Here is a 72,089-nt window from a genome sequence, read left to right on the forward strand (position 1 = left end):
AACAATTGTTGGAGAAATCAAGAGTGCAGGTGGTAAATAGAAGATTCCACTATGGTAAGCAAAGTCCTAAGATCCCTGTTGTCGGTCTATGCAATAAGGGTTGTTGCTATTCAAGAGCTGAGATCAATAGACAAGTCTAAAGTATCCTTGGACTCCATCATAGCCAAGTTAACAGCCTATGAGCTAAATAGTTTTGATGGCAGTGTTCAAAAGACTGAATTAGCATTTAAAGCCTCTGCTATACCATCCAGAAAAGGAAAAGAGGCTAGCACTAGTGGGGAACCTAGTCAGAGCAGAGAAATCAATGATGAGGAGATTCTGATGGCATTTGAAGCTCTCCTTGCCAGAAATCTTCCTAAAGGAACCGATAAATACAAAGGTAAGCTACCTTTGAAATGCTTTTCTTGTAACCGGATAGGACATATTGCTATAAACTATCCTAATGGCAATAACAAGGACAAACCAGAAAGGTTCAGGAAATTCAAAGGAGGAAACTGAAAAAACTGTTTTGTGGCAGTTGATGAAGGTGTCACAGATGAGGAATCAAAAGATGAAGAGACTAAAGACATTGTGTTTGTTGTTGTAAAGGAAGATGTGGCAGACAAGAAGGCTCTTGTCTCCCAGTTTGATCATTCCAATGAGTGGATCATTGATAGTGGCTGTTCTCACCATATGACAGGTGACCGGAGCAAGTTTCTATCCTTGGAGGAGTATGATGGTGGTGTGGTTCACTTTGGCAATGATGCACCATGCATGGTCAAAGGTAGAGGGTCCATCTCTCTAAATGGAAAGAGCAGTGCTGATAATGTGTACTGGGTTGATGGTCTCAGACACAACCTTTTGAGTGTTGCCCAGCTAAATGATAGTGGCCTCACTCTGGAATTCAAGAATGGAGTTTGCAGAATCAAAGGAAAAGATGGTGAATTGGTGGCCACCAACATGCAGACCAAAGGTAACCTATTTCATCTGGATGCAAATATAAGTACATGCCTTATGGCTAAGCTTGATGATAGCTGGATATGGCATAGGAGACTCTACCATGTAAACTTTGACAACATTCTGAAGGCTAGTAAGATCAAGGCAGTTAGAGGGTTGCCGGTGCTAAGCAAATCGGATGATACCTTGTGCAGAGAGTGTCAATTGGGGAAAATGTCTTCCTCAACCTTTAAAGGTAAATCTTTCACTGCTGACAACTTGTTTGATCTTGTGCATACTGATTTGTGTGGTCCTATGAAAATTAGAAGTGTGCAAGGTGATAGGTACTTCATGATTCTCACTGATGACTACTCAAGAATGATGTGGGTCACATTCTTGAAAGACAAGTTTGAAGCTTTTGTGAAATTCAAAGCTTTTAGAGAATTAGTGGAGAAGGAAAGCAATAAAAGGATCAAGTGTCTCAGAATTGATCAAGGAGGGGAATTCACTTCCGGTGAATTCAACAAGTATTGTGAAGAATTTGGCATCAAAAGGCAACTGTCTACCCCTTGGACTCCACAGCAGAATGGCCTAGTAGAGAGGAATAACCGGACTGTAGTTGAAGCAGCTAGAACCATGTTGATTCAAGGAAAGGTAGCTCACACCTTTTGGAGAGAAGTGGTGAGCATTGCAGTCTACACTATGAACCGGGTACTCATCAAGAAAGGTAAGGACAAAACTCCTTATGAGTATTGGACTGGTAAGACACCTGTGGTTAGCTACTTTAGGGTATTTGGCAGCAAATGTTACATCAAGAGGCATGAACATTAGGGCAAATTTGAAGCTAAATGCGATGAGGGAATATTCCTAGGATATTCCACCAAGAGTAAAGCTCTCAAGTGTTACAACAATAGGACTCAGAGAATTATGGAAAGTGTCAATGTAAGAGTTGATGAATCCTCTGAGAAAAATGAAGAAACTGGTAGTGAGCAAGTTGTAAATGAACCGGTTGCAACCTTCTAGGAACCGATTGTCAATCAACCAAGTACCAGTAACAGTGTTCCTGAACCGGTGAATGCTGATACTGATGAAGATGAGGATGAAGAGGAAAAGAAAGAAGAACCAGTCAAGACCATTCCTCGGTATGTCAAGCTGAATAATGATCCCAAGCAAATCATAGGAGATAAGGATGCAGGAATCCTTACAAGAAGAAAGATCAGAGAAAACTCATGTATGATCTCTGATTTTGAGCCTAAATCATTCAAAGAGGCTCATAAAGATGAAGACTAGATCAAGGCAATGGAGGAGGAACTTGACCAGATAGAGAAAAATGGTACATGGTCCTTGGTACCCAGACCAGAGCACAAAAATGTCATTGGAACCAAATGGGTGTTCAGAAACAAGCTGAATGAGATGGCACGGTGATTAGGAATAAAGCCAGATTGGTGTGCAAAGGATATGCTCAAGAAGAAGGAGAAGACTATGGAGAAACCTTTGCTCATGTAGCCAAATTGGAAGGAGTTCATATGCTTCTTGCATATGCAGCTTTTAAAAGGTTCAAAGTATATCAAATGGATGTAAAATCTGCATTCCTAAATGGTGTACTTGAAGAGGAGGTATATATAGAGCAACCATATCGATTTTCCCTATCTGAAGACAGTGATATGGTGTGCAAGCTATATAAAGCCTTATATGGTCTAAAGCAAGCACCTAGGGCATGGTATGAGCACCTACATTCCCATCTTGTGAAGATTGGATTTGAGAGAACAAGTGAAGATAGCAATATCTACTTGAAGTTTGAAGGAGATCAGATCCTAATCTGTGAGGTTTTTGTTGATGACATTATCTTTGGTGGAGATGACAAGATGAGTCATGAGTTTGCTGATGAGATGAAGAAAGAGTTTGAGATGTCACTCATAGGGGAGATTAAGTTCTTCATTGGACTACAGATCCAACAGATGAAAGATGGAATCTTTATCACTTAGTCCAAATATGTCAAAGAGGTGTTGAAGACCTTTGGCATGGAAGATAGCAAACCAGTTGGTACACCGATGGTGATCGATTGCAAATTCACAAAAGAGGATGATTTTGCACTGGTTGATGAGAAGGAATACCGATCAATGATTGGTAAGTTGTATTATGTAGTGCATAGCAAACCGGATATTGCACATATAGTTGGCATTACTGCAAGGTTCCAGAAAAGTCCAAGAGAATCCCACTTGGTTGTAGTCAAGCGGATTCTTAGGTATCTGAAGGGAACAGTTGACTATGGATTGTGGTACCCATACAACAATGATTTCAATCTGAAAGTGCTCACAGATGCTGATTGGGCAGGTAATGTGGATGACCGAAAAAGCACAACGATGGTGCATTCTTTCTCAGTGGTAGACTGGTCTCATGGATGAGTAAAAAGCAGAGTTGTATCTCTCAGTCTACAATGGAAGCAGAGTATGTTGCAGCTTTCATGAACTACACTCAGACAATTTGGATGAAGCATGTACTAGAAGGCTTCAAAATCTCTGTATCTGAACCGGTAAGTATATTCTGTGATAACACAAGTGCTATCAATATTTCAAAGAATCTAGTTTTACATTCTAGAACCAAGCATTTTGAGCTTAAGTATCATTTCTTGAGGGAAAAGGTTCAGAATAAAGAGATTGCACTGGAACATGTTTCCAGTAAGGAGCAGTTAGCAAACATATTCACCAAGCCTCTCCCAAAGACTACATTTGTGCATTTAAGAGGTGAATTGGGGGTACTGCCCCTTCAGGAGGTGAACTAAAAAAATTTGTTCCACATCAGTCAGGTATTGCATAGTCAAATTTTTGTTGATTGATGTGTTGAAGGATGCTACTCCTCAGGGGGAGCAGCGTAATGGAACAGGGATGCTTGTGCATCCACTTTGGCATTGTTGTCAAAGGGGGAGAAGGAGTGAAGTGGAAAAGATATCTGTAGAAAATGGGGGAGAAGATGTGAAGCGGAGAGATATCTTTGTATATTGCCATCAATGCCAAAGGGGGAGATTGTTGGCATTATGTGAACCGGTATAAGGACATAATGATATTGTATGTTGTCATTGATGTCAATATGTGATATGAAATGAACTGGCATATGTGACATGTAAGAAGAGATAACCAACATATGTGTGAACCGGTATATATGCCAAAGTGAAGAGGTGTATTTGCTCATGGTGAACCGGCATGCAGTTATGGGAACCGACACATGGAAGCATTGTATGGCTACCGATTGGTAGGTAGTTTCCACTTCAGGATTTCTGGTTGGAGTACCTCAAGCCTGTGTGACTCAATCGGTGATCTTAGTGTGATAAGTTAGCAGTATAATAGAGAACAGATCGTGTTGCCATGTAAGCCTTGTGCGCGCGAAGGATCTTGCATGAAGAAGACTATTCCTATCTACCTCGGGAATGTGTGAAGTTTGTCAAACGGTGATAATGCGTGATGGGTTATCAGCCACCATGAAATTAGTGCATAATGGACGATGGAGAATGTCTTGAGATCGATTCAAGATTGTTGCATTTAATGCAGTATGATTCAACGGTCAGGATTGAACCGCTTGAATTGCTTAACCTAACGGGTTTAGGGTTTAGGGTTTTTGCTACCGACTTGTCTATTTCCTATAAGGTCGATGTTGTGTTTCTTTCTGAGATTTTTTGGCAAAAGTTGTGTGTGTGTATCCAAGGGAAGTGATACGTGATTCTTGCCAAACCAAAGGAGAGAAGAGATACATGCAAAGTGAATGTGCAGAAGGTGAAGATGAGCCAAAATGGATCTGCATTAGCATTGAGTGTTGTTACCATATCATTGTAATTCCTATTGATCTTTAACCACTTCAATAGTTGTGAAATCCCTTAACAGGGTAGCCTTAACCGGCTTGATACAAATCCCCTAACAGGGTAGCTTTAACCGGCTTGATTCAAATCCCTTAATGAGGTAACTCAAAGTTAATGAGTTCTGGGAAGCTATAGAGCTCTGGAGATCCTTTAGCTATTGAGTTATTAAAATCCTCTAACAAGTTAACCCTAACTGGGTTTAACCCTTAACCGAGTATTGTAGCCATCCCTTAACCGGGTGATCCCTAATAGGATCGGTTCCTAGCATAACCTATTGTAATGTCTTTAACCGGACAAGGCTCCTAACAGAGCGGACTTCTAAAGAGTTCAAAAGCAGCTTGTGAGTATTCATCCCCACCGTGGTTTTTCCCAGTTGGGTTTCCACATGAAAAATATGTGTGTCATGTATGATGCTTTTATCTTGTGATGCTTTGTTATTACCTATTGAGAATATGATGGCTATGTGCTTTATGCCTGTCTATAAAACATATTGAACTAACTGTTATGAAGATCTGATGATAGTTTACCTGATCATGCATGAGGGAGTAATGGTACTATAGTATTGAGCTAAGAGGAAAGCTTAGTGAGTGACTGGTTTATGATTGTTTTAGTTGTTATGGGTCTTACCGGTTACACTCTATTTCAACCAGTGTCCCTGTTTGACAGCCATTTGGAGTATTTGTTGTCAAACCGGTTTTGGACTGTATTTGTGTTTGTACTGATTCACCCCCCCCTCTCAGTACCGGTTTGGTACTATTCATTCATCGTTGAGTTATCAACTTGAACCTCAATGCATTATCTTGTTTGATTGATTTCAGGTTCAATAGGAGTTGCCTCTACATACCGGTGCATAGGTCAAATGATGCATCCTCCTTTATCATTTGGTAAGCGGCATTTACTGTTGCAGTAGATACAGAGTTGATTCTACTAGCTGAGAATGTTCAGTAGCCTATCACCATGTAGGCATACTTAACCAGATCATCCTTGATTGAATTTATAGTCACGCCCCGTGAGTCACTCACTGAACCGGTGAGCTTGGACATCTCAGTTTTGCTAACTTTCCTTAGGGCTGGTAATTCCCCTGTATTGCAGAAACCGGTGACTGCATGAATTGTCTGCGGCGTGATATCATGCACCCTCTCCAAGTACATTTTGTCACCATGGACCCTACTTAGAATAATCCTTAAATGATCTTTCGTGACATCCTCCAAGAAGTAAACAACATTATGGTGTTTCTTCTTCTCCAGAATACTATACTTCGGTTTGATCATCTTATCTTGTCCACAAAACAAACCTAGTTAGGTATGGATAGCTAGAGACCCTAGGTCTTCGAGTTTACAATCAATATTATCTAAGATTCTCTCTTCTACTATCACTCCAGCCGAAACTTGTGATAGGGCATTATACTTTGACTTCCGTTGAATAAAACTTTTAGACTCAATAGATGCACTAGAACCGGTATGAGATGCGGAAGCCATTGTAGAAATTTTAAGAACTCGAGAAATACCTTTCAAAACACTCGAATTTAGGGCTTTTCGATTCTCCTTTACTCCTCACTTCATCGGTAGCTGAATTACTGCTTTGTGTTCTCCACTTGATTGTTTGATATTTGAATTTGAATCTCCTTCGCGGTTTCTCAATTTCTCCAAATCTCTGCTCAAATCGCCTTTTCGTCGCTCTGCTCTTTGAAAATCTTTTCTTCGCTCGAAAACTGATAGTGAGAAATGATTTCAAAAATGCTTTTAAACATAGTCCTCACCTACCATCATTAATGCTCTTCCATTAGGGCATAAACCCTAATTTTCCTTTTTACCATTTTTGATCTTCTGCCAAGCGATGGGTATCATATATCAGCTAAGGTCTTTTGCCGGTTTAAACCAGGGGTTCAAAAATATTTTTCCATTTGCTCCCCCTAAGCCTTTTGAAGCTTAGTTTGTCGGTTCTGATATTTCCACACTAGGTGCAGAAACCAGTTCCTCTTCCAACATTACTGGTTTCCTCTTCTAGGTTTTGTTCATGTCCACTTGAACTATTTCAACATCATTTCCTCCTTCCTGAGTGATCGGTATATCATCAGATATACTCTTTCTGCTTCTGTGGAATCTTGCAATGTGACCCAGTTTGTTGTAGTGATAGCAAACCAATCCAGGTGCTCTCCAAGGTCCATTGTTCATGTTTCCATTCTTCCTTCTGCATGTTGCAGCAGTGTGACCATGACCATGACAGATCATACAATTTTCTCTCCATTTGGTTGCCACTTGATAGTCACCACTTCTTGGCTGATGATTGAAGACATTAAACCGGTTGTGATTCTGGTTCACAAAAGGTTCAGGACCAACTCCTTGGGTCCTCTGAGGATATCTTCCAATGTCATTCATGACAGACCTACATTCAAATGCTTTATGCCCATACTTGTTGCATGCATAACAATGACCATTGAACTTATTGGATCTAGGTACATTGTTAATAAAGTAAGGAAAATTATGGTAGGCTTTGCTCCTACATACATTGGTAGTGTGTCCTTCTTTAAGACAGTTAAAGCAAACAGGTTTGAATTTTTGCTTACCTTTACCTTTGAATGTCAGTTTCTTCTTTGATGCTTCAGCATTTATTCCTGAGGATTCTCCTTCCTCATGTCCAGAGAAACCAAGTCCATTGGTATTCTTTACTGGCCTAGCCGACTCAAGCTTGACAGTACTTTTGCTGAACTTAGCAAGTATTTCCTTTGACTCAAAGAGTTCTTTGGAAATAGCAGCATTTGCTTCCAACAAATTTTCATTCTCAGATATGGCAGTGTTTAATTCTCCTTGCATGTCTTCATTTTCCACCTTGCTTGCATGGAGTTGAGCATTTAGGGCACTCATCTCTTGTTTCAACTTGGAGATCTCACAATCTCTTTCTTTCACTAGGTCTTCAGTTTTTCTCCGGTTCTCAAGCTCTTGACACATCCAGATAGTCAGCCCTTCCAACTCCTTTCTCAGGTTGGAGTTTGATTCATTCAACTTATTTACTTCTGCAATTAGGGCTTCCATGTCTGATTCATCTGCAGAACTATTTTCAGATAGCTCCATCAACTTTTCTGCATGTTCTCTCCTTTTTGCTTGAGATGCCTTGTATTTGACCATAAGATCATCATAGGCTTGCTCAGACTGAGTGAGTCGTTAAGTAAGTTACCTCAAGGTGTATTCCCCCATATCTCTTTCCAAGTGGTTAAACTTATAGAAAGGTAGGCTCTGATACCAATTGATTAATACTAAGAGGTGGGGGTGAATTAGTATACCAAAAAACCTTGCACTTAAACACTTAAACAATCTAAAGATAAACCGATAAAATAGTTTAACAGATAGATCGGTTATGACACATGCAAACCAAAATGCAAATAATGCATTCACCCACAAAAGAAATACAACCATAACACAAGATATTTGACATGGAAACCCAAATGGAAAAAACCACGGTGAGATGGAACTCACAAGTCACTATCTGCAGAATATAAACCAGACCGGTTAAGGTCAGACTAGTTAAGGTCTTACAATGTTCTTCACTAGAATAGATCCTGTTAGGAATCTCAGTCTCTGTTAGGAGATAAGTCCGATCAAGGACTACCTTGCTAGAGGATTTTAGATTCACAGAGGTGAACCACCTTGTTAGAGGATTTTACAAAAGGTTTTTGGGCCTACCCGGTTAAGGGCTACAGACTTGTTAAAGATGTGAGTAATCAACAAGTGTTTGATCTATCTAATAGCACAGACTGCTCAGTTAGATCCTTGATAGCTCATTCTTAATGCACTCCTACATTAATTCAATCTACTACACATTCATATTATTTTCAACTCCTCACCCACCTTAAACCCTAGTCACAACATAAACCCTTTCAGCAACAACCTAAAACCCTAGACATGATGTCCTTTTAAAGGAATCTGATTTCATGTTGATCCAATAGGATTACATTTCAATTTCCTAGGTTCAATGAATCTAGACATACTTAGTAACAAGACACAAGAAGCATTACCAGTGTGTCGGCACCGTCAAATAATTGGTGGATTGATAACTTATCACAAAATGCCGATTGGTAACTCATCACAGAGTATTACCAGTTCATGCAAAATACTGGTTGCCGGTTCGTCAAAAATGAAGACTAGTAAAAATGTGTTATGCCGCTTTAATCCTTCATACCACTTAAGGTCAACATGTCGCTTTAGACCGATAAACACACTCTGCAAAACATCAATAGTCTAATGACTATAATACAACATACTTGCAACATACCAGTTGAAACAAATACTGGTTGTGCTCTAACACATACATATAAAGAGGATCTTGATGAAAGTGTGTGTCCATCAATGACAATCACAACATAAACATAAAAAATACCAACAATATCCGCAGTGGCAATCCGCCTCTCCCTCTCCGCTGGACCCGACCACCTAAGCCACCTAATCCGCCACCTCCACCACCTCCACCATCTCCTCCTCCTCCTCCCCCACCTCCACCGTCTCCTCCTCCACCTACACCATCTCCTCTCCCTCCTCCACTTGTTATCGGTCCTTGACCTCCTACCCTCCTCCGTCTCTGTCCCCTCTCATCCTCAAAAGCAAGAATCAGCTCTGCTGGATCGGATATCCACAGAATCGGATGAGCTGCCATATACTGTGTATACTCATCTGACACCCCAGCATCCACCACCTTCGGTCATATATCCCATGGCCTCACCTGAAGCGTCCAGAACTCCACCAATGCCTGATCATATGGAAGTACTGGTCCCCATGCATATCTCTCTCGCACCACTCTGGCGTACTCTTCTCATTCCCTCAGTAGTCCCTGTTGTTGTCCAAACTACCTCAGAACCCTGCCTGGCACCTACCTATCTACATCATAGGATGTCCGCCCAATCAAGAATTGGGTCATAAATACATATGGAAAGGCCTTCGCATCATCCTCCCAGGGCTCACACTCCAGATAAGGTCTCCAAATCACCGCATCAAGATCACCCAATGCCCACCGCCACCACTCTAACTTCCCCAAGTGGGGCTGACTCATAATGCCACTATACATGAACATATAAGGTTGATCAACAACATGAAATCTAAGACTCACTGGTCGACTCACCGGTAAGTGCTCCCATGCCCAAATGTGCAGTAGCGTCACTCCTACTGCCAACGAGCCTCTCCCACGGTACGCTACCTCATGCAGCTCCTGATACATGTGTGCTAACACGCACGGCCCCCAGGCAAATCAGGTCCCCTCCATCATCATCTGCTCTATAACCTATCTCCATCCAATAGCCAGACCATGCGAGCGCTTATCAAAACATAGTAGCCCTCCCACGAACCCCAATAAAATTATGGGCAATGGCTCGTACGATGTTGCGATGTCCTCCCAAGCTATGGAACCATCATCAATGAACACGTCCTCATCAAAGAATCGATGCACTACTAGAGTCTCCCATTCTCTATCATATGTGACTAGCTCACCCTGAATGGGAATATGAAGGATACGCCACACATCCTCCAATGTCACTGTCATCTCCCCTTGTGCAAGGTGAAATATTCACGTCTCACTATGCCAATGCTCTGCTAAAGCTGTAATCAAACCGTGATTCATCCGAATCACAGACATATGCATCACATCGTACAGCCCAGTCACTGCAATGCAATCAATCTTGACCTTTGTTAGCTGATCCCGTAACCCTTGTGTCACTGGATGTCTCTCGCGTAACTATAACACACATAGATCCTTCTGCACACAGGTATCAATCAATCATCATCAGTTGTTTTGTTTTCAAACTTTCTTAAGTTTAAACCTAGACTATCAATAGATACTTTGATCAAGTATCTTCGGGTCTCAACAGGTAAGCTATCATGGTAAACCTAGACTTCAAAACAGACATTTATCCTAATGACCTAAGTCTCATCAGGGCTGCTATGGTTCAAAACAACTCCCACTTCACATCCCTATCTATCCATCATTGACATCGAGAGATTTTTGTTCACACACACTGGGGCATCTATTTTTCTCAACAAAAGTGCTAAAACCCTCACAAAAGTGCTAAAACCCTCACAATAGCACTAAACCTCTAACAAAAGCGCTTAATCAACCCTACAAAAGTGCTCAAATTGCAAAAGTGCTACAAGACCTATGCAATAGCGCTGCTTAAAGACAAAAGTGCTCAATTGACCCCTCAATAGCGCTAAACAAACAATAGCACTTAAACATGCACACACTAGCGCTAATATTTTCAATAGCGCTCAAACAACAACACAATAGCTCCATTGCAGCACAAAAGCGCTAGTTAATTGGACAAAAGCACCAAAACATAGTTTCAGCGCTATTGTCCTAACTCAACTTGGACTCAGCAAAAAAATGACAAAAATGCATAAAATTTAAAATTTAAAATTTGCGTACCGCTGGTCCATAGTCATCTGGCCGCTGGAATCGTCGGACTCGCTCGAAACGGTGCTCTGCAATAGGTACCGACATCCTGACTACTACTCACTCCTCTAAAAACATCACTATCAGAGCTCTGGTTTCACACTAGTCGCGGTAACAAATGATCTTGTTTTCACCCCTTTCTCCCCATTTAAACCCTTCGCCATCACCGTAACTTTCCCCTGCTCACTATCGTGGTCCCCGTAAACTTCTCGAGCCTCCCATTTCTCCATTTTACCTCCGTTTTCTTCTATTTTTCACCCGCGTTGCTAACTTCTTCTCTTCTATCACCCTACCAATTTTCACTCTTTTCGAGAGATAGCCCGATTTTTTGAAATTTTTCTACCCATCTCTCGAGGGGACATACCACCTATTAAATCTACATTTTATGGGGCATTTCTTCACACCTATTTTTCTTTCTTTGAAACAACGCGATAAACCACACCATCTCAAAGAGGGGCAAATGTAGTCACATAAATCTGTCCAATTTAATTAAATGAATATTTTCTATTTATTTTTTAAAAATCCACTAAGCCATCAGTTAATTAAATTAACATTTAATTAATTCATCTTCAAACATTCTCCTATTAATTAAATAAATTATTCAATTTATTTTAATTAATTAATTCAACCAAATTCACAATCAATTAAATGAATAAATCATAGTTATTTCATTTAACCCTTTTCCTCTTAAATAAAACATTTATTTAAATCATTTATTCCCCCCCACTTGCATTTTCCTACAAATACAACTTGCACATATTTATTGAAATAAATTAATTTATTTTAAATAAAAATCCTATTTTCCCTCACCCACCAAACCCACTTGCAAATCTAATCCCCTTCTAGATTCTTCTAACCCCTTCCTAATTAACCTAATCCATCCCCTAATTATTGTCACATTCCTAAGCAACTTGGAGTCACTTCTCAAAGACTTCAAAGTCTTTGAAAAGCATTTAATGCTTTGTGTGTTCAACAATTTAACCTTCAAATTCTTCCAAAACCACTGATGGCTCTTACATGACCATTAATGGCTCTTACATAACCATTTATGGTTATTTCAACTTGCACTCATGTGTCTCCTCAAGCATTTATTGCTTTGACCATGGTTATCCCTTTTGCCTTTACACAAGAATTTATCCATTGGATAAAAGCTTTATTCTTTGAATAAAGAATTTATCCATTCACCCAACCTTGACCTTAACTCCCAAGTTAACTCTCAGGTCATGTCAAGCATTTAATGCTTATTCCCTCTCCTCTCAACCTATCTCACATTGACACTTGTCAACCAGGGATTGGGTTGAAAGCCCTCACATGGATCTCAAATCATTCAATCCTGACCCTTGTTGAGATTGCTCAATCTCAACCATCCATTGCTCCATTTTTCCTATAAATAGAGCCCATTTCTTCATAATCCAGATCCTGAAAACTTGTATGCATTTAATCTATAGTGAATTTTAGAGAGAATTTTAGCATAATAAACTCATATAATTGTCATTTTGGTTTAAAACAAATCATCTTAGTATCTATAGCATCTATTATTAGTTTTTCATTCATATTTAGAGCAAATACTTTAATCTTGAATCTCCATAAGCATCCATAGTGCAAAAAGCTACTAAGAGCTACACTATTTTGGAACTTGGAGATGAGAGGAACAAGGAAGGAGAAACTACCAGCATGGTAGAGAGCATTTGGAGGAGCTTAGTTGTTTTTTGTAGATTCCTTAAGCTTTATTTTTGCTTAGTAGTGTCTTTCTTGATATGCTTGCTTAGGATAGTTTTTAATTTATGATTTTCTAACATCTAACAATCAACTCTTGTTGTTTCTTGTTGAGGTGTTTGTTTATCCTAACCTTGTCCTTTTTGCAGAGCATTTTATATATATATATATATATATATATATATATATATATATATATATATATATATATATATATATATATATATTCTTATTAGTCTCTTGAAGTTTACTGATCTTTCATCCTTGAATATCGGCTTAAATCCTTTTTTATCCATCTCTTCATTTATCTGAAGGTATATATGCCTTTTCTCATTTTCATAATTTCTTAGAGTCATACACTTTGGTGGCATCACTTTATCTTCCTCTAAAATGTCATGTTTCATCGATGTTACCTTTGTTTCGATGAAACCATCGTTATCGTCAATGAGCCTTGTGGTTTCATCGATCTCCTCATTTTCATCGAAATCTTTACCTTACATGTTCGTGTTGATGTAATGCTCCATCGGTTCATCAAAACCCTGTTTTTGATAGGAATTCTTTTGTCGCTATGTTTCACAACCGGCTTATCGATCTTTAATTTTATCGATAATGGTTCCTCATTATCTGGCTTTTGCATTGGCATCGATGAAATTCCTTACATCAGTGAAAGAAGAATATCTTTTTTTGACCTTTTGTTTTTACCAATGGCATGTTATCGATGAAAATCTCTTATGTTTTATCGACCTTTTGTCTTTCGATGAAACTGTCACTGTCGGCGAATAACTTTAGTATCTCTTCGACACCTTTCTTTTCTTGAAAAGCCCTGTCGATGAAACCTTCCCCAGTTTCTTTGATCTCATCATTTCAGTAGAACTATCATCTTCAATGAATTCTTTACATGTCCTACCGATACCATAGTTTCTTCAGCAGCCTTGCTTCATCGACGGAACCTCCTTTGGTTTCTTTGATATACCTTCTATCGATGAAAAATAATGCTTTTGATAAGTCCCTTTTGAAGTTCATCGAGGCCCAAGTCTGTTCGATAAATCATCTTATCGATGAAACATCGATAGGTTTCTTCGATACAACAGGTGTACCATTTCAGTCAAACTAGACATTTCGGTGAGAGGTTAGTGTGTATATCCAATGGCTTTGGTTTGACCGATAACTTTTAGGATTCTGATGTCGGTGGAAGTTTCAAGGGTTCTATCAAAATTCTTAAGGGCATGTTTGATTTCATTTTTTTTTATAGAAAACTTTTGTAGCACACTGTTGTTTCGATGGAATCATACACTTCGGTGGAATCACTTTATCTTCCTTCGAAATGTCATGTTTCATCAATGTTACCTTGTTTCGATGAAACCATCCTTATCGTCAATGTGCCTTGTGGTTTCATCGATCTCCTCATTTTCATCGAAATCTTTACCTTACGTGTTCGTGCCAATGTAATCCTCCATTGGTTCATCAAAACCCTATTTTTGATAGGAATCCTTTTGTCATTGTGTTTCACAATCGGCTTATCGATCTTTAATTTTATCGATAATGGTTCCTCATTATCCGGATTTTGCATTGGCATCGATGAAATTCCTTATGTCGGTGAAAGAAGAATATCTTCTTTCAACCTTTTGTTTTTACCAATGGCATGTTATCGATGAAAATCTCTTATGTTTTATCGACCTTTTATCTTTCTATGAAACTGTCACTGTCGGCCAATAACTTTAGTATCTCTTCGACAACTTTCTTTTCTTGAAAAGTCCTCTCGATGAAACCTTCCCCAATTTCTTCGCTCTCATCATTTCGGTAGAACTATCATCTTTGATGAATTCTTTTCATGTCCTACCGATATCGTAGTTTCTTTGGCAACCTTGCTTCATTGATGGAACCTCCTTCGGTTTCTTCGATATACCTTCTATCGATGAAAAATAATGCTTTCGATAAGTCCCTTTTGAAGTTCATTGAGGCCCAAGTTTGTTCGATAAATCATCTTATCGATGAAACATCGATACGTTTCTTCGATACAACATGTGTACCATTTCAGTCAAACTAGACATTTTGATGAGAGGTTAGTGTGTATATTCGATGGCTTTGGTTTGGCCGATAACTTTTAGGATTCTGATGTCGGTGGAAGTTTCAAGGGTTATATCGAAGTTCTTAAGGGCATGTTTGATTTCATTTTTTTTAATAGAAAACTTCTGTAGTGCACTGTTGTTTCGATGGAATCATACACTTTGGTGGCATCACTTTATCTTCCTTTGAAATGTCATGTTTCATCGATGTTACCTTGTTTCGATGAAACCATCCTTATCATCAATGAGGCTTGTGGTTTCATCGATCTCCTCATTTTCATCGAAAGCTTTACCTTACGTGCTGATGTAATCCTCCATTGGTTCATCGAAACCCTATTTTCGATAGGAATCCTTTTGTCACTGTGTTTCACAACCAGCTTAATGATGATCGGCCCCAGCCACCTTTAGGCTTTCTAGGCCTTCCATGTGTGTGTGTGTGTCTATATATATATATATATATATATTTGTATTTATATTTTTATGTATATTTATCATCATTCACATTATATATTAGGATTTTGTTCAAACTCACATCTATATAATCATATTCATATATAGTTTCCTATTTTCCTGCCTGTTCTCTCAGTTTTAAGTTAAATCAGTCTCAGATGCATATGTCAATTTTCCTCTTTCTTCCCAGTAATCTCCAGCATCATATTATTAGATTAAGGGTCAACCTGATAAATTTTTATCTCACTTAAAGCTTTCCCATAACACTCAATTAGGGCCTGGAAGGCTCTCGAACCATATTCTTTAAGATGGTAGCTCCTCGTGATCTCTTTGCAGGAATATTTATGGAATTTGCCTCGTTAATATTTATTGAGTTTATGCTCTTCGATGGGTAATCACTCTTGCATTATGTTTCTGGAGATTTTTTTAGAGTAATATTTTGAGTTGTGTATCCTAACAGGGTGACCATCCAGGCAGGTATGATATATTGTATAAGTTGACCTATTCGGCTTTCCTTTTCCTAACATTCTGGTGAGAGATTTTCTCAAGATTTTGTGCAACATAAGGAGCAGAGCATGCTTAACCCTATGTTTCAGGAATAGCAAGAACTCGCCCACAAATGGCAGCATCACCCCAAGAGATGGGCAATCTGCTGTTCAACTTTACACAGAGAATTTCTACATACAATCTTCATTATTTTGGACAAGTTCCCTTTGTGATCTTGTATCTCCATTTTGTATCGCATTCTTAATTTTATCTAATCCTTGAGGGATCTGGGCTAGACCAGAGGTTTTCTTCCCTCCATTCTTTCCTACTGGTGCCCACACCGAATGGAGGTGTAAATGTAAATCTATCTATTTTTTAAATTAATAAAATTCTTTGGCCTCGGCCTTTTATCGATAAAAAAAAAATTATTAGTTATAATTAGTTTTAATAAAATAGCTATTAATAACTATGAAAGTGAAAATAGACATTTTTTTTAATAACTTAAAGAAAAATATATAAATTTATGACTAAAAGTTATTAAATTATTTTATATATATTAAAATGATTAAAATATTTATGATTTTCAAAAATTATAAAAAAAAAAGAATGATTTCAAAAAATATATAGAATATAACTATAAAGAATAATATAATAATTAGGTTTATTTTTTTAATAGAAATATTTGTATTTAATTTCATTTAAACTAAATGAAATCCTTATAATTGGTTTTATTATCTATATTTTGAGATAAAAAATAATTATTAAAATTTATATTTTTATTTAGAAAAAATATTTTATTTACAATATTATAAATGATTAAAAATTTCAAAAAATAATTTAAAACAGACATTTCAGTTTTTAAAATACAAAAAAATCCAAAAAAAACCTAAAAGATCTATCATCCCTAAAAATGATAATCACTTTTGATTTGTGTGTACTAATTGATTAAAGAAGTTTCAGTGAATGCAATAGTATTGCCTACAGCTAGTACTAATAACAATGATTCAAAACATAGTCAATAGGGATTCTCCATATTTTCAATTCTCCCACTCTGCAAGTTTTCAAATTTCAAACCCCTACCATTCATGGTGGACTCTGTTGGTGGGGTTCTTCCCCCACCACCTACGAACCTCGTTTTGGACTCTGCGATGTTGACACTGTCTGTCACATCCTCTCCTGGTCCCATGATGTATCCTCCCTCCGGTCTGGCTGTGATTCAGCTTGACAATTCTTCTTCGGTGAGCTCTCTGGCCACGCCCGTTGTTTCTAATCATATACCCAATGTGCTAGTTGTTTATGATAGACAAAATATCACAAAGCCTCCTATTGTTAACACGAATCTCAAAGGCTGGAAAAACATGTTGGTCGGAAACACCAAGACTGTGGACCCCGACATCGTCCCCGTCTACTCGCAAATTAAGGAGGGAACGTCTTTAGAGCTCCCTGACGTTGTTTTGGACTACATTTTGCAGAACATGGCTAATACTCTGGTGGGAAAATTCTTCTCCCTGTGCCCCACGATGGAGATGGTTAGAAAATGGGTCAAGGACAAATGGAAACTGAAAGGGATTGCTTATGTTAGTGCCATGCCCGTAGCCCTCTTCCTCTTCAAATTCATTGTTGAGGAGGATGTCACTCTTGTCCTCTCTAGATGTTGGTCCTATAGTCAAAACAATCTATCCCTTTAGCGTTGGAAGGTTGGTTTTGACCCAGCGACTGACTTACAAAAAAGTGCTCTGGTATGGGTTCGGCTCTCGGGGCTCCCCCTTGAATACTGGGATGAGTTCATCTGTAAATGGACTAGGAATTTCTTTGGTCATTTTGTTGGTGTTGATGAATTCACTAGAACCAAATTGCACCTGGTCTATGCTTGTTTATGTGTTTAAGCTATTGTGAGCATGAATCTCCCCAACTTTATAACCCTCAAATCTAGGCTTAGTAGCTGGACTCAAGCCCTAGTTTATGAAAATGCCACCCTCTTCTACCAAAAATGTTGCAAATCTAAGCATATTATTTCTCAATGTAAAGCTTTGGCTCCCTTGCCTCTTAAGCTTAAGGGCCCAACCTTGGTTGAAGACCATGTGCCAAATGCTCCTCCTATTCATCAAGACCCGGTTGTGGGGTGGTGCAGGAGCACCTAAGGGTTGAAATTCCCTTAACCAATTTTGGTTTTTGAGACCTTCCAGTGGTCATGTAAATACATAAGGACTAACTCTAGTCCATTTGTATGGTTGTTTAATTGCATTTTTTAAAATTTCTGTTATTGGCAAGACCTACCCCCGATGAGTTTGCCAGAGTTTTGAGTGGTTGTATCGGATATTGGAAGGAGCAGTTTCACGTTACTCGATGATTAACATGACCTGTATTCGGACGGTGATCCTGGATGATCCAACGACTGTTGCTATACCGCGATGGGAAGATGATCGCCAGATAATCCTCATGACTTGGTGACAAAGCACGTGCAAAAAGAGGTGAGTTAACGACCGTGCAGGTTGAAGGTGGATCAATGGGAGTAGCTATACCGCAATGGAGAGATGCATGAAAGTTATTCCTCGTGACTTGGCGACGAAGTGGTGGGACCCGACAAGAGAGCAGCTCAGGCAAGTTAATGGGTGAGAAAGTCCAGGATGATCGAACAATTGTCGCTATACCGCATGATGAAGATACTCGCTAGTTATCCCCCATGACATAGCGACTAGTGAGGTGGCGGTCCAGTGGCAGGTTAGGTGGCGCCTAGCTGGATGCGTGGACAAACCAAGAAATAACACCGTGTTAAAAGAGAGAGTAGTTAAACTGCGATAAAGATCGAGCATATCAAGGAAGATCAGACGGTCGGGATGTCATCGGTTATCGGAGGAGTCATCTACTAGTTCATCAGGATATCGGAGCAACGCATTTGTGGTCTTACCGATGGTCGAAGGAGTAAAGACCGACTGCAGGTGTGCGCTCGAACTGGAGTCCAAAAGGTAAACACTTGGACACTAAAGATGGTCTTGTCGGTGTCTATGAAAACAAACTGACCCAACTTCTTGGTGCATGTGGGATATTGTGTTTCTCATGAATACAGACTGTCACAGAAGGTTAAATTTCAAACCATTGGTGCAGTTGCAAATGGAAACGGTTGGTAATGAGTTTTATCTCGTCCAATAGGAGGAGTTCCAAACATAGGATGTATGTATAAAAAGACCCAACGAGCATCTGTAAGGGGCTAATGGTTAATCGTGGATCATTGATCGTTGTTTGTCGATTGCCTCGGAGAACACATTTTGTTTTTCTGAAATGCAATAGAGAAGTCCAATTTTTGGTTTTGAATTAGAGTTTCATTTCTGTTCATTTCGCGTAAGCTATTAATGTAATTGTTTCATTTCTCTATTCTGTGAGTTGCTGGTTTGAACCCGTGAATAAATTCGGGATCTGTAAATAAAGCTTTCCTTTTTCAATTTTTGTTCCCTATTTGCAATAATCAAATGGCTCTAACTTGAAACTCCACAAGATCTCTTGAGATTGTCAAGCAAAGCCAGAAATGTACAATAGGTTTTCATTTGGAAGAGACCAGGAAATGGCAATCGCCATTTTTACATACTGAGCCTAGGCAAGCTTGGTGATAGTCTAGCTAGGTATCAGTAATTTGAAGGAGATAACTTGCAGGGGAAGGAAACTGCTGAGAACTGGGAAAATATCCAAAAGGCTACAAGACAAAAAATGAGACATTGTGTAACCATAGGGAAAAATTTTCTAAACCAAACAAGATGGGTGGTTTTGCAAAAAGAGAACGAATGTGTGTGTGTCCTAAACCCCTATAAGGATTTAGTGAACAAGCTTACTTTGTGAGCTTGAGGAAGGTGATATAAGCAAACAAATGGTAGGGAAGCCCTTAGAAGTCTAGAGGGGTAGACTTGGAACCCGGAAAGGGATAGAAGCAAACCGTCAAAGAAACCAAATTGATGGCAAACTAGGTTACCCTCCCTATCATATTGGTATCAAAGCAAGGCTAGACTTGGGAAGAAAGTAGTTGATGTCAAGCACTGACAGTAGGAGAAAATAGTCTCAGAATGGTGAACAATGCAGAGTTAGCCAAGAAAGTAGAAGATCAGGAGGAAGAGAATAGACTCCTGAAAGAAAGATTGCTACAATTGGATAGCAAACTAGACATAGTTGAGGATAAAATCGAGAAGGTAACAATCGAGGTCAGTGAAGGAAAGGGTAAAGAATCAATGGAAGAGGATAGGATACCTGCCCCAGATTGTGTCCTACCGGAAGAACCTTTCCTTAAAGCAATTAAAGCCTTAGGAGGAAAATCCCTAGAAGGAGTGCCACTTTTTTATGGGAAAATGGAGCCTAAAGTAGTTAGGGAATGGATTGAAGGATTGGAGAATCACATTGAGTGTGAGGAATTAGTGAAGCCCAAAAGGTGAAGGTAGCTAAGTCTAGATAGAGAGGAGCAGCCTTAACTTGGTGGAAATTTATCCAAGAAGAAAGGCAAAAAGAGGCTAAGAACCAAATAGCCAGTTGAAATGGAATGGTAGCCAAGGTGAGGGAAGCCTATATCCTTGAAGATTATGAGATCCAACTGCACAAATGGAGACAAAACCTGAGACAAAGAGACTTGGATGTGAGCAGCTACACTGAGGAATTTCAAAAGTTGTGTCTGAGATCTAAGGTGGTAGAGGATGAGAGCATCAAGGTAGCTAGATAATTGAATGGCTTGAGATGGAATATTCAAGAGGAGTTGAGTTTGTTATGTCCTAATACTGTGCACAAGTGCTATCAATTGGCACAAAAGGTGGAGGAAAAGAGTAAAAAGAAGCAAGAACAAAGCAACAGAGGAAGAGGCAGAGGAAAAGACGATAGAGGCCAAAGAGGTAGTTTTGGTGGAAGAGGAATAGATCAAAGGTCCCAAGGAGAGTCCAAACTTATAGAGAAAAGTTTGGATTCACATAACAAGAGCAGTTGTAGAGGAAGGGGATCATCTAGCAACCCAGGAAGAGGTAGATCTAGTGGACCGGGAAGAGGGTCCTACTTCTCCACCATGAAGTGTTACAATTGCCAAAAGTTGGGTCACCCTACCTATAGATGTCCAGAGAAATCCTCTTCATCTCAAGGAAGTGAATGAAGAGTGACATATGCACAAGAAGATGCAGAAAGAAGAAAGACAGAAGGTGTGAGCTTAGCTCCTGAAGATGGAGAAAATTTAATGATGAGAATAGCCTTAATTAAGGAACCAATCAAAGAAGAGCTTAGCTACAAATGAGGATAATAGGCCCTTGTAAAGTTTTAGCCAAGTATGGCTCTAATGCCTATAAGATTGATTTTCCATCTGATATTGCTTTGTCTCCCATTTTCAATGTCACAGATTTGGTTCTCTACAAGGGACAACTTCCCAAGGAGGATGCGCGAGTTTCAAATGTTCAATAGTCACTTGTCGATCTGCCATTACATTCTCCTTCCACGCCTCAGGCTGAGAAAGTGTTGGATTCCCGCATTCTCAAGAAGACTAGACAACAGGTCTACATGGAACACTTGGTCAAGTGGATGCATAAACCTAATTCTGAAGCGATCTGGGTCCCTGAATCAGACTTTATTAAGTCGGGAATTAATCTTTCCTTGTTGTCGAGCGCAGTCACTTGAATTACTTGTTTTGGGGGGATTATGGTCCGAGAGCACCTAAGGGTTGAAATGCCCTTAACCAATTTTGGCTTGTGAAACCTTCCAGTGGTCACGTAAATACATAAGGACTGGCTCTAGTCCATTTGTATGGTTGTTTAATTGCAGTTTTTAAAATCTCTTATCGGCAAGACCTACCCCCAATCGGCAAGTCTTATCCCGATGAGTTCGCCAAAGTTTGGAGTGGTTGTGTTAGGTATTAGAAGGAGCGGTTTCACGTTACAACAATGATTAACTTGACCTGTATTTGGATGGTGATCGTGGATGATCCAATTACTATCACTATACAATGATGGGAAGATGATCGCCAAATAATCCTCACAACTTGGCGACAAAGCACGTGCAAAAAGAGGTGAGTTAACAACTGTGCAAGTTGAAGGTGGATCAATGGCGGTCGATATACCACAATGGAGAGATGCACGAAAGTTATTCCCAGTGACTTGGTGACCAAGTGGTGGGACCCAACAAGAGAGCAACTTAGGCGAGTTAATGGGTGAGAAAGTCCAGGATGATCGAATGATTGTCACTATACTGCATGATGAACATACTCGCTAGATATCCCCCGCGACATAGCAACTGGTGAGGTGGTGGTCCAGTGGCAGGTCAGGTGGCCCAGCTGGATGCATGGACAAACCAGGAAGTAACACCATGGAAAAAGAGAGGGTAGTTCAGCTGAGATAAAGATCGAGAAAATCAAGGAAGATCGGACGATTGGGATGTCATCGACTATCGGAGGAGTCGTCTACTGGTTCATCGGGAGATCGGAGAAATGTATTTGTGGTCTTACCAATGGTTGAAGGAGTAGAGACCGATTGCGGGTGTGCACTCAAACTGGAGTCCAAAAGGTAAACATTTGGACACTAAAGATGGTCTTGTCAGTGTTTATGAATACGAACTGACCTGACTTCTTGGTGCATGTGGGATATTGTGTTTCTCATGAATGCAAACTGTCACAGACAGTTAAATTTCAAACTGTTGGTGCAGTTGCAAATGGAAACGATTGGTAATGAGATTTATCTCATCTAATAGGAGGAGTTCCAAACATAGGATGTATGTATAAAAAGACCCAACGGGCATCTATAAGGGGCTAATGGTTAATCATGGATCTTTGATCGTTGTTTGTCGATTGCCTTAGAGAATAGATTTTATTTTTCTGAAATGCAATAGAGAAGGCCATTTTTTGATTTTCAATTAGAGTTTCATTTCTGTTCATTTCACGTAAGTTGTTAATGTAATTGTTTCATTTCTCTATTCTGTGAGTTGCTGGTTTGAACCCGTGAATAAATTCGGGATCTGTAAATAAAGCTTTCCTTTTCAGTTTTTGTTCCTATTTGCAATAATAAAATGAATCTGACTTGAAACTCAACAAGATCTTTGGAGATTGTCAAGCAGAGCCAGAAATGTACAATAGGTTTTCATTTGAGAGAGACCAGGAAATGGCAATCGCCATTTCTACATACTGAGCCTAGGAGAGCTTGGTGATAGTTCGACTAGGTATCAATAATTTGAAGGAGATAACTTGCAGGGGAAGGAAACTGATGAGAACTGGGAAAAGATCTAGAAGTCTACAAGCCTGAAAAATGAGACATTGTGTAACCATAAGGAAAAGTTTGTGAAACCAAACAAGACAGGTGGTTTTGCAAAAAGAGAGCGAATGTGTGTGTGTCCTAAACCCCTGCAAGGATTTAGTGAACAAGATTACTTTGTGAGCTTGAGGAAGGTGAGATAAGAAAACAAATGGTAGGGAAGCCCTTAGAAGTCTAGAGGGGTAGACTTGGAACCCGGAAAGGGATAGAAGCAAACCATCGAAGAACCCAAATTGATGGCAAACCAGGTTACCCTCCCTATCATGGGGCTTGTTGTGACTCCTACTCCTGGCCCGTACCTACCTCCCCCTGCAGTCGAGGATCCGGTTATGGAAGAATATCCCCTTGTTGAGAGTATTATCAACCTTCTCAAATCTCTTGCAAAGCATGTCAACGAAGCCTCTAAATCGACCCCGAAGGAACAGTGCATCTCCTCGACAGCCAGTTCGATTTCACTGGTTGATCAATTGGAAGATGATGAGATTGCGAGGGACCCCACTCTCGCCCTGGAGACATCTCGCTCCCCGATAGTGTTTCTCACTCTGAACTAGGGTATCCTCTCCACTGGTGCATCATCCAACGATTGCATGACTCCTATTGACAAGGGCTAGATTATTCAAAGACGCAAGACCACGAATGCAAAGCCTGATGTGGGGAGGAACCTTAAAACGGACCGACCATCACAAAGACTATCGAGACAAAAGAAAGTAGCAAGGGATATTTCCAATGGCAGGCAACAGACCTTGGAGATGTCCATAAAAGGTAAGAAATGAAGGTCCTTTCATGGAACATGAGGGGCCTCAACAACCCCCAAAAGCAATATGCTCTTAAGAAGTGTTTAGAAAATAAAATTATGGTCCTTCTCCAAGGAGTTAAGATGTCTATGTCTTCCTTTTCCTTTGTTGCTGGGAAAATTTGGCTTGGTGCTAAGTTTGTTATCAGTGATGCTACTGGAGCCACTGGTGGCTTGGTTACCATGTGGGACCCCTCTCATTTTTATGGCAGTATTATATCCTCCTTGACCAACCTTTTGGTCTCTAAACTCTCTTCCCCGATGGACTCTTGCCTTCTCGTTAATGTTTATGCCCCCAATGTCAGATCAGGAAGACTAAATATCTGAAACAGCATAACTGCTCTAATACAAAATAATGCCAATGCCCATTGGTTGATTGCGGGTGATTTGAAGTCTCCTTTGATCCCCTCTAAGAAGTTGGGAGGCCTCCCAGAGTACTCTGACAGCATGACTGATCTTGCCGACTTCATTGGTAGGAATGGGTTGATGGACGTGGAACTAACGAGGCAAAACTTCACTTGGTCCAATCTTAGGAAGGGAAAGGATCTTATTTAGGTCAGACTTGACAAATTTCTCATCTCGGGTAATTGGGGAATTGGTCACTCCTTGAAGCTCACTGCCCTCCCCAGAACGGTCTCTGACCACAACCCCCTGCTCCTCTGGAATACCACAAATTGTTGCAAGGAAAAATCATCCTTTTTGGTATGAAATTATGTGGAACTCTCATCCAGAGTTCAAGGATTGCATTAAAAGATGGCAGAGCACCTGCATCCCTAGCATGCCTATGTTCCAGATTTCCTAGAAGCTTGATTTGTTCAAAATAAATGTCTGGGGTTGGAATAAATACACCTTCGGGGATATCTTCAGGCAAAAAAAGGATCTCAATAGTAAATTGACTGCTATCCAAGAACACATTGATCAAGGTGACTCCCTTGAAGCTACCCATATGGAGGAGGCTGCTCTCCGTAGAAAATGGAAGGAACACTCCCACAAAGAAGAACTCTACTGGAAATAGAAAACTAGGGTTCAATGGCTCAAAGAGGGTGACAAGAATATGACTTTCTTTCACAGATCTACTATTATCCACATGCATAGAAACCACATCTCCTCCATCTTGGATAATAACAATCAAGAGGTCAATCATGAGGATAATTTGAGTAGATTGACTACCAACTATTTTGCCACTTTGTTTAGGGAAGATGGTGACTATGGGGCCCCTACTGGGGAGGATCTTCTCAACTGCCTCCCACCACCCCTCTCAATGGAAGATAACAATCTCATTTTGGCCCCTGTTTCTGAGGAGGAAGTCAAGCCTGCTGTTTTTTCTATGGGTCCCTTTAAAGCCCCAAGCCCTGATGGTTCCCCCCAAGCTTTTTTCCAACATTTCTGGGATGTTGTGGGCCCTGATGTTGTTCTGGCCACTAGAGATTTTTTTTAGATTAGGAAGGCTTCTCAACAAGCTCAATTACACCTTCATTGCCCTTGTCTCTAAAACTTAGGAGTCATCTAGTCTAAAGGACTTCCACCCTATCAGTCTCTGCAACACTATTTATAGAATCTTTAGCAAAGTTCTTGTTAATAAGCTCAAATCTTTCTTGGATCCTCTGATTAGCCACTCCCAGAAGGGTTTTGTCCCAGGTAGACAGATTCTTGATGCGGTCATGTCTACTCATGAGAATATTCACTCCATGGATAAGTGTCATCAGCCGAGGATGATGCTCAAACTTGACATCTCCAAGGCTTATTGTAGAGTCAAATAGAACTTCCTTTTCAAAGTTCTCAAAGCTATGAGTTTTGGAAATAAACTCATCAAACTTATTAGGGAATGGATATCTACGGTCACTTACTCTATGCTTCTCAACGAGAGCCCCTTGGAGAAGTTCAGGGCCTCTAGAGGTCTGTGACAAGGGGATCCTCTCTCCCCTTACCTTTTCATCATCCTTGCTGAAGTGTTGGCTTCTAACTTGAACTCCATGGTTCCCATGGGAGCTCTCTTGTGCATCAAACTTGCCTCTATGATGCCTCCTAATGTTCTACAGCAGTTTACAACAACACTATTCTTTTTGGTATCTCCTCTGTGTGGGAAGCTAAGGCTTGGAAATCCTTTCTCAACTCCTATCCTTTGGCCTCTAGCCAACACATTAACTATGAGAAGAGCAAAATTTACTTCTTTCACACTCATGTCCAACTCCAAGATAAAGTTTGCAAAATCATTTGTTGTCAAAGGGCCTCCCTCCTTGGCACCTACCTAGGCGTCCCCTTGATTTTTAAAGATGTCTCTAATTCCTTTTGGATCTCTATCTTCGAAAGAATGCAGAAGAAGCTGGTTGGTTGGAAAGGTAGATTCCTCAGTAGTGTTGGGAAATTGCAATTGCTCTCCTCCTCCCTCCAGGGAATCCCTGTGTACTTCCTCTTCCTTTTTAAGATTTCTGTGGTTATGGCTGCTAAGTTGGAGAATATTAGGAAGAATTTCCTTTGGATGGGAATGGAAGAAAAGAAGAGGCTCGCCTTGGTGGGCTGGGATAGAGTTTGTCTTCTGAAGGCCATGGGCAGGTTGGGAACCTGCAAGATCTCAAGGTTCAATAAGGCCCTTATGAACAAAATTGCCTGGAAGCTTTTGAATAAGGATACGGATTGGAGCAAGATCATCAGGGCCAAATACCTAGGTAATCGGGACTTTTCCTCTATTTTGAAAGAGGAGGGCCTTCCTAGGGGTTCCAAAATTTGGAATAACATCTTGAGCTGCAAGGACCCTTTATCTCATGGCTTGAGGTGGCTTATTGGAAATGGAAAGAATATTCTCTTTTGGGAGGATTGCTAGTTGGGAGAGAAACCCCTTTCTTCTTCGCCCTCCCTTAGAAGGCTCCAGGACGCTACCAAAAACTTCTTTGGAGAAAGGGACAATGATTATTTCAACAACTGCACTTGGAGGGCCTTGGAGGACTGCTGCACTGATCATCCCTTCCTCCTCCCTGCTGCTAAAGAGATCCATAAGCTTTTGGTTGGTACGTTCCTCCCCCTTTTTCCTAATGAAGACATATTCATTTGGAAGTGGGACCCTTTTGGAGACTTCTCTATCAGAGCTGCCTACACTAGCTTGCTAAAAGAACCTGCTTACACCTCTATCTAGAAAGAGGTCCAGAATCCCCAACTCATCCCCAAGGTTAATTTCTTTTGGTGGACTGCTCTCCTCAACAAGTTTTTGACCCAAGACAATTTGGTCAAGTGGGGATTCCAATTCCCTAACAGATGCATCCTCTACAAAAATGATGAGGAAAGTCTTGCTCATCTCTTCCTCCACTGTGCCTTTACTTGGGAGCTCTAGGGGATTGTCTACATCAAGCTCAATATTCGTTGGATTATGAATGATAATTTGTTAAATTTGTCCTAGGATTTTCAGGCCCCCTCTTTCAACCCCCTTATCCAACAATTGTGGAAGCAGACCCCCCCTCATGTGAGCTAGAGTATCTAGAAGGAAAGGAATGACAGGATATTCAAAGACAAAGAGGCCTTTGTGGAAACTGTGTTTGCTTGATTACTTAAGTTGATTCTTGAGAATATCTTTGTTTCTAAAACCTAAATGATGTCCAAGCCCCCCTTTAACTGGGACTGGGAAATTGCTAGATGTTGGAACATTCCCCCCTCATTCTCTCTTGTTGACTACTATAAGAGACTCCTAAGAAAATGCACGGTCTGGTCCCCTCTGGCTATACATTTCAAACTCAATTTTGATGGGGCTGCCAGGGGGATCTGGCTGCTGGTGGAGAGGTTATCAGATCCCATTTGGGGGCCCTTGTTGTTGCTTATGCGGGTAACCTGAATGGGCATTCCTCTAATTAGGATGCAGTTGTGGCCTTAGCCTAGGGAATTTGTCTTGCCCTCACCATGGGAATCGGGATTATGGACATTGAGGGTGACTCTAAGCTCATCATTGATGTTGTCAAAGGGCAGAATAAGCTTAATTGGACCATTGAGGGAACCATCAGGGACACCCTGAGGCTCATCTCTGAGCTTGACTCATTTAAAATCATGCATGCCTTTAGGGAAGGCAATAGAGTGGCAAATGCTTTGGCTGCCATTGGACTAAATCTCTCAAGCTTGAGATGTTGGAGGAGTCACAATTCCCTCCCAGACCATGTTAACTTCCTTCTTCAGGAAGAGAAATCCAAAATTCTTATTAATGATTGAGTTGCTGCCAAGTGTTTTCCTTACTCTCCTCTCCTCCCTTGGGGTAGTCTAGAGGTGTTGGTTTCATAATTCAAATTATGAGAATATCCCTTTGATCTTTTCTGATGTGGTTGTGACTCGTTCGACCAGTCTAGTGGTGATGGACATGTTGCTTTGTTGGCAATTCCTTTAGGCTTACAACATCATGATGAGGTACGATTGGATTGGCAATGTGTTTGTTGTTGTCGGTATTTGCTGGCTCTTCATGCCTTGTAACCAGGAAATCATTTCTAAAAGTGATTTCAATTTTTCCTATTCGCCCAACTTTATGTCTCATTTATTGAAGTCGGGCTCGCATACTTCCCATTATCTTTTCTCGGCTTGCTTCTCGAAAGGTCTTTGTAACTTTCTTTGCGAAATTTTTTTCATGACTAAAGAAGCTTTCTTGGCGAAGGAAATGGGGAGCGACAGAGTTAGATACGAACTAGATAATCCGAATGATTTCAGAAATGACCCCCTGGTCTGGAATTTCTGCATTGAAGGAGGGTTTGCTGATTTTTTAGAATGTCTGCAGGGCCACGATGAGTAGCTCTCGGTTGCTTTTGCCTCCTCTTGGTATGGGAGGCATGTCTCGGTGGGTGACATTTCCTTTGATGTCTTTGAGGAGACTATTGCCTAAGCTACAAAGCTGACCCTTGACGGCTGACATTGGAAGCATACTGACCATGTTGCCAATAGCGAAGGTTTGAAACGATTCTTCCGCAACCACGAAGAACCTGTCAAACTCCAGGGTGGGTTTGCTTGGGAGGAGCTCCAACACCCGTGGAACATGATCTGCCTTCTGATCATGAAGTACTTCACTCTTGAGGAAAAGAACAAGGTATTCTACTACTATCATTTGCCCCTTCTCAATCATTTCCGCAATAATAATTTGCTTTGTCTGCCTTTTATTTACTGCACTATATTGAAAGCTTTGTTAAATACACCATGGATCCCAAGCATGGGGATAAGCCGCCCTATCTCCTTCACCAAGGCCTCATTTACAAGTTGTATAAATTCCATGAGGCACTTTGCCCCCCCGGAACCTCTCGCTCTCTCAGCCCCCCATGCCTACTCCTCAGGAGCTTGTCGCCCTGTCTATGACCTTCCCGAGATTTTTCTAGTATCCTCATGAAGGCTTTGCTACGACCACCATGTCTCTACCTACTTATGCCTCTGTTGTTTCTTCATCTGCGGTCTCCCCCTGTTTGACTTTGTCAGCCTCTCCCAGTGCTTCCTGGTCCCTTATAAAGGGCAAAGGAAAAACCCCTGTTAAACACAAATGTATTGTCTTTGATGACAATTCATCCTCTAAGGATGCTGAGAATGATAATCCTTCCCTTGATTCTGAGGTTAAAAGGAGATCCTCCAGACTGGCTTCCAAAAGCCGCAAGAAGAAGACCCTGGCAATCGAAAATATTGACTCGGAGGAGGACCCCATTGGGGACAAGGAGGGAGAGGACCCTAATACCACTATGGGGATGTTGTGGATGTGGATATGACTAGGGACCCCCCCAGGACCCTATTGATGTTAAGGATACATCCCCTATGAACATGGGCACTGAGGGTGTCATGGGTGAGGAAATTTTTGATAACAAAGCCCTGGACTTTGATAACTTGGACTTGGATTTAAAGATGGCAGAACAAGTGATGCAATCTCTCCCCCTAATGGGCCTGGGTAATGACATTGACAACCCCCCTGCTGAAGATGTGCCCAAGGAGATGGAAAAGACTACGAATGACATGGTTGTTGTGAACCCCCAGGGTGTCCCTACTCTACAACAAATGGAAAAGTTGTGCACAGACGTGTTGGACATCACGCAAAGGATTGAAACCCTGGGCCCCGTGCTTGAATTGCAAGTTATCATGGACGATGTCAACCGGATCAAGAGCAAGATGGAGGCCTGAGATGCCGAAATGGCGGGCCTTAATAAATTTCATTTGCAAGTGTTACATAGCTCGACGCTCACCCTCTCTCTGCTAAGGGAACATACTGTGAACACAGAGGAGGATAAGTAAGAGGCTAGGGACCTTTACAAGTTCTTGTCCAATGAATGGAATAGTGCCATGGATGCCACTGGGGTGCGCAAGGCACCCCTGTAGCTTGTTTTTGTGTTTTCTATTGCTGTTTCTGATTTCTAAAGACTTGGTCTGTCTTTGTTGTTAGTTGTTGTTAATGCTGTTATAGTGTTGTTTCTGCATTGTGGTTTCGTTAATAGTTATGCTATCTAAAAGGTCAGTGCCCTTGTTCTCACTGCTTTATTAATAAAAAACAATGATTCAATAATTAAAAATTAAAATAAATATTTTTATTACAATTCAAAATTATAATAATTAAAAATTAGAACAAATATTTTTATTATAAGTAATGCCATTATATGACACTTGTTGTAAGATTGTCAAAAGAAACAATAGATGTTAAAAATAATACTAATGGAAGAAGAATCAATGCCATGCAATTAATTTCTATATGTAGCCACCTTGACAAATAAATCACTTATCACTGAATTTTATAAAAAAAAGTTGGGTTCAAACATGCCATTAAAACTAAATCTTAATTTTTCCAACTCACTTGTAACTAAATAATGAAAATAAAAAAAAATAAAAATGTTCAAACATGTCACCAAAAAAACACAATGATTAGAATTGAGAGCAGAGCGTTGCAACCTAATGCCAGCCTAGATGCTTTCTTCAGGGAGAGCTCGATTTTTGTTTACACAACACACAGCTTTAATAAATTTTGTAGAATCGGCTTGAACGTTGGAAGAGCTTGCCGTTGGAACCTTGGAGCCTAGCCGTTGGGAGATTGATGCTTGAATGTTGGAGCCTAACGCCGGCTGGACTAGCCGTTGGAGATTCATGCATTTGAAGTCATGGTCTATAAAATCAGGGCAAGAGAGGGTAAGAGGATTTGTGTTAGGGACTGGTAGTGGGACTGAGATTCATACATTTGAAGCCATGGCCTATAAAATCAGGGCAAGACAGGTAGAGATTCATATATTTGAAGCCATGGTCTGTAAAATCAGGGCAAGAGAGGGAGAGAGGATTTGTGGCAGTGGGACTGAGCTTTGCATTTACATTGGAGTCTTGGGTCATTGGACAGAAGGTGCTTACGGAATTATTTGTCTCTTTGAAAGATTTAGAAACTGAGGTGTGTTAAAGTTTGTTAGCTCTATCCTCTCTTTCTCAATTTGCTAAACATTTTCCTTTCATGTAGTAAGGCATAGTTTCCCTGCTTTCTTTAAATGTTGGTCAGTCATAATTTTGTAGGTTTTTCTTTTTCCCATCCCCTGACTCTCATTTGTTTGAATAAAATGTTCCTTGTTTTGATTTACAGTCCCAACGTGCGATGAAACTCTCGGTTCATGGCTAAAAGGGCTTGACAGTGAGCTGGTTGTGATCGATCAGGTATGTCTCATGAGTCCAGACGACTTCTTTTTTAAAATTTAGCTATTTAGCTATTTTGTAGAACCTGTTATTATTCTGTTCTTTATAAATTTAAATAGATTTTTCTTTTGTTAAATGAGCCAGTACTTACTAGTTTTATTTATATTTTTACTACTCTGTTAAATAAGCCTTCTCAAATATGGTCACTCTATTCTATTGAATGCCCTTCTATGATGTAAAATCTTATTATATCATAAATAGGGCTTTAATAACACTTGTCACCAACAGGACAAATCCCATGGAGAGGAGAGGATTAATGTAGCTCTGCTACACACACCCATTAAACAAAATCATCCTGCACCTACTCCACACAAATCGACCTAATCAATCGGCCAAGTGCACAATATTGTCTTCCTAAAACTCCCAAAAGCTATTTCTCTCCCTTCTCCCGAGCTCTCCTTTTCTATTCATCATTAACTCAAGCCCACTTAAAGAGCACTACCAAAAGAACATTGATTGACACTTCAACGTCTAGACAATTTCTTCATCATATTTTCATAGTAAATAAAAAAAATGCTAACACCACACAATTTCTTCATCATATTGACATATTAAATCAAAAGAAGCTAACATCATTTAAGTATGAGATCATCCTTCGTAGGATATGATGAGGAATACGTATCAAAACCAAAAGCCCATATCTGCTACAAATTGTAAAGACAGCTAGGAAGCTAAAAAACAATCAAAAGCCCATATCTGCTACAAATTGTAATTAGTTTTGTGTGGGGGCCTCGCGTTCCAAGGTTTACATAATTAAATTGACCCCACTCGCTGGATGTTTCCTTTGGAGAGATGTCCACTGCACTTAGAAATAGGTGCTACAGTTTGCTTAGATTTTGTAGCCAACTTGCAAACCCATGGCTCTGAAATCTTGTTGGATAATTGGAGAATGAAATCTGATTCACCCTGGAGCTGCTAAGGTGGTTTGCTGGTGTCATGCTATCAATGTGAGAAGCTGATGAACTGAAACTTTGATGCAATCTCCCTAGGTTTTTCTAAGAACACTGTTTAGTTTTTGAAACTCGGGATTGCAACTTTAGCAAGCAGAGATGATAATTTGAGATCTTCCATTGAAGTAGTCTTTTGCCTGTGTTAGTGCTCTATGATATGAACATTCATGAGGCAATAATCATTTTAATATTGCTGTTTCTAATAATGAATCCAGTCCCTGTTTTCCCTAGGCTTCCCTTGGAGGTCCTATTTAAATTGAGCTACCTTGCAAGTTCCCTAGCAATTTTTGATACTGTTTTCCCTTTAACACACCCAAACTAAACTATTACAAATGGACTTGCTTGCCTACTTTATTTGCATTGATTCTTCAAATATAACTGTAGGCTCGGCTTATTATTTCTCAAGATGCCTTTGTAGTGATCAATTTGCTGGTAAATTGTTTTGATAGCTGGCCTGTTTGTAACTTCCATAGATTTATTCTATTAGTTCTAGTATTTTGTTCCTCTTGACCAGAAGGGTTTTTTTAATATCTTCTCCCCGGTTATTTTTGCAAGAGGAAGCGATGGCTTTCTCTTATTGAGTTTTATTATTTCATTTTTTCTTAGACCCAATTTTTTTCTCAGACGATTGGTTTCCCTCATTATTTCCTCCTTTCTCATGATTGGAAGGAACACCCATTTCTTCTCTTTTTGGTTTAATAAAGAGGAGACATGATGCCCTTTGCTGGGGCCTCTCAGTCATATAATATAGATGTACTAGATGAATCTTTGCGGTATTTGAGATAACTGCTGCAGTGTTATCGGCAACATGATTTTATGTTGGTGCATGATGCAAGACAACTCCTCGTCTTACAAATTCAAATTTCAAAATACAAACATGGTCTCGCTGTTACAAATAAACTCAACACAATTTTTACTTTATTCATCAAATGCATCTCAATATGCAAATCGTTCTATATACAATTGGACAACATTGGCCTCTCTCAATAGGCTCTTCTCAATCTGCACAGACAAACACCCTCTGCTCAATATTCTTATTCTCTATGCACTCTTTTCATCTCCTCAGCGCAGGTCTCAACTATTTTTGTTTTAATGACCCCTTATCTCTGCTTTGTTCCTTGCTACGTACTATTCCCCTTTCATGTGCTGCACAGCCCCACACCACTTGGGCCGATGCCACTCCTATTGGCCACACACCTCCACATTGTCTCTCTATTCTGACTTATATTGCATTTCTTCATCTTGGTAATTCAAAGCCGTTTCATATGGTTAGATGGCGTTTTTTTCTTCTTCCTTTGAAACTCTTTATTTCTTCCAATGCCTCTATCCTTACTCAGCTGGCTGTGTAGCTTCTCGACCTTTCAATTTTGCTTATTCGGTCGACTTTACTTTATTCTCCACATTGCCTCTTCACCTTTCCTTGGCTAACAGTAATCTGCAATCAATTTTCAGCCACATGATGTTTGGGCAATGAATCAACTTCCACACCTACCAGCGACAGTTTCTAAGCCCTTTCAACAAGTCCATTTTGGCCGTTCATATCCTGCATTCATTGAAATTCATTTCAATGAGACAATCATTCAATCAGTTCACATGTCACGTCGATGGTTCCATATTTCCCATGGAACCATGAAACTAAATTTCGAATGAAGCATTCTGTCAAATGGATCACATGGCCTGTATTTGCTTCCACATTTTGTGCACATGTCTACCAGGGTAACTGCGATTATCATATCTGACAAGAATCCTCTTAGCCATTATGCTTTGATGGATAGTCGCTTTTTATTAAACTGTTGGCTTTCCAGATCTCATATTTTCAACTTGATGGAATATGCATTGAAAACTTACCCCAAAACATAATTCTATTGCCCTTTTGTTTGGACCTTAACCCAGTATGTGGCGAAAAAACATCTTGACTCGGTTTAATGATTCCTGATAGAGTTGAAGTGATGCCAAGATTTCATTTTTGAACTCATCCCCATTCGCAATATGAGCTACTAACCCCATTATGCCACAAAAGCAGATGATATCAATGGCAAGCTGAAAAACTGAAAAAGAAAGATGCCAAAACCAAACTGAAGAAGATCGCTTATCCATGTTGTGTGCTTCTGCACCAGTGCACCACCATCATTCTATGCCAAACTTTCATATAGCTGTTAGCAGAATTATATGTTCTGAAGACTGACTTTCCCTTGGAAGAATAGTACAGTTTACATGGGGAAACTTTATTTGTAAATTTTCTTGTATAATTGCTGCTGTTATCTGCAAATGTTTTCCAACTTAAATCTAATAGAAAGACATACACTCCAAGAACATGCCTAGTTTTTCTTGTGCATCCTCCAACTTCTCACATGTCGTACCATGCTTTGTTTCCTTAAGATACCTGTCTAGTCATTCACTAAACAAACTTTGTAGAATTTACTCAAGCTTAGATAAAAAGCCCGCAGTTCACAATTCTGAAAGTAAGGAATTTTTATGCCTTCTAGAACCTTTCTTGTCTGATAAAGATCTTGTTGTGATATCTCATCTACAAGTCCTGACCTCAAAATATTCGATAATCCTGTGAGAGTTGCGGCCTAATGGTTCATTGTAAACGATTTGTCCTTTTTTCATCAAAAGTAACTGAATCCATTGTAGGTAGAAATTATTATCGATCACTGAAACTAACGATATAAGATAGTCTCAACTAAGATATTCTCTCACCTCATCAAATACTTCAAAGATGTCAATTCTAGGCTAATAAACAGTACATGCAACAGTTCTTCCAGCATCAACAATACTACAAAGTTCACATGTCAATTGCAGCAGCTCTTGTAGTCCAGAAATGGGTTCATCCATGAAAATTGTAGAGGGAATTGCAACAATCTCTACAACAATTGTCAACCTTTTTCTTTGTTCAGTTGATAATCCAGTGACACAATGCATCCCTGAAGTTGTCCAACTCCACATACTCCATGACCTAATGAAAAGATGCCTTGTAGCCCTACCAATGCATACCTTAAGTTGTCCAACTCCACATACTCCATGACCTCGTGAGCAAATGCCTGCAAATTGGAATCTGCACATTTAGTAACATGGCACCGTACAGTTACACTATCTCAACACTAAAAAGAACCTAGTTGCCTAAGAAAATATGTAGTTGTGAACTTCACAGTTTTAGTTACTGTTGCAACATCTTTTGCAAGACAGAGATATGTCGAATGTATTAATGATTCCCAGACAGAAATGGATCTCAACTCTTCAACATTGGAAGATATCTTGGCCAACGAAATCCTACTGATATCTAATGTTCTAAATATTCAAGTTTAAACAAAGAGGAATGGATCTCACTTGCCAAACCCAAATATAAGAAAGCTAGCTGTGTAACATGGTTACCTAATTCATATTTTGCCATGACTGTAAGCTGTTGTACTCACTTGTAATTTCATATTCTGGGTATGCAACTAAAGGACGAATAGAGCTTAGCCATATGACCAACAAAAAACTCGTTTCCTTTGGAAACCCAATCTAGCAAGATGAAGACAGTTAGGAGCTTTTTAATCTGTTGTAATTGCTGAATAATAATGTTTATCTTTCTTTTAGCATCCCGATTATAATACTATGATGAATCATTGATACACTGAAATCCATGTGGACTCAAAAATAGATTGTGAAATTCCTATGAACTTCAAAATGGATTGAGAATCTAATCTTGATTTTCTTGGATCATTTGCCTTTTCTTGAAGAGAAGTCATCCCCATTTCATCGTGTTGTAGTTGTGGAAAATATTTTTGGAACTATTTAAGTATGGAGCACTTAGCGTGATCTCCATACTACTTCACCTTGACTCGGGGTGTGGAGTATCGAAGAAGAGACTCTATGAAACTAAAGAGCAGAAAACAAGTGTCAATAGAAGCTCTTAATCTATAAAACTAAAGAGCAGAAAACAAGTGTCAATAGAAGCTCTTAATTATTTAAGAGACACTATGACTTTGAATACACTTACATCCTACAAAAGAAACAAAGAATTGTTTTGGGAGTGCACCACAACGTTTTTGAGGTTCAAAACAGCTTTGTTAACAAAATACAAATGCAAGATTATATCAGCACAATAAATAACATATTCAGCAGCAAAAGCCCCAATGCTTTTTATAGGATACACTAATAGCTTTTAATCTTTGTAAATGAGGTCACTCAGAAACATACATATACTTGGAGTTTCCTAAGATGGCCTCAAATAGGTGATTGGTAGCAACTTAAGGCAGCAAGATTCTCTCTCCTCTACTTGTTTATTATACTATCATGACAGAAGCCCAATGAAAAACCTTTCAAGTGACACATGAGAGAGATCAAATAAACAGGATCAGACCTCCCAACTCAGCCGATTTACAGATATATATCTGCACTTTGTGTATATTCCAGAAGAAGCTTTAGGATCAAATTTATCCTTACAATATGTAAACAAGTATCAGGATCAAAGTTATCCTCACAACATGTAAACACGTATCAGGGCAATAGATACATTGCCATACAATTTATCTGACTTAATCCATCTTGGATAGTTATTGAATAGATAAGTTCAATCAATCCTCTAAATGATATTGACAACCGAGTTAAATCTGTAATTTAACAGTGAAAGTTTGGATCAGCTGCCTAAAGGGACAATTTTATAGTTATGTCTTTACAAGTTACTATGTCTTCATCATGATACGGAAAAATCCCTTAACTGTCCACAAATTTTTTGTTGTTGCTAAAATAAGACAAATATGAATCACCTGCCTCTATATAATACTAAGAGGTTAACACAAATCATGAGAGGGCATACTTCCTACTCAGATTATGCTTATAGCTTTGAGCAGTCCTCATCAAACTAAACACTTCTCAAAAATTTATCCTACCTATTCCTCCACTATTCCACACAACCTTGGATGAACTAGACTACAACATTGTATCCCAGTTCGCATGAAGTTTTTAAACTCAAGTAGATTATTGATGTGCAATTTAATCACATCGAGTAGCAAATTCCTAAATTGGAAGAAGATATTTGAATGAAGTTTAATGATATCAGATTTCACAATCCCTAGAGATACTACGAAATTGTTTCTGGATTAGATAGTATTAAAAAAAATTGCATCAATTTTTCAGATCACACTCAGATGATTTGAAATGAGGATCAGCCAGGAGATGCAAATTATGCAGATTATGAATAAGTAGCTATTTACATACCCCCTTCCTACCAATATGATGTCCCAATGTAGTCTGAAAACTGGCCATCTTTTCTGATAACAAGGAAGCTTCTAACCAGCTTCCAAGCATGATCATGCAAATTGGTGTGCTCATGCAAATTTGTGTGCTTATGCAGAGATGGAAATGGACATGTGATCATGCAAATTGGTGTGCTTATGCAGAGATGGAAATGGACATGTGATCATGCAAATTGGTGTGCTCCACGGCCCACTGGCCATTATGTCCCCCATAGTTTTAAGTTTTAACTAATGTGTTCTTTACTGTTTTTCACTTTTCCCTTTTTATATGGTTTGTCATTTGATGACGAAAAGTAAGATGAATATGGCAATGCATGCACTAGATTAGATCTGACAAGCTATATATATGTTTTACTGAATATGCTTCTGGATTTGTAATCTTTTGGTGGGCTCAGGTGTCCTGGCCAAAACAGAACATAAACCTACTCAGAAATCATAAGTTTCTCATGCAAAGTGCTTCATCTTATTGAGTTGGCGATACAAAAAAATTGAGAAGCCAGTAATCTAGATCAGTTCCAAAACCAAAGGATGTCACAATTTAAAAAAAAAAGATTTGCTTAGAATTTTGGTCAGCATAGCTCTGTAAGTTTTTTTTTACATCCCCTGTTTCTCATTTGTTTGAATAAAATGTTTGAATATACACGTTGGCATGCGGTATGAGTTCAACGAGTATTATGCAGAGGAATACAAATTGCACCTCAATGTTCTTCAATGCTCTGCACCTCCCATTTTGATTGGCACATTATAACATACAGTCAATGAAAATACAATTTGCAGAACCCAGGTTCTACACATGCATATGTTTGACTAGTATACCCATATCATGACTGGATAATATCAATTAGGCATTTGCAAAGTATCCAGATTATAACTGAATGGAATTTTAAATGGAATTTTTTTTTTCTTCTTCTTCAACTGAATGGAATTTTGTTGGAAAAATACAGACATTAGCGAAGGCCAATTTTCATCTCTTAATTTACATGTTGTGCATGAGTGACAATTTAAAAGGAGGTTTGGACAAGTGAGAACTTGAACATAGAAAATTCATTGGAGGATTTGTGCACAATGATGAAAGTTGAAAAGGGATCAATGTATAATATTGTTTAATAATGGAGTGGAAGAATAAAACATGTAAATTGATTATTACCATTATTTATTGTAAACATTCCTCAACAATTATAATCAATAAAGATATACCATTTTTTTTTTGAGGAGGGGTAGAAATATCCCTCCAAAAGCTCTCAAAGATGGCCATGGACATCTTTGAGAGTCTTTCTTGCTTCTCTACTAGTATTATTTTGTTTCATTTTGTTTTTTATTTTTTTAAATTGGTCCAAAATATGATTGCTGTAATTTTTTTAAATGGTAATAAGTTTTATGTTAACTAAACACAATCTTAAAAGTTAATAAAAATAATCTGTTTATTTTCAATTAAAATGATTACTTTACATAAATGTCCATCAAAATTCAACATTATTTGTATTTCATCATGTATTATTTTAAATATTATATATATTTATTTTTTAAATATTAACCAAAATTATTATTAGAATACATTCTAAAAGAATTAAATTAATTAATTTATTATCAATTAAATAATTATATATATATTTTTATAATTGACAAATACTCTTTATATATGATTATATTTGAAACTACACCATAAAGTAATCATATTTTTTGTTTTTAAATATAGTATAAAAATACACTTCTAATATACCACATGTTTAGTTATATTTGAAACTACACAATAAAATAATCATTTAAAAAAAAAAAAATGGTATAAAAATACACTTTCTTTAATATAGCACATGTTTAGTTAAAGTTTATAAGGAAATAAGCAATCATAGTATTAATTTGATTTTATGTGAATATTAGGTTTTGAAGTGAGCAAATATGTCTTGAAGTGAGTCTACACTAGTATGTATATTTTATTGATATATATATTAAAGGTTAGGAATAGAAATATATATTCTTTCGATTATAGTAATGTAATCTTTAATTGTAATATGTTTATCATAAATATAGAGTGTGTTTGTTTATTATAATTATATTTTTTAATTTGATTTTTTGAATTGACTAGTTTGTATGTGTAATATGTGGTTAAAATTGCATGGCTTTTCTAATGGTTTTGTGCATTTTAGGGTTGAATAAAGGTTGTCTTTCTTAAGGTTGCATGGCATACATGTATGGTGTTGCATCAAATGTGAATCGGTGTTGGTAGTACACATGTAAGTTAGACATATGCATGTAATTGATTAATATAAAATGTAAAATGGTATAGTATATATTACGTGGTTAAATGTTATGTCATGTAAATAGGGTTGTTATTCATTAAAGTTGTATGTTGTGCTTATGTGAATTAAATTTGACATTTATGCAATTGATGTCTATAGTATACATTTGCGAATTAAATTTGTATCATGCATATTGTGTGCTCATGTACATTAGGATTGAATGGTATTTATATCATTGAGTTATATGTGACTGATTTGTATGTCATGTATAATAGTACATGAATATGATTCATGTTATTGTTCTGTTATGTGTCCAATGTGTATTCTCTCTATGTTGTGCTCATAAACTTACTTTTTATTAAAGTTGTATGGTGATCTAATGTGAATTAGGCTTTGTATACATATTTTTATTATGTAATATTTATGTTTTTGATTAAGGAAAAACAAGTTTTTAAGGACCAAAAACCCTTTACAAGACAGGTTTTAGAAGGACCCGCAACCCGAACCAAAAGATAAACTTGAAAGACCACTCAAAGAAACAGAACACAAAAGAGATTTGGCCCAACCAGTCAAAAGAAGGGGAACAACGTTAACCCCCACCAAAAACCTATAGGCTGCAAAAAACCAGTAGCCCTAACCCAACCATGAAGGATCAAGAATTTGACCTACCCTTATGGGATCGAAGGGTCGTATCAAAAGAGGACTGGGACAAATTAGATTTTTTACTTTTAACAGTAATCCATCCCTCCTCAACCCTAGCAACAACCTTTTGCCAAGAGGATGTGTCCAGAATAGAGGACCTCCCCTCATCAGGAGGAACAGAGCCAACATCCAGAGAGGCGGAGACAGCCACAATCTGAGATGCGGGAGGGTCATCCATCGAAGAGAAAGATCCATCATTTTTCAAATGATCACTCGGGATGCCACCACAGGCATCCACACATTCCTGAGGCAAGGCAACACCAGAAACAAGAGGCGTACCCTCATCAGGAGGAACAGAGCCAACATCCAGAGAGGCGGAGACAGCCACAATCTGAGATGCGGGAGGGTCATCCATCGAAGAGAAAGATCCATCATTTTTCAAATGATCACTCGGGATGCCACCACAGGCATCCACACATTCCTGAGGCAAGGCAACACCAGAAACAAGAGGCGTACCCTCAGTCTAAGAAACTTGTGCCACCACCTGGGAGAAGTTTTTCTTTTTAACAAAATAGTGTTCAGAGGATGCACCCTTCCACCAAGAAGCAGATCTCTTTTTCTTTTTATCTGTTTCACACCCTGTAGCAACATGTCCAGTCTGGAAGCACTTTCGACATCTAAAGGGGATACCTTCAAAGTCGAGTGGTTGGACCCAAGATCCCAAGGAAGATTCAATCTCTAACTCAGCTGGAAGCCCTTTAGAGACATCAATGTTAACCAGAATACGAGCATAAGTAGAATGATACATTTGGGAAGATTCCTTATCAATCATTAGGAATTCGCCTAAAGCCTCCCCCACTTCCTCTAGCAGAGAGTCCGTCCATAGATGAAGGGGAAGGTTAGGGACCCTAACCCAAATAGGAATCTTATTAAATGAATCAGTAGATGGGTTAAAGCCTGAGAACCAGGGTTTAACCATCAAAACATATTTGTCCTCCCAACTAAAAGGATTAATCCCTAAGATTTTCGATCTGTCCTCTGCATATTCATATGTAATATTTATGTTATGATTACGTCATATATGTAAATTGAATTTGTAACGTGTATTTTCTCTTTGGTGTGTACATAAACTTATTTTTTATTAAAGTTGTATGGTGACCTAATGTGAATTAGGCTTTGACATGTAAGTAATTGACTTGTATACATATTCTTCTTTATATAAAATTTATGCTATGATTGCATCACGTGTAAGTTGATTTTGTATGGTGTATGGTGTGTGCTTGTGTGCATTAGAATTGGATAGTATTTGTATCATTGGGTTATATGTGATTGATTTGTATTTCATACATGCCATACAAATCCGAGTTACACGTGATGTAATCATAACATAAAATTAATTTAAACAAGAACATGTATACAAGTCAATTGCATATATGCCAATTCATATTAAGGTCGTATTGTGTGGAATGTGTATGTGCATATATTTTTTATGTTTGTGTTGCACCAAGTGTGTATATAGGATACTTTTTATTAAATTTGTGTGGTGACCTAATATGAATTAGGCTTTGGCATTTATGCAATTGAATTTTAGATATTTTTTTGTTTAGACATATTAAGGATGTCTTGTGTGGAATGTGTATGTGCATATATTTTTTACGTTTGTGTTGCAAAAAATGTGTATATAGAATACTTTTTATTAAATTTGTGTGGTGACCTAATACGAATTAGGCTTTGGCATTTATGCAATTGAATTTTAGACATTTTCTTGTTTATACAAAATTTATGTTATGATAACATCACATGAAAATTGAATTTATATGGTGTATGTTGTATGCTTTAGGATTGAATGGTATTTATATTATTGAGTTGGATTTACATTATTGTGATTGATTTGTATTTCATACATACCATACAATTTCAATTTACACGAGATATAATCTTAAAATAAATTTATATAAACTAAAATGTATATACAAGTCAATTGCATAAATGTCAATCCATGTTAAGGTTGTATCGTGTGACCCATGTGTATATAACACTACTTTTTGGTAAAATTATATAGTGAACTAATATGAATTAGTCTTTGACATTTATACAATTGACTAGTATACATATTATTGTTTATATAAAATTTATGTTATGATTACATCACATGTGTATACTAAATGAGTATGGTATATATTGAATACAAATCATATGTTGTTGTTGCATAAAGCTACCCTTTATTAAAATTGTATGACCTTATGGTGGATAGGCTTTGAAATTTATGCAATTTGATTTGGATACATATTCTTGCTTATATACAATTTGTGTTGATTACATCACTTGTAAATTGAATTTGTATGATGTATTTGGAATAGAAATCAATCACATATAACTCGATGATATAAATACCATTCAAACCTAATGCACACAAACATATGGCCTCCATACAAATTCACCTAACATGTGATGTAATCATAATATAAATTTTATATAAACAAGAATTTATACAAGTTAGTTGCATAAATTGTAAATCCTAATTTACATAGGTCACCATGCAACTTTAATAAAATGTAGCTTTTATATGCAATGATGTGACACTCACATAAAAATATAATGCACATGTAAATATTAGTCACACAATATAACCTTAAAATGAATTGACATTTATGCATTTGGTTTGTATGCATATTCTTGTTTATATAAAATTTATATTATGATTATATCACGTGTAATTTGAATTTGTATGGTTTATATGAAATACAAATGAATCACATCCAAAACTCAATGATATAAATACCTTTCGATCCTAATGCACATGACATATACCATTCAAATTCAATTTACATGTGATAAAATTGTACCATAAATTTTATATAAACAAGGTATGCAAAATTTATGGTATGATTATATCACATGTAAATTGAATTTCTATAGTGTATATGAAATACAAAACAATCACATATAACTCAATGATATAAATACCTTTCAATCTTAATGCACACAACATACACCATACAAATTCAATTTACATGTGATTTAATCATACCATAAATTTTATATAAACAAGAATATGTAAACAAGTCATTTGCATAAAAGTCAGAGCCTAATACATATTGGGTCACTATCGAACTTCAATAAAAAGTAGCTTTATGTGCACATTGGATGCAACACCAACATAAAAAAATATTAAGCACATGCATATTGACCACCCAATACGATCTTAATAAGAATTGACATGTATGTAATGTTATGATTACATGTGCAAATAGAAGTTGTGTGGTGTATGTCACGTGCTTGTGCATTATGATTGAATGGTATTTATATCATTACGTTGTTTTTTGTTGATTTGTATGTTTAATCTAATATACACCATACAAATTCAATTTGCACATGCAATGTAATCAATACTTTTTTTTAATAGACAAGAATATGTATACAAGTCAATTATATAAATGTCAAAGCTTAATTCATGGTTAGGGTATAGGATTAGTGTTAGTATTTACGTCATGGTTAGGGTTTATGGTTGAGGGTTATGGTTATGTAGGGTTTAGGGATAGGGTTTAGAGTTTTAGGGTTTAGGGTTAGGGTTTACATATATAATTTAGGGTTAGGGTTATGATTTAGGGTTTAGGGTTCATATTTTAGGGTTTAGGGTTAGGGTTTACATATAGGGTATAGGGTATAGGGTTAGGGTTTAGAGTTTTAGAGTTGAGGGTTAGGGTTTGGGGTTTTAGGGTCAGGGTTAGAGTATAGAGTTTTAGGGTTTAGGGTTGAGGGTTATGGTTTACATATAAGGTTTAGGGTTTAGAGTAGAGATAGGGTTTACATCATCATTAGGGTTAGGGTTTAGAGTTTTAGGGTTTAGGAATTTAGGGTTTATGGTTTAGAGTTCTTAGATTAGGTTTTAGGGTTTATAGTTCAGAGTTAGGGTTTTAAGTTTAGGGTTTAGGGTTTAGAGTTTTAAGATTAGGGTTTAGGGTTTATAGTTCAGGGTTAAGGTTTCAAGTTTAGGGTAGCGTTTAGGGTTTAAATATTTAGGGTTTAGGGTTAGGGTTTACGCTTTTTAGGATTTAGGGTTAGGGTTTACGCATTTTAGCATTTAGGGTTAGGGTTAGGGTTTAGAGTTTAGTGTAAAGAATGATGTAAACCCTAATCATAATTGTAAACCCTAACCCCAATCATAAACCCTAAACCCTTCCCTAACCTTATATGTAAACCCTATTCTCAACCCCAACCCTAAATGCTAAAAAGCCTAAACCAACCCTAAAATTCTAAATCCTAAACATCCTACCCTAAATTCAAAACCTTAACCCTAAATGCTACATAAACTATAACCTTGAATTATAAACCCTAAACTGTAACCCTCACCCTAAAACTCTAAACACTATCCCTAAACCCTAAACTGTAACAATCTAAATACTAACCCTAACCCTAAACCCTAAAACCCTATACCCTAACCCTAAACCCTAAAGATGTAAACTCTAACCCTAAACCCTAACCCTCAACCCTAAAACTTTAAACCCTAACCCTCACCCTAAACCTTAAAAATATAAACTCTAACCCTAACTCTAACCCTAAAACTCCCCCCAACCCTAACCATATATATAAACCCTAACCTTATATATAAATCCTAATCCCAAAATTTAGGGCTAAGGTTAGGGTTAGAGTTTATATTTTTAAAGCTAGGGTTATAATTTTAGGGCTAAGGTTAGGGTTTAGGGTTTACATCATGGTTATGGTATGGTTAGGGTTTAGAGTTTTAGGATGAGGTTTAGGGTTTAGGGTTGGGTTAATGTTTACACTTTTTAGCATTTAGGGTTAGGGTTGGGGTTTAGGGTTATAATTTTAGGGCTAATGTTAGGGTTTAGAGTTTTAAGATTAGGGTTTGGGGTTCAAGGTTAGGGTTTAGAGTTTTAGGATGAGGCTTAGGGTTTAGGGTTGGGTTAATGTTTACGCTTTTTAGCATTTAGGGTTAGGGTTGGGGTTTAGGGTTTAGGGTTGAGGATAGGATTTACAAATAGGGTTAGGGTTTAGTGTAAACCATGATGTAAACCCTAATCATAATCATAAACCCTCCCCAATCATAAACCCTAAACCCTAACCCTACCCTAACCTTATATGTAAACTCTAACCCTAACTCTAAACCCTAAAAGTCCCCCCAACCCTAACCATATATATAAACCCTAATCCTAAACTCTAAACCCTAACCCTCACCTTAAATTCTAAAAAACTCAACCCTACCCTAACCATATACCCTAAACCCTAAAACCTAAGCTTAAACACTAAAAATTTGAACCCTTACCCTAAAAATCTAAATCCTAACCCTAACCCTAAACATCAATGTAAACTCTAACCTTGATCGTAAACCTTAAACCCTAACTCAGATTAGGGTTGAGTTTTAGGGTTAAGCTTAGGGTTTAGGGTTAGGGTTTAGTGTTTACGATTAGGGGTTTAGTGTTTATGGTTAGGGTTTATAATTTTAGGGCCAAGGTTAGGGTTTAGGGTTGTGGACAAAATTGTAAACCCTAACTACCACCTTCAACCTTAACCCCAACCAAGATGTAAACCATAATCATAACCCTCAACCCTAAACCCTAACCCTAACCATGACATAACCCTCAACCCTATAACACTCTCCTTAACCCTAACCCTAAATCATAAACCCTAAAATTTTGAATTGTAACCCTAAACCCAAACCCTAACCCGAACTAAACCCTAAGCCCTAAAACTCTAAACCTTAACCCTAAACAAAATCCTAATCGTAACCCTAAATCCTATACTTTATGTAAACCATAACCTAAATCCTAAACCCATATGTTATACCATATATGTAAACCCTAATCCTCACCTTAAAACTCTAAATCCTAAACCCTAAAACTCTAAACTCTAACCCTAAAATTCTAGACCTTGAACATAAATGCAAACACTAACCCTAAACCCTAAATCCTAACTGTAAACACTAAACCCTAAAACTCTAAACCCTAAACACTAACCCTAACCCTAACCATGTTGTAAACCATAACCATAACCCTTGACCCTAAACCCTAACCATGATGTAGATACTAAACTCTAAACTCTAAACCCTAACCCTAACCATAACCCTACTCTACCCTAAACCCTAAAGCATATATGTAAACGCTAACTAAACCCTATATATGTAAACCCTAACCGACACCCTAAGCCCTTAGCCTAAACCCTATACCCTATTTCATGGTGTTGTAGTTGTGGAAAATATTTTTGGAACTATTTAAGTATGGAGCACTTAGCGTGATCTCCATACTACTTCACCTTGACTCGAAGTGTGGAGTATTGAAGAAGAGACTCTATGAAACTAAAGAGCAGAAAACAAGTGTCAATAGAAGCTCTTAATTTTTTAAGAGACACTATGACTTTGAATACACTTACATCCGACAAAAGAAACAAAGAATTGTTTTGGGAGTGCACCACAACGTTTTTGAGGTTCAAAACAACTTTGTTAACAAAATACATCGGCACAATAAATAACATATTTAGCAGCAAAAGCCCTAATGCTTTTTATAGGATACACTAATAGCTTTTAATCTTTGTAAATGAGGTCACTCAGAAACATACATATACTTGGAGTTTCCCAAGATAGCCTCAAATAGGTGATTGGTAGCAAACATTCTATTTTCTATTACAAACTAATGGCATTTCCTTCTTCAAGCAACTTAAGGTAGCAAGATTCTCTCTCCTCTACTTGTTTATTATACTATCATGACAGAAGCCCAATGAAAAACCTTTCAAGTGACACATGAGAGAGATCAAATAAACAAAATCAGGCCTCCTAACTCAGCCGATTTACAGATATATATCTGCACTTTGTGTATATTCCAGAAGAAGCTTTAGGATCAAATTTATCCTTACAATATGTAAACAAGTATCAGGATCAAAGTTATCCTTACAACATGTAAACATGTATCAAGGCAATAGATACATTGCCATACAATTTATCTGACTTAATCCATCTTGGATAGTTATTGAATAGATAAGTTCAATCAATCCTCTAAATGATACTGACAATCGAGTTAAATCTGTAATTTAACAGTGAAAGTTTGGATCGGCTGCCTAAAGGGATAGTTTTATAGTTATGTCTTTACAAGTTACTATGTCTTCATCGTGATACGGAAAAATCCCTTACCTGTCCACAAATTTTTTTTGTTGCTAAAATAAGACAAATAGGAATCACCTGCCTCTATATAATACTAAGAGGTTAACACAAATCATAAGAGGGCATACTTCCTACTCAAATTATGCTTATAGCTTTGAGTAGTCCTCATCAAACTAAACACTTCTCAAAAATCTATCCTACCTATTCCTCCACTATTCCACACAACCTTGGATGAACTAGACTACAACATTGTATCCCAGTTCGCATGAAGTTTTTAAACTCAAGTAGATTATTGATGTGCAATTTAATCACATCGAGTAGCAAATTCCTAAATTGGAAGAAGATATTTGAATGAAGTTTAATGATATCAAATTTTCACAATCCCTAGAGATACTACGAAATTGTTTCTGGATTAGATAGTATTAAAAAAAATTGCATCAATTTTTCATATCACACTTAGATGATTTGAAACGAGGATCATAGTATGTAGTTTAGGATCAGCTGGGAGATGCAAATTATGCAGATTATGAATAAGTATCTATTTACATACCCCCTTCCTACCAATATGATGTCCCAATGTAGTCTGAAAACTGGCCGTCTTTTCTGATAACAAGGAAGCTTCTAACTAGCTTCCAAGCATGACCATGCAAATTGGTGTGCTTATGTAGAGATGGAAATGGACATGTGATCATGTAAATTGGTGTGCTCCACGGCCCACTGGCCATTATGTCCCCCATGGTTTTAAGTTTTAACTAATGTCCTCTTTACTGTTTTTCACTTTTCCTTTTTTATATGGTTTGTCATACAACTTGCCATCTGAACCAATCATCTATCGAGTCATGTTCATGCCAAGAATATCCTAGTCATCAAATTTCTTCTAATCATCAACATCATCTCTCTTTCATCAATCATCCTCAAGGACTTAACACATGAATTGATCACAAAACAATCATCTTCAATCATCAAATCAATTCTCAAATCCAAATGAAATCATCCTTTAATTCATTTTGGTCTCACATTAAGGTTTTATGCCTTGTGAAGTTTTATTTAGACCTCATCCTTAATCAATCAATCATTTGGCTTTGTGGTTGAAGAAGAATCCTCTCCAAATACCTTTTCCCTATCCTTTGAGCAACTAATCTACCTCACCGCCCTACTGCCCCAATGGCATGGTAGCCTGCTAGAGGCCCTACTATTCTAAAGGGGCACTCGATTCTATACGTAACATGCCCCCTACCTGAGGTTGCCCCCCCCTCAGATTCCCTCGATCAAGACTCTTATCTCACGTCTTTATTTTTCTTAGGGTCATTAGTCAACCCTTAGTAGAAGAAAGACTTTGATCATCATCCCAAGGTCTAAATTTTTCCCAGCTTGGTCATTACCTTGCTTGTGGTTTCATCAACATCTCCCACCTAAAATCCTCATCCAAGGACTAAGGTGCATTCTTAATCAAATCAAGTCCCAATCCAAGGACCAATCCAATCAAATTCGACCCATCATCATTCGAAGCCAAGTTGTAATCCTCATATTCATCCAATTCCCATCTAATCCTTCATTCTAAACATGGATACCCAAAATTTCAAACCTTGGTATGAATAGATGCTCATGGAAGTTCATGAACCACCTCAACCTACCTACCAAGTCAATCCCATAATCTCTCATCCACCTGTCATACCTTCATCCATTCCACCTCAACACATTGCACATAATCCCAATCCGTATTATAACTCTTATCCTTCCTCTACCTTTGACAAGGGAAATCCATCTTATTCCCCATTCATATCTCCAAGTTAGCTAAGTTTATGCTGTCAATTTAAGTTTGAGAAATCATCCATAACACCCAAACTCTACTGAATTTTCCACTCATCCATTACTTAGTCAAAATACCTCATCCATTCCACCTAATCATCTTGTGCACAATCTTGGAGAGCCATCCACATTCAACAAAGGAGCCAATTCAATCAAGTCAAGGAAGGGCGCATCTTTGGCTTCATCAAAGGCTCAATCCGAAGGAGAAGATATAAAATTGCAAGGTATAAACACTTTGTTTGTGTTTTCATATGGTTTGTTGATGTTTTTCATGTTTTTAATATGCTTGAATGCTTTGTTTGCATACTAACCACCTAAATCCACATTGTTGTTTTTTCCCCTCTTTATTCTGGCATGCTCGGTGGGACAGACCCACGTCCCTAAAATTTAACGTTTTTTCCAGTTTTTGAGAGCTTTTTTGTTGCAAGTATCGGAATAGCATGAGTGTCTGCAAATCAGCATGAGCGCCACGAGTTCAGCGCGAGTGACATGGGTTTTAGCATGTGCGCAAGTGCTTTAGCGCGAGCGTTCAGGATTTAAATTTTTAACTCGCCTTTTTTACAGGATCCCAAAACAACGCAACCATCACTGAAACAACGCATCCGACAACTGCAGTTTCACATTTCTTTTCAGTTTAATATTTTAGTTTATTTCCTGTTTTTATTATCTGATTAATAGCAGAAAATATTAAAAAAGGAAAAAATTCAGAAAAAAGAGCAAAAAGTTTGTTAGTTAGCATAATTTTTACAATCTTTTATTCCAAATTTCCAGTTCAGCACAAGTGCCCAGCGAATAGTGCGGGCGCTTTAGTGATTTCGAGCTCATTTTCAAATTTTCAAATTTTTGGCTTTCTGTCTGTTATTTTTTGTTGCTAACTTATTTCAGCAAGTATGCTTGCATTTTAGCGCGTCCGACTTTACATTAGCATGACCACAAGTATATTCTGTTATTTTTTATTTCAGCGCCTGAGCAAGCGCTACAGTGCCAGTGTCTGCAGAACAACACAAACTCTATTTCTGCAGACCTTTGTCTACTGATCAAAATTTTTAGGTTTTTGCAGGTTTTTCGATTAGTCCAAGACATCATCCTAGACTACTAACAATTGTTTTGCAGCTCGCTTGCCAAAGAATGCATTGATTAAAAAACTACTAATCATTTTGTTTTGTAGGTTGCCAAGGAGATACAAACAAATCTTGTGTCTTTCTTTTTTTAGGCACCTATATTTAATTAGGAAGCTAAAAGAACTAAAGTGCTTGATTTTGTTTGGGGAAAAGTGTGAAAGTAGGAGAGTATGCTCTTGTCTATCTAGATAATCAAAAATCTTGACCTTTGGCACTTTTTCTAGTTTGTTGTGTTCTTTCCTTTAGAGGGCCTGCCCTCCCAATTTTCTTAGGCACTAGTGAGAGGGGAACGAATTCAATGAGTACAGCCGGACCTGGGCATTCCGACTCACTATAATAAATAGGCCTCTTGAGATGAAAGTTTTGGAGGATGGAGCTATTTGGGAGTTCACTCTCATATTGGGCATTTTGTAGGGCCTTTAGGTCTCAATCACGCTTGCATGACTACATCTTTCTTGGTACTTTGTAGGGCTATAGGCCTCAATCGCGCTTGCGTGACTACAAGGAGTAGTCGTCGAACGAAAATCCATATTAAAAACTCTAGGATTAGAGGCCATCTAATTCACCTCCCAAAGGTGGATAATCTTTGTGCAAGGGAGATAGTAACTCCCCCAAGACACTTGTCATATCGTGGCCCCATTAGCATTTGGAGTTGGCTAATACGGTGTTGGGAATCTATTGCATCAGACCCAATGACCGTATTCTGATTAGCTATTGGGTGTGTACTTGAGTCAGCAAACAAAGGTTTTCCTTCTCAGTCAATTCCTTAGGGTAGCTTGATATGCTTGATGCGCTTATTTGAATTAATGTCCAATCTCTTTTCTTTGTCTTCTTGCCAAGAGTAGAATTAGTCAACATCCTAGTCATTGTTACCAAATTCAAATCTAGTCCACGTCATATTCAAGGTCATGTCCTAGTCACACAAAAAATTTCAACCAACATCAATCAAGTCCAAGTCTTCCAAACAAATCCCAAACTATGTTGGAGCTCCGTCCATCTCATGTTTCGTAAGCCCAAGTCGTGTAAGCATCCCAAGAAGTCAATCCACCGACCTATCAAGAAGAAGAAGCTCACACAAGCACAACTTATTAGACGTCGAAAGTTTTGGTACACAAATCGCAAACTCTTGCTTAAACACAAGAGCTTTTTGCACCATTACCACGATTACATCTATGGTCATAGCAATGAGTTTGATGCTAGTGATGAATTAAGAGTCTGTGCCCTCCATCAAGGTTCAGGTTTGTCTTTTAACACCAACTATCATCAGAATCAGGGTGGTCGCATCCCTTCATACAACTTGCCATCTTAACCAATCATCTATCGAGTTATGTTCACGCCAAGAATAGCCTAGTCATCAAATTTCTTCTAATCATCACCATCATCTCTCTTTGATCAATCATACTAAAGTACTTAACACATCAATTGATCACAAATAAATCATCTTCAATCATCAAATCAATTCTCAAATCAAAGTCAAATCATCCTTTAATCTAATTTAGTCTCACGTTAAGGTTTTATGCCTTGTGAAGTTTTATTTAGACCTCATCCTTAATCAATCAATCATTTGGCTTTGTGCTTGAAGAACAATCCTCTCCAAGTACCTTTGCCCTATCCTTTGAGTCAATCAAGACTCTTATCTCACGTCTTTATTTTGCTTAGTGTCATTAGTCAACCCTTAGTAGAAGAAGGACTTTGATCATCATCCCAAGGTCTCAATTTTACCCAACTTGGTCATTACCTTTCTTGTGGTTTCATCAACATCTCCCACCTAAAATCCTCATCCAAGGACTAAGGTTCAATCTTAATCAAATCAAGTCCTAATCCAAGGACCAATCCAATCAAATGAAGTCCAATCCAATCAAAATCCAATCAAATTCGACCCATCATCATTCAAAGCCAAGTCCTAATCCTCATATTCATCCAATTCCCATCTAATTCTTCATTCTAAGCATGGATACCTAGAATTTCAAAGCTTAGTATGAGCAAATGCTCATGGAAGTTCACGAACCACCTCAACCTGCCTACCAAGTCGATCCCATAATCTCTCATCCACCTATCATACCTTCATCCATCACACCTCAGCACATTGCACATAATCCCAATCCGTATCATATCTCTTATCCTTCCTCTACCTTTGACAAGGGAAATCCATCTTATTCCCCATTCATATCTCCAAGTTAGCTAAGTTTATGCTATCAAATTGAGTTTAAAAAATCATCCATAGCACCCAAACTCTACTCAATTTTTCACTCATCCATTCCACCTAATCATCTTGTGCACAATCTTGGAGAGCCATCCACATTCAACAAAGGAGCCAATCCAATCAAGTCAAGGAAGGGCACATCTTTGGCTTCATCAAAGGCTCAATCCGAAGGAGAAGGTATAAACTTGCAAGACATAAACACTTTGTTTGTGTTTTCATATGGTTTGTTGATGTTTTGATGTTTTTAATTTGTTTGAATGCTTTTTTTGCATACTAACCACCTAAATCCACCTTGTTGGTTTTTCCCCTCTTCATTCAATTCATATTTAATCTTTTTTAATTAATATAATATTAAAATTCAATGTAATTGTTTTTTCATTTTTTATGTGAAAAATATTATCTCCAAACATTACGTTATGGATTTTGGTTTTTTTCTTTCCCTTTCAAAGATTTTAGTTTCATGTCTTATATTTCCTTGCTCATAATATACATCAATCTAAGCTTGAAATGATACATGATTTGATGAAAATATGTTTTAATATTTTCTTGTGCACCTAATCATGAACCTAGGACATTCTTTGGATGCTAATTTAGAATATGGTTGGTTCCAAAAAGTATGACACGCTTTGAAAAAGAAGAAATTAACAAGTCAATGCATCTTTCGGGTGTTGACCCTTAACATAGTCAAAGACTATCAACAACACATTAACAAGCATGACCTTTAAAACAATAGTCCACGGGTAGTGAGAGAAACAATGGGAGCAAGTCCCTGAACAACAAGGTCTGACAGGCGGACTAAGGCCTGTAAAACCATAAACAGCCTAGACCCAACTCAAGGAGAGGTTTGGGGGAGGGGGGAGGACTTATTTTCTCCTTGCGACAAACCACAATCCAAGTGATACTATCATTAGGACCGGCAAGAGAGAGATCGAGCAGAGAGGACCTTGAAGGGTTGCAACTAGTAGCGGAAGTAGAGTGTTGCTATAGGACCGCAACAGGATGGTGCAGAGGAATAGCATTAGGAGCAGAATCAGTAGGAGTAGAACAAGGTTGTGAATCTTCAAGGGCAAAATTTGGAGCTACAACAGTGCCAACAACAACATCAACAGTAAGAGGTATGTCATCCCGGGAGGAGCACTCATCATCATGAAAGGAGTCAACCGAATCGGAATCAGAAGCGTAGATTAAATATCATTAACTGAAAGCATAGATTAAATATCATCATGAGAGGAAGAGCATATGATCCCAAGAGGAGCACTCATCATCATGAGAGAAACCAAATGAATGCATCATTTTGTTACAAATAACCATCTTCATAATTTGTATTGTCCTAAATTTAAATATAAAGATCATTAAAGTGTAAACAATTAAGATGCATAGTAATCAACAAAAAATAATGATCAAAATATGGATGGTCATGCACACTAACCGCAACAACAACCTTCGAACAGTAACCCAATACCCCGCCCTTTCAAACATGCCTCCAACAAGATAATAAGGAGAAGCTCATCTTTATCATCACAATCAACAGTGGCACCACCGTCATCATAACAATCATAGCCCCAAATGTCCATAGCATCATCAAACACAACTTCCACACCAACCAAATGTCTATAGCATCATTCCCTTTGTTGTACCTTCTAAGATGTGTGATTTATATTGGGAAGGCATGTGTGAGAGAAGTATAATTCTACATTATTATATGAAGAATAGACAATTCATTCAAGCTATCTCTTCAATCAAATCTAGAAAAAAATGGAGTTTTTTAAATTTATTTGGCTTTAATTTATTATTAAAAAAAACATTTATTCAATAATTATATCAGAGTCTTATTTCAGAATTTAGTATAGTAAGTACCAATATTTGTTTTATGAATAACTTCTTTCAGATTAGATTGTGAAGAACTCTTCAAAGAAGTTATGACTTTATGAGAGATTTGATGAAGGTGTTTGTCATTTGTGATTTATCAATTTTTATTATAAATTCTTTAAGAATTTGTAAGAGTGTTGACAAATTTAAGTTATTTTTGAAGTGAGATTTTTTTGGACTTTAAATTTTATGACATCTAAATACAGTTTCAACATGAATGCTTAGCTTCTAAAGCATATTTATCACTTATTTGTATTTGACCCTGAGACCTCCTACACAGCAGGTGCACAACTTTGTCGTTGTGTTACGGGGACAACCCCTAAAGTTTTATTTCTTTATGTACAATACCATTTTTTTTCACACAAGGAGTAAAATTTTTTTAATCATAGAAGAAAATTATAAAATAGAAATGGCGAATGACCCAACAAAGAACAACAAATTAATTAGCCTTATCCTCCCTAGCTAATTGCTCGGACATATAAGATAATTCTAAAGGTAAATCCCCTCTCCCCAAACCTTTCCAATCCTGCAAATGTTCAGAAGCGCATTTGGCTTGACAATCTTCAAATGTTCAAGCTGAAGATCTACCAAATAGTCATAGCTAAATGTCAATTAGCAACATCCAATCATTTCTCATTCAACATATTCACCAACACTTGTGAATCAAATTCACAAATGATCCATTTCCATCCAAAAGCATATCCTCTCTCGATAGCATACAAGATGGAAAGAGCCTTCATGAAGTTATTCATGTGAAACCCTTCATATATGGAAAAGTAAATCTAAAAATTACCACCACTATCACTACTAATACCACCAACACCAATATGCCCAGAATTCCCCTTAGAAGATCCATTAGTATTTATCTTCAAAACTCCTTGAGGAGGAGGAATTCATCGTCCCACACTATCATTCTTTCACTTCGGTTGTCGACATTACGCAACAGTAGCAGTAGCAGTCCACTAAGTGGAGAAGCTCAACCTTCTAGAAATATCCACATCACTAGGATCCATTGCACCAAAAAAATCACACTTAGCCGAAACAGTTTCTTGAAGTGTGTAAACAATTTCACTCCACAATCGTTGGACAACCAACTTCACACCTTGAAAAATCCTACAATTCGTTTTCAACCAAAGATGTCATAAAATGAAAGTAGGCTCGATAGCCTCTAGAGTCTATTTGAAGAAAAAGGGTCTTGATATGAGTTTGGCCCAACCAACCTCAAAAGTGAGCATAGATTCTCCACCACAGATGCCAATTTTCCTGAGGTAAAGTACATTGAAAGAAAAGATGAGGCATAGATTCTTCACTTTGAAGACACATCACACAAATGGATAGACCCTAGAAACCACAAATAATAAAATTTATTTTTTCATTGATAGACATTTTATGTGGGCATTCATGAACAAAATTAAGTATTTTTAATGATTCAGTTCTATTCACCAAGCTTAAATCCTTGTCAGCCACTCCTCTTGCATTTAGAGTAGGAACAACATTAATATTCAACACTAATTGGTGGAAAACATACTCTAGCATGCTCCCTTTTGGTTGTCAGTGATCCCTAAGCATTTGTACCCAATGCCTAGTTTATTGTGCTTTTCCATGGCCAAATGCATAGTTGCACTTACATCTTGTTCATTTCTCACATTACAGTGGATATATGTTGACCAATGATAAATTTAGTATGTCTCACACTTGTAATTTTTTCATTTTATACTTAGAAATTTGAAAAATTTAATGAATTTTGGAAAGTCGTCTATTAAGGGCATGAATGCGGTCGGTCATTCATGGATGGGATTTTTTAAAAAAAATGGATGTTTATGAAAATTTGAAAGAAAATTTTAAAATAAGTGGTCTCATGAATATAGTGCAATTAAGTTTAAAATTTTAAGTAATTAAAGTTAGATTTATGGAGGGTTCAAGTCTATTTTTCAAGAATTGGTCTTCTCATGGATTATATTATATTGTACATTCAATATAAAAGAGTAATTCAATATTTATTAAAAAAATAATTTGTGGGAATTTTTAAAACTCATATGATTGACAAGTAATAGAAACAAGTTTAAGTTGGTGGGACTAGAACGCATATGTTCAAATCTTCAAACTAAAAAGTAAGGGCTACTATTATTATGGAAAAAAATCCAATAATCCTATAGCATATTTGTTTTTTTCTTTATGAAATCCCTACCCCTTAAAATAGACCCTAAAGATTCCTAATAAGACCTCAACCTTAATATATAAACTGATTCATTTGAGCAAGATCCATGAAAGGATGAATTACTTTTGGTATGCCTATCCTTTGGTGGACACTCCACATGATTGTTAGCTTTTATCAAGGCTATGTCCATTTTCCTTTAATTAAATCAATTCAATCAAATTAATGACAAGTGTGAGTCAAAATGACCAAATATTGAGCTACTACCCTTGGTAAGGACAACTTTGGTGGTATTATTCAAAGTATCGTAGGCTTTTCTAAGCTCTTTTTCATGTTTATGCTCTTCATTTATTTTCTTATCTCATAATTTTGATTAAAATTGAATGGTAACGACAACATTGATAGGAAATATACATGTGCATGCTCTTACTCAAGTTGTATCCAACAATTTAATTGCTTGCAAGACATCTACTTCCTCTACCTTTACTCGCCCACCCCAACAACTTGCACCTCCATCTCCACATCTCTTCCTTGTACAATTTTTCTTTCCCTTCTTTATTTATACTTAATAAATTATTTTTTTATTATTTAAAAATCATCATTATCCTTTTGTTTCATTCTAATTCCTCTTTAATAAAGAAGAGTCTCTACTTTTAGGTTGATGAGGATTATAATTATAATAAATTTCTTAACACCTTAAACAAAAGAAGTAGGGATTTTTTTAATCAAATGTTAAAATTCTAAATCTATAAGTGAATCCACCTCTAATATAATATAATAAGTTGTATTGCCTTCTACGAGCATGTTTTTTACAGGGGTGGGTTGTGAAATCTCATAATTCTCACTATATGTTAGGAATTTGTAGCTGACCAAGCATGAGCTTGGAATGTAGTTTCTATTTTAAAAGATTCCCTTTCTCTAAAAAGAATCAAACGCTTAGCTAGACAAAGAGGTACCAACAACCTAGGAGAGACTCTACTAAGATAATTTTACATCCCCAATAGAATTTTAAGAAATGTATAACTTACCCTATCTATATATTTACAAAATCCCAATTAAGAACATAATTTATTTTAGAGAAATTCTTCTTGAAAAAATTATAGCTCAAGGGAGTTTCAATCTTCAATTTTTGTCTTAAATATGTAAAGAAAACTTACCATTTAGTAATAGAAATTTTGAAAATGTATTCATACTTGCTGATACTAAAACTTGATGGTCTAAGTTTGATGATTGAGTTGTATTAGCAAGGATGAATTTCAAAATCTATGGTCCTATATATAACATGATCTTGTCATGAACTTATAAAACACAACATTCTTGATTTTCTTGTATAAATTATTTGATATTAGACATGCGATATTTAGAAATGCCTTTAAGATGTTTTATATGGTACTAGGGTTCTAGGACATATCCTTAAATATGAATATGTACAACCTAATTTAGATGATTTGATGCACATTTTGAATGGTACAATGATCAAATTAAATATTTTTTGGCATTATGATGTATGAATTTTTTTTTTTGAAAATGATGCAATGAAGAAGGTCATATTGTTGAAGTAGATTAAGATACCCATGTACTTGAAGATGAAAAATAATAGATTTGTGAAGCAAGAAGTGAAGGAAATGATGAGGGAATTGGTGGAAGGAGAGGATGTAAGAAAGGAAAGGTGTTGATGTATGTAGCTAGGTTGAAGCCCTTCTAGGGCCGACCTAGCACACCTAGCCTGTATTTGTATCTATCCCTAATTTGTACCTTGCAATTATGTTGTCCCCATAATGGGCGATAAACTTGTAATACACATATGTAACATGTAATGTAAATAGGGTAGACCCTATCACATGCAACTTGTAATTGCTTTGGGTGCCAAAATAAGATAATATTATTAAGGCCGACCTGAGGTGTCTAGGCGGACTTGACACATATATATACAAGTCATTCATGCATCAAAGGATACACACACACACATACACACCTTCATACAACGACCTCGTTCAACAATGATCAACGAACATCATCTACAATCAACAAATATCTTCTCAGGATAGCGAATTCTCTCCTAAAGATAGCAAACTACGTTTTTGGGACAACGAACTTCTTCCACAACAACGAATCCATTCAGAGGTTGCAATTCTTCTCCATTATCAACGAATGGTGTTTGTCTTCCTTGATCAACATTCAGGTGTTTTGTAGATAAGTCCATAATACTATTGTGCCCTAGTTTGAATCCATCACTCTAATATGCATATTCTATTGGTCTAAGTGCTTCAAGTGTTGAAGCAAACTTGTAAAGATTTATACTAATTTTGCCTAATAAGATCTTAGATTATTTTTGGGTTTCTCACCTCAAGAGGGAGGTTTTCCCAAGGTATTTTGGTGTTCTTTGTGTGCATTGTTTTGGTTGTCTATTATTATCTAAATTGCTACAGTCTAGTCCTAAAACTAACAAAAAGGAGAGAATGAAAGAGCTAGAGAATGATAATATAAAAATCATGGAAGGAGAGAGTAGAGTCAATTGAAGGCCTCAACTTGGAATTTTAGAAAATGATGCATATATTAATTGTTTAAACACTACAAGTTGGGAAGCACTAAGATATGTTATCACTATAGTTTATGTGATACTCCTCAAAATTCACATAGATTAATGGTAATCATATAAATTTTATTTTATGGTCATCATTTTATTTTATCAAGGAAAAAGAAGAGAATTTCAACATATATCATTTAATATCACCTAAATACCACATGACAATATTATGTTTGATGGTTGAGATGAAGGGTGCTCTTGTTAATAATTTTCAGCCAACCATCTCATCCCCCTTTATTTATGAACAACTAGTTTGATAATTAAAAAATGATGTACATACATTGAAAATAATTCAAGCTACATACAATAAAAAATCGTCATTTTCTACTTCCCTATTACATTAATGAGATAAGTAAATTTTTTATATAGTAGAGTTAAACTTAAGGTTTATATATCATTTTTACTATCATAATAGTAACCTTTAGCATACTACTTTTTACACCAATTTTATCTAAGAAAAAAGTCATCTGCAAATATTACTTTGTGGGTTTTTTTTCTTTCAAAATGTTTGGGTTTCATACCTCTCACAATATCCATCATTTTTTTTGGTGAAATGATGCCACTTTTGATGGAAAGAAATTATGTTTCATATTTTCCTATTCAACTAACCATGGACACAAGACATTCTTTGTTTGGATACTAATTTATAATATGATTGGACATTCTTTGTTTGGATACTAATTTATAATATGATTGTCTCCATAGAGAATGAAAAACACTTACAAGAAAGAAGAATTTAACAATTCAATGCATCTTGTTCATTGTCCCAAATTCAAATATAAAGATAATTAAATTGTAGGAAAATGAGAGGTATGCTAATTAAAAAAATAATGATCAAAATGTCATGATCTCCATGATTGCTAAGAATCATTAGTTAATATTGCATCAAGACTCAGAAATGATCCATGTAATGTCCCTCTTCAATAGTTTTTTCGAATATATATGCTTAATTTTGAGATTGTGTGTTGGGTATGTGCACAAAGATGGTGGTCAGAAAAGTGGACACCACCCAAAAAAACATGGAAAAACAAGCAGCGCGTATGCGCTTAGGTTTGTTCTTCCCGAGCCTAGAGAAGGTAGCGCGTACATGCTGCTTTCAGGAAAATGAGCACGTACATGCTACGCTTAGGAAAATGAGCACGTACACGCTACTCATAGGAAAATGAGCGCGTACGCGCTAATAATCCAAATATAACCGCATACGCGGTGCCTATTAAAAAAAGCTTAAAAAATAAAACTGGGTCTCATTTACTCATGAATAGTGCATTTTTACTTCTTCTTTTTTTCATTTCCTCTCCTAAACCGCGAATGGGGTGCTAGATTTGTCCTCCAGGCTATGGATCAAGGTTAGTTTTTGTTTATTTTTGTCTTTCTTTCCCGTTTGTTCAATTTGTTTTACATTTTGAATTTAATTTCATTAATTTTGATTCGGTTTTTCCATTTTTTGTTTCAAAAACTAGATTCTTCTAATCCACAACAAGAACAACCAAATGCACCTCCTAAAAACCCACAAGAACAACCCCCAATTCCTCCTTTTGACCATACACCCAAAACACAGGAGCAATTAATTAATTAGTTAGGACAAAATATGTCAAAAATCAATAAACTGATTGTAAAATAGAAAACTTCTGAACTTGAGCATCATCAATCCCTCGCCACTAGCCTAGAAACATTAGCTAGTGGTGCCATAGCTGTTTCCACACAAATTACCAAATGGGGAAGCTTTAGGGATAAGTGTCATCAATTCTATGCCGATGGGCTATCATACGATCGAGTAAAAAACAAAAATATTACTAAACAACAAATATGTGCCCTTTTCGTTGATCCCAAAACTGGTCAGTCATTACCTCTTAATGTAAAGAGGTTTCCCATACATTGGCGTACCAATGTACAGATGAAGAATCTTTTTTGGCAGAGGTGGTGGATGGTCTTTGATGATCCACTGTGTAATAATTATGAGGTGCCATTATATTTTTGGAGAAAAGTATAGTGTGAGTTTGTGCTCAATGTGCGCCCAGACTATTTTGACAAGAGAGAGTTCCATGGTAGAGGTGGTGGCTCTGCCCAAGATAGACCTGGAGCCCGTAGGCGATTATCCGCGAAGAGTCGCCACCCCCTAGAACCCAAACCCAAGGTGCATTAGGTTGCCCCAACAGAGCTGAAAGAGTCGATGGAGCTACAGACTCTTCAGGCGGCCACAACGTTGACTGGTGCCATCATCCAGCATGGGACGTCATTAGCACACCCTATTGTATTGGATGATGAGCCATTAGGTGGTGACAGAGAGCCCATCCATCATATGTGTGTTAGTTGCTCGAGGATATGCTCGGGGATAGATGATGCAGTCGGTGCAGATGGGTCCTCATTGCATTTGTGCACGATTTGTGGGAGTAGATGTCAGGCCCGCATGGCTGAGGATTTTGCACTGACAGATGAGTTGATGGACATGGTGTTTGCCCATGAGCCACAGACACAGGTGTGTTGATTTGAATTCATAGCATTTTATTTATCAGTCACTTTAAATTTGTAATTACATAAATGAATTTTTATTTATACATCGATTTAAATTGAGACAAATAATATGCATTTCAGGATATAGCAGTGGTATCCCATACTCTTCCCCCTGTTACTATAGTTGCAACTTCGATGCTTGAGGTATAAATTTTGTAACATTTTAAAATAGAATAGTACACTTTGAATTCAAAAAAATACAAGATATACTAACTATCTTTAATGCTTGGTCCAATATTTGGTTTGTAGGTGTTGACAGGGGATGAAATGTCCCAGATTGATGACATCATGCTCTCAGCGATCGATTTTGGCCTACAAGGCTATACAGTATCATATTTTGTACAACCCTTTTTATGTATTGTTTTGATGGAATATGCAAGTCATTTAATTTTAGATTTTTAAAATTATGTTTCATTTATTATCTATACTAATATCTCATGTTAATTTTGTTTTTTTAGGGTACCCCCTCCGCGGCTAGGGCTCGTCCTAAGAAAAATAATTCGTCGAAGATGCCAAAACGTGGGAAGAAGGTAATTGAACACATTTTTAGTTGCACAATTGTTTGAAAATGTTGAAATCAAGTATTAGTTGGGGTTTGTAGATTGATTAATGTTTTTTGTCTATTTTACATGTACAATGACCATTGAGCTATGTGGATTTGTTGAATGCACCTGATTCACCCATGGATCAAGAGATGGCAGAGGTATTTATCTCTACTTTATTTTCTTGATTTCATGATTATATGCACGCGTACATGTGAACTTGTGATATATTATAATCTTATAATTTTTTCATACAGGAAATATCCATACCTATTTCATCAATGGCAAACCCTCCTCTGTGCATTGGAGAAGCATCTCAGGTTCCAATACACTTTTGTTTGATATGTAAAATTAATTGTTTTTAACCTTCAATACTTATCATTATATTAATTGTATTTAATCTTTGAACATTTTATGTATAGGTAATAGCGATAGTTTCTACATCAATGGTGAGCCATCCTCAGTCCATTGGAGAAGCATCTCAGGCACATGTACGTCATTGTTCTCTATATTATAGTTGTTAAGTGTTTTTGATATATTTATGTTAGTACATTGTATTAATTGTACATTTAATATACAATAGACCCCTTCGCGGTACATCCATAACGTGGATCCATTTAAGTATGTCTTCAAGAAAACTCCTAAGAGTGACAAGGAGAGGAGAGTGAAGACATTAGCTCTCAGATGAGTTGATGAGGTAAACTACATTTCAATTGCAAAGGAATTATAGTTAAATGCATAGTTATGTTGTTAATTGTGAACTATTTTCTACAAAAGAATTCTAACTTGGCTTTTGAATTGTGGTTTTTTGTAGCCATCTAGAGAGCCGTGTACTACATCGAAGAGGCTTGATTTTGATGATCCACCACAAGTTTAGGATCATATAGTGTTATTTTTGGTCATAATAAAGGGAGATGGAGAGTAGGGTGGAGGGAGAGAGGAGGGAAGGAGGGAGAGGGGGAGAGGGAGAGAGAGAGAGGGAAGGAGGGAGAGGGAGAGAGAGGGAGAGAGAGAGGGGGGGGAGGGAAGGTAGAGAGAGGGAGAGAGGTAGAGGGAGGGAGAGAGGGAGAGAAGAGGGGGAGGGTTGGAGAGAAGAAGGGGTATGGAGGAAGGGAGAGGAGAGGGGGGAGGGAGGGGGACGGGGAGGAAGAGAGAGAGAGAGAGAGAGAGAGAGAGAGAGAGAGAGAGGGGGGGGGAGGGAGAGGGGGGAGGGAGGGGGAGAGAGAGGGAAGGTAGAGAGAGGGAGAGAGGTAGAGGGAGGGAGAGAGGGAGAGAAGAGGGGGGAGGGAGGGACCTATAACGACACCAAATAGTGTCCTCAGGGTCATATGGCATCCTATGACCCCTTAGGACACCATATGGTGTTGTTATGTGTCATATGGTGTCTTAAGGGGTCATATAGTGTCCTAAGGGATCACATGACACCATATGACCTCTTAGGAAACAATACGACCTCTAATGACACCTAAGGGGTCATATGGTGGGCTAATAAAATGATATATTAAATTTAAAGTTATGAATAAAACATCATACAATAGAGCTGCAGTAGTTTAGTTTTGATATAGCTAAGTGTAAGAGCTTCACCTAACCTAAAGAGTACATCCTAAGTTATAAAACATATGATGCTATTAAATTTACAAGGTTATAGGACTGATCTCGATTGTGACTATAAGAATTATAGAAGAAGAGAAAGAGGGAGGGAGAGAAGAAGAGAAAGAGGGATGGGGTATGGAGGAAGGGAGAAGGGGAGAGAGCAAGAGAGAGAGGGATGGGGTATTGAGGAAGGGAGAACGAGAGAGAGAGAGAGAGAGGGGGGGGGAGGGAGAGGAAGATATATCAGATCCAGGACACAATATGACCCCTAACAATATCTAAGGGGTCATAGGGTGTCCTAAGGGGTCATATGACACTATATTATCCCTTAGCACACCATAGGACCTATAACGACACTAAATGGTGTCTTAAGGGGTCATAGAACACCATATGACCCTTTAGAATGCCATATGGTGTTGTTATGGGTCATTCATATCCCGAGGGGTCATATGACATCCTATGACCCCTTAGGACACCATATGATGTTGTTATGGGTCGTATGGTTTCTTAAGGGGTCATATGATGTCTTAAGGGGTCACAGGACACCATATGACTGATCTCGATTGTAACTATAGGAATTACAGAAGAAGAGAAAGAGGGAGGGAGAGAAGAAGAGAAAGAGGGATGGGGTATGGAGGAAAGGAGAAGGGGAGAGAGCGAGAGAGAGAGAGAGAAGGAGAGAGAAGGAGAGAAGAAGGAGTGGGTAGGGAGAGGAAGAGATATCTAATCCAGGACACAATATGACCCTTAGAACACAATATGACCCCTAACACCATCTAAGGGGTCATAGGGTGTCCTAAAGGGTCATATGACACTATATTATCCCTTAGTACACCACAGGACATATAACGACACCAAATAGTGTCCTAAGGGGTCATAGAACACCATATGACCCTTTAGAACACCATATGGTATTGTTATGGGTCATTGGTGTCCCGAGGGGTCATATGACATCCTATGACCCCTTAGGACACCATATGGTGTTGTTATGGGTCGTATGGTGTCTTAAGGGGTCACATGACACCATATGACCTCTTAGGAAATAATACGACTTCTAATGACACCTAAGGGGTCATATGGTGGGCTAATAAAATGATATATTAAATTTAAAGTTATGAATAGAACATCATACAATGAGACTCCAAGCGAACAAACAACGAGGCTTCACTAAAAAGCAAGTTTAAGAGCTTGACCTAACCCTAAGAGTACTACCTAAGTTCTAAAACATATGATGCTATTAAATTTGCAAGGTTATAAGAATGATCTCGATTGTGAGTACAGGAATTACACACTTGATTTCTTTCATGGGTATGTACTATTCCAAGTTGTTTGACAAGTGATGATCATCATATACTACCACTGCCATGCATACAACAAACTTTAATTTCTTTAGGTGACAGGTGTTGTGTAACAATATGGGAACTCTCGCATACCCACCACTATCATTCTCCAGGACATCATCTGTGTTACTCTCCCTCTTTCTCTTCCTACCTGTTGTTTCCTTCTGAAAAACATATTGGAGGTACTCTGACTCATCATGTTGCTTTGTTGACACTATTTTCCACATTTGCTCTGCTCATTAAAAACACATTCAAGAAGAATATTGTTGCAGGTTTCCTTGTTTGTCACGGTAATACACTCGTGGTTCAATTTCAAACCCTATTCCTCCTATTCAATATACACACACAAATCCATCAATCGATTTTCTTAGGAGAGCATACATGATAAAAATCAAAGAGGAAGTTGCAGACAAGAAATAAATTCACTTACTTCTATAGAATTGCAGATACAGTTTCAATGGGGTATGGAGGGAGGGAGGGAGAGAAGAAGAGAAAGAGGGATGGGGTATGGAGGAAGAGAGAGAGCGAGAGAGAGAGAGAGAGAGAGAGAGAGAGAGAGAGAGAGAGAGAGAGAGAGAGAGAGAGAGAGGATGGGGTATGGAGGAAGGGATAAGGGGAGAGAGGGAGAGATGGGGTATGGAGGAAGGGAGAAGGGGAGAGAGGGAGGGAGAGAGAGAGGGATGGGGTATGGAGAGAGAGAGAGAGAGACCTTGTATGCGTTTGAGAGGGGGAGACAACACACTTACATGTGTATATATACTTAATATATTATATATATATATACATACATATATATATATATATATAAATATTATATATTATATGTATATACATATATTATATATACAATATCATATTATACACATATTATATATACAATATCGTGTACGTGTTGTTTATAGTAAAAAGAGCGCATACACACTGCTTACACCATAAGTACCCCGTACGCACTTTTTAAACCATAAGTACCCCGTACATGCTTTTGAAACCATAAGTACCCCGTGTGCGCTTTTGACTATTTAGGCTTGGAAATAGGCCTGGATGACAAAGCTACCGTTTAGAAGTTTGATTTCCCTCTATTTCTCTAATTTTTGACGTGTTTTATTTTATCAACTTGGTTTATCGACTTTGTCATCATCAGGTTTACACTTCATCAAGTGGGTATTTCTAAAATTGCCACCATATTTTCACCCATCTTCTAAACTTTCTAACCATATAATTTTTTTTCAATTTGAACAACAATAACATATTATTATTGAATTTCTTTTACTAGTGTCTCCATAGTTCTCACAGACATAGGTGCACCATTTTTTTAATAACTTTTTATATACTTATCCAAATTTTAAAAAAATTAGATATTATTTTAGTGCACTTTATTCTTTACAATTTTAAAAAAATTATATTTTTTTTATTTTTGTAGTGCAACTTATGCTTCGCGCACAAATAGGTACCTAATTTTTCAGGATGTGCTCGATTGGAAAAATCATAAAAAAAAAACATACTCAACAAAAAATTACAAAAAAATACACATCTTCTAGTGCTCACTCTGAACTATCTTTCTGCCAAAGGATTTGTCAAAATACTAAATTTAACTATGACTTTTTTGATGCGCACGTCAGAAAATATGTTATGTTTTTCAGAAAAAATCAGGGTCAATTTTTTGTACGCGAAGGATTTGACCCCCTTAATCTTATCCAATTTTGAAAATGTTTAGTAGTTTGGAAACCAGATTTAGAGTACTACAATATTTGTTCTTTGATTATTTTCATATCTTGAGTGGATGACTTTCAAATTTTGCCTCCAAGCTCAAGTTCACCTGATTTCAGAAAAAAAGTGTCCACTTATACCCCCCTTTTTGATCACCATCTTTGTGTACTTACCCTGTTATATTAATAAGATAATATTTTTTTAAAAAAACTGATTAACAACTAATTTTGACGTTGTATCAAATTTTTATATCTTAGTTATAACTACAATTTAAAACCTCTTAAAAACTACTATGCTTTTATATTGACCTAATGCTACTTTCAAATTTATAAACTAGTCTATATAAATTATAATGACATAACCCTTACAACTTTTTAAAAATTCAAATAGTAATACTATTCTATTTCAAATTTTCTTTAATCAAACACTCTTAAAAAACTATTTAAATTCTATAAAATAAAATATCAATATCATATCACATATTCAAATGAAAACTAAAATTTAATCAATTATTCTTACTCCATAAAAAACCAAGGACTCAAGGATTGTGACATAAAGATCTAATATGATTTGGGTGCAATTTGGTTGGATTCTTTTAATTTATAAATATGAAAATATTTATTTTTCAGTTAGAAATTAGTATAAAACCTTACCATAAAATTGCAAATAAATGAAACTTTTTCCCCCTCAGCACATCTATTCTCATAACTAGAAACAACAACACAAAGCAAATAGACTACAAGGAAAAAAGGACTCAAAATAGATTGGTTAAGAGTGAAAGATAGCTCAACATGATGACATCAACAATTTGTAGATGACAACCTTCTTCTTGGCTTAGCTAAGATCAAGGAAGCAACTTAGTTGCAAATGCTTCTAGATGCTTATGGGAAAGCCTCAGGTCAGACAATTAACAAAGAAAAGTCAAAAAAAATCTTTTTCTCCACCACAACCCCCTTAGAGAAAAAGATCCAAAGAATCTTTAACTGCAAAATAGGCAATCTTCCTTGTATTTACTTGGGAATTACAATTGACAAAGTACTGAGAAGTTCAAAGCTATGGGATCCCCTTAAAATAAAGATGGATTAGAATATCATTTCCTAGAAAGGGAACTGGCTTTCATGGGCAGGTAGACTAGTTATGCTCCAAGAAATCATCTCTGCTTTTCCCATCTACCTTTTATCTTATCTTTCTCTCTCCACTGGTGTAAATTACATTATCATTAAAAAGATGAGAAACTTCTTATGGAAAAACACTTAAGAAAAGCAGAAAATAGATCTCATTGCATGGGACAAAATCATCAAACCTAAGTCCCTAGGAGGTTTAGGAATCAGAAATCTACAATTACAGAACAAGGCCTTGAGAGAAAAACTAGTATGGAAGATCCTTAAAGATCCCAAAGTAAGATGGGTCAGGATGATGGAACCAAAATACCTTGCAGATGGAGAATCTCAGAACCTCCTGAGATCTATTTCCCACCCAAAGGGGTCCAGGATCTAGAATTTCATTGTCAAATGCAAAAACCTAATTGCAAACTCCATATCTTGGGATGTCCATGATGGATCCTCTAGCCTCTTTTGGGAAGACTCATGGGGAGGATACCCAAGAATTGACAGTATTCTAAACATACAAACAACTAAGCAATGGCTGCAAGAACACTGGGGAACCCAAGTTAGTGATTATATGGCAATTGATAGGGATAACAACATATAGGGCTAGAGATGGAAGCAAATGGAGGGTTTACTTATTTCTATCAATGAAATAAATCAGTTATCAAAGTTAGAAGTCTAAATCCCAGAATAGGAAAGGATTCTCTAGTATGGGCCTCTTCCAAAACAAGCCAATATAGTGCTAAAGATGGTTACACGGTTTTAGCAAACTATGGAGAATAGGAGGATCAAGTAATCCCTCAAAAAACCTTTTGGAATAGTAAGATCATCCCAAAGGCAGACATTTTTGCATGGCTGACATTAAAAAAGAAGATCCTCAACACAAAAAGATTCACCAAGATGGGCTATGAAGGACCCTCTAGATCCATCTTGTGTAAAGCTCAAGTAGAAACGGTGGATCACCTCCTTCTAAATTTCCCATTCGCCTCAAAATGTTGGCGATGGCTATGTGCAAAACTCGGGTGGATAACAACTCTCCCTAATGACATAGTCTCACTTTTTCAATGCTGGCCTCTACCATTCAAGGAAAGCACCTTAAGCCAGATTTTGGAAATCTCTCCTTCCTGCCTTGTGTTGGAAATCTAGAAAGAGAGGAATAGAAGACATTTTGATGACAAAGCAAGAGGATTTGAATCAGCCACATCCTCAATTGAAGCAACTATTTTTAAGACAATAAGCTGTAAATTAGCCTTGTCAACGGATTCCAACAAAGTGTTTTCATCTTGGGACAACAGTATCAAATGCAATTGGAATTGAATCAAGATTTCTCCTACCTTGGGGAAGAAAAATAGTGCAAGAGTCGATGCTAAATGGTCTCCTCTAAAATAGGGTTGGCTCAAGTTAAACTTTGATGGAGCCTCGAAAGGAAATCTAGGTGCCTCTAGCATAGGATATGTGATAAGGGATCACAAAGGGATAGTAGTTGGCAAGATGGCCATGCCAATGCCACCAGATACTAACAATATAGAAAAATTAAAAGCCTTGCACCTACGCTTAATAGACTGTCACAAACATGGGATCAAAAATCTTATAGTTGAGGGAGATTCAATGATATCAATTAATGCAATCAAAATAGGGAGAATTCCAAACTGGAGACTACAGAGAATACTTGATAACATTTTAGAGAATTTGACCAAGTTAGAGAATTTTGTTTCAAAACATGTCTATAGGGAGGCTAATACAAAAGCAGACGAGCTCTCAAAATTTGCAGCAGAAGGTATTTCTCTACACTGGTCGGAGGATAACAACAATCCTTGTGGATTTAATCTTTAAGTGAAAATATTCTCCAGGAAGAGGTCATGAACCCAATGGATGTGCAAGAAGCCAATATGCTCCTTCAAAGCCTCCTCTCACTCCTCGAGGAGAGGATTAATCAGATATGCACTTACTTTTGGCTAAGATTTACAGTATGCAAGGAAAGGCTTTGTATGTTGGTTTTGTAGGTTTTCTATATAAAGTTCCCCAAGGTTGTTTTACACTTACTTTTTGCTAAGATTTATAGTATGTAGGGAAAGGCTTTGTATGTTGGTTTTGCAGGTTTTTTATATAAAGCTTCAGTTATCTCTCCCCATAGCCTGGAAGTCTTTATGCATACAATAGTAGTTTGGTCCGATCTCTCATTGGGGACTCTTTCTTCAATTGATATAAATGTTTTGTGGCAAAATACCATCCAATCTCTGTATTTTTTGTAATGGCCAAGAGGCCTAACCACAACTATGGTGGTCTGATTGTAACTATTCCTCATTCCTCATTGTTTGCAGCTTAGGGCTAATCTAGGATATGATCTAAGTCCATATGGGACAATTTGTACTTTTTGGAATTATATATGGACAAGACCAGAGGTTTTCTTCATTCGATTCTTTCCTACTAGTGCCCACATCGAATTGAACTTGTAAAAATTAAATTTTATTAATAAAATTATTATATGGCCGTGACCCATTACAGATAAAAAAAGAGAGTGAAAGATAGATACATTTTAAAACAAGTCCATTCCATCTAATTTATTGAAATACAATTCTAACCTCCTCCTATATGGAAATCAATGCTAATTACCTGCTATAAAAGTAGTTGTTCTGTTCAAATTTACTGACAGGAAACAATACAAGATCAATGAATGTGACTGTCACGTGCTTTCTGCAATTCCAACAACTTAAAGAAACACATCGCATGGCTAGCTCAGTGCCTCCATTTGACGTACATATTGGATTATGACTTTTTCATTAGATCGTGATAGGGAGGCTACCTAGTTTGCCATCAATTAGGATTCTTTGATGGTTTGCTTCTATCCCTTTCTGGGTTCCAAGTCTACCCCTCTAAACTTCTAAGGGCTTCCCTACCATTTGTTTGCTTATCTCACCTTCCTCAAGCTCACAAAGTAAGCTTGTTCACTAAATCATTGCAAGGGTGAAGGACACACACATTCTTTCTCTCTTTGTAAAACCACCCATCTTGTTTGGTTTAGCAAACTTTCCCCCTTTGGTTACACAATGTCTCGATTTCAGGCTTGTAGCTTTCTGGAGCTTCTTCCAATTCTCAACTTTTTCCTTCTCCTACAAGTTATCTCCTTCAAGTTACTGACACCTAGCCAGACTATCACTAAGCTCGCCTTGGGCCAGTTTGCAGAAATGGCGATTGCCATTTCCTGGTCACTTTTAAATCAAAACCTACATATTTGGCTCTGCTTGACAACCTCCAATGATCTTGTGGAGTTTCAAGTCAGAGCCATATCATTATTGCGAGCAAGGAACAAAAACTAAATAGGAAAGCTTTATTTAGAGTCCCCGAGTTTATTCATGGGTTCAAAACAATAACTCTCATAATAGAGAAAAGAAACAATTACATTAACAACATACGTGAAATGAACAAAAATTAAACACTAATTGAAAACCAGAAAATGGACTTCTCTATTGCATTTGAGAAAAACAAAATGTGTTCTCCGAGGTAATCGACAAACAATAATCATTGATCCACGATCAAATGATCAACCATCCATGATTCACGATTCACCATTAGCCTTTTGCAGATGCTCGTTGGGTCTTTTTATACATTCCATTCTCTGTTGGGAACTCCTCCTATTGGATGAGATAAATCTTGTTAACAACGGTTTTCCATTTGCAACTGTTTCACAGGTTCCATCGGAACATCGAGGTAACATCAAAACAAGGTTACCGATGTCCGATGACAACCTC

General features: G+C 37.5%; 1 long non-coding RNA gene across 2 annotated transcripts; it reads left to right on the forward strand.

The window, feature by feature from the left end:
• The first annotated feature begins 30,802 nt into the window (after positions 1-30,802).
• On the forward strand, positions 30,803-39,012 carry LOC131035140 (uncharacterized). Of its 2 annotated transcripts, XR_009103915.2 has the most exons (4): positions 30,803-31,315; positions 31,502-31,572; positions 38,200-38,386; positions 38,749-39,012. It is a non-coding gene; the product is annotated as an uncharacterized LOC131035140 (long non-coding RNA). The 2 variants fall into 2 exon arrangements; XR_009103914.2 differs by lacking the exon at positions 38,749-39,012 and having other exon boundaries at positions 38,200-38,739.
• Positions 39,013-72,089: the final 33,077 nt, after the last annotated feature.

The sequence above is a fragment of the Cryptomeria japonica genome, chromosome 6, assembly GCF_030272615.1.
Source record: "Cryptomeria japonica chromosome 6, Sugi_1.0, whole genome shotgun sequence".
NCBI classification, from domain to species: Eukaryota; Viridiplantae; Streptophyta; class Pinopsida; order Cupressales; family Cupressaceae; genus Cryptomeria; species Cryptomeria japonica.